This window comes from Amia ocellicauda, chromosome 16 (assembly GCF_036373705.1).
Source record: "Amia ocellicauda isolate fAmiCal2 chromosome 16, fAmiCal2.hap1, whole genome shotgun sequence".
Taxonomy (NCBI): Eukaryota; Metazoa; Chordata; class Actinopteri; order Amiiformes; family Amiidae; genus Amia; species Amia ocellicauda.
The window spans coordinates 25764769-25836857 of NC_089865.1; the positions used below are offsets into that span (position 1 = coordinate 25764769).

A 72089-nucleotide genomic window follows, 5' to 3' on the forward strand; every position below is an offset into this window, starting at 1 on the left:
TACGCCTTCTCGGCAGAAATCACTGGGGCGTAAGTGGCCAGTGGGAAGTGGATACGGGGGTAGGGCACCAAGTTGGTCTGGAACTCTGTCAGGTCCACATTCAGGGCACCATCGAAGCGCAGGGAGGCGGTGATGGAGGAGACAATCTGGCCAATGAGCCGGTTCAGGTTGGTGTAGGTGGGACGCTCAATGTCCAGGTTTCTGCGGCAGATGTCATAGATGGCCTCATTGTCGACCATGAAGGCGCAGTCGGAATGCTCCAGGGTGGTGTGGGTTGTCAGGATGGAGTTGTAGGGCTCAACCACAGCTGTGGACACCTGGGGAGCTGGGTAGACTGCAAACTCCAACTTGGACTTCTTGCCATAGTCAACAGAGAGACGCTCCATCAGCAGAGAGGTGAAACCAGAGCCGGTACCACCACCAAAGCTGTGGAAGATGAGGAAGCCTTGGAGCCCAGTGCACTGGTCAGCCTGGAGAGACAAGAGGGGGGGGGACATGTGAGATTATGTAGAATGCAGTTGTAAAGTACTTTAAATCTTAAATCCTACTTATTTTTTTCTATCCCTGTATAATGATCTGAGAGAGACAACCTGGAATGTCTAGACTAAGTTGACTCACCAGCTTGCGTGTCCTGTCCAGCACCAGGTCGATGATCTCTTTGCCGATGGTGTAGTGCCCGCGGGCATAGTTGTTGGCAGCATCCTCTTTGCCAGTGATGAGCTGCTCGGGGTGGAACAGCTGGCGGTAAGTCCCGGTGCGCACCTCATCTGGGAATGGAGAGGACAGGAAGGGGTTGATTGGTGCTGACCCAAAGAGCAGCTCATCCCACAACATTGATATGGAAGTGGGTTCATTATTCATAAAGTTATCCAGATCCTTAATGCTGGTGAAAGACTTTTGAAAGCAGGATGCCGATAGTGTCTAGGTATCTGTGAGCACAGTGCCTGTTGGTCAGTGAACAAAATGAAGTCATATGGGCAGCCCCTGCTTACCGATGACGGTGGGCTCCAGGTCCACAAAGACAGCACGGGGGACGTGCTTGCCTGCCCCTGTCTCACTGAAGAAGGTGTTGAAGGAGTCGTCCCCTCCTCCGATGGTCTTGTCACTGGGCATCTGACCATCAGGCTGGATCCCGTGCTCCAGACAGTACAACTCCCAGCAGGCATTGCCCATCTGGACTCCGGCTTGGCCGACATGGATGGAGATACACTCTCGCTGTGGGGAGAGGAATGGCATGAGCACATCCATCATGAAACACTAGGGCCTGAATTGTCTTCATTACATAATCAGAGTTTAATTTTCAGTTATTTTCAATGTATCTGACTCTTTTGTTGGTGTGCAATTTTTTTGCTTTTAGCACGTTTTGTTTATTTGATTTGAGCACGTTTATTTTAAAGTTAATTGTTTTAGTTAAAATCACAAAGATTTTAAAAATTTTAAGTGATTTTAAGAATTGATATTTTAAATGATTTTAATCATAAGTATTAAATATTGAATTGTTTGTATTTTAAGAAATGTAAAATACTCAACCCAATAAACAGTATTTTACATAATCAGAGTTGTGAATGTGATCTAAAGTAGATCATTTTTTTCTGTTATATACATTTAAAAAATGTCTGACATTATATAAATGTCTGACTGAAAGGAAAAGATGAGAATGGCTCTATGAAGCCACAACTCCTTTCTACTGGAGACCAGGGGAACAATGTTTTTTTCATCCAGGAAATCCAGCATCACACACAACCAATCACCAGATACATTTCTTAAGATACGAAATATGCAGAACAAAATGTCATAGAAGAGTGTAAATTCTATACACTACTACACTACCAGAATTTTTTTTGCATCAGAGAGGTTAACCAGTACAAACTGGTTCTATCTTGGTTACAACACATGGTAACAACAAAGGCTAATTATGAACATGTCCCTTCACAAAACTGAAATGATCTTACATGATGATATTTAACGTTTTTTAAATTCACAAAAGTATTTATATACATAACAGTATTGTAAAATTGTTTAATTAAAAGTGATAACACAAAGGAAACATGCATATATAGCTTGTTTTCAAGTAAAGGACTTTATTTGTATTTTCTGTCCCAGTCTCCAACTTCAACCTTAAAAGAAATAGGATACTCATCAAGTATTTTTGGAAAGCATCCTGTTTCAAATAACAGCATTTTACAATGATCAATCTAATACTTATCTACAGTAACCTCCCCCCCAAAAAAAAAATTTGGATAATAAATGACATGATTTCTGAAAACGAAAATTAAAGAGTTAATGTCAACACTCACCATTTTGATATTTTCTACAGGCCGACGTCTAGGATTCGGACTGAGAAGAGTATGTATGATCCCCAGAGGTGGAGTGTTTTATTTATAGGGCAAAGCAAGTGGATACCTAGGCAACTGTGTGTGTTGTTGGAAACTAGGGGTTAACTCTGCTTTGAACAACAAAGTTGCCCTAAGAGACTAAGACCAAAGGCAGTTAATGTATAGCTTCAGTCCACACTCACATTCCTACAACTCACACATCAAACTAATGACAGGTAACTACCAACAAAGCCAGATCTCAATTTAACTTACTATGGCTTCAATATGTTTGCCTGCCTGAATAATGCACTGCTTTATTCATGCAGCGACAAACTCAAATAGAGACTTTGCTCAATAACAAATATGATTTATTAACAACTGATGTGAAAGTCTTATACATTCCTTAAAGGCCTCAATGTGAATAATAATAATAATAATAATAATAATAATAATAATAATAATAATAATAATAATAATAATAATAATAATAATAATATTTTGGCCAATCCCCCAGTTGCATTTAATTTTGAAGACTGAAGGTTAGGTTGTCTTTATTTTTACCTCTTATTCCCAAACAATAACAAATAAACAAAAACAAATATTTAAGAGTAACAGTGAAAAATCTGGTATTAATCAGAATGTTCTATTTATCAGATAATATTTGAAATAAATATTTGCAGTCTTTTTTAATTAAATACACAACATAAATATCATGATTAAAATATAATGAATAAATATTATAATGTGTTTCTTGAAATCCTGTCCATGTTTTTCTTTCTTTTTTTTTTTTTTGCTTGGCCATATATTATGTTTACAAATTGTATCAAAATGTTGTTGTTCTTTTGGGACTGTGTTAATGTAGTATGCAATCACTTGATTTTATAAACAGTCTTTTGAGTCCATTAGTCTTTCTTATTGTTCAGAAACTCTGAAACACTCTGCACTCCAACTCAGTCCAGAGATATTGGCTGGGTCACTGTATTAATTTGGTTGATTGTTTGTTTGTTTTTAAATAAAAAAACAAATGCTATCTCTTCTCTCAAACATACAAGTACATTTGCAAAACATTTAGCATGTCAAACTAAATTTGCAGTTACTCATTTTGTCTCTTGCACAAAACCCACACAGGTGGATGTCAGTGAAGGACTGGGTCAACACCCTTGCTCATGCCAAAATAACCTAGAGATCTCTAATTACATGTCTCTGTTGTATCCTCCACCTGCCACATACTAAAACACAATTAACTTTGTCCAGGCAGATTCACAGCCCCATTGCTTAGCCAATACCATTTCTCCCCAGACCTTGTTATCTAAACAGCTTAGAATGCAATTGGTCTCTTATCTCTCCCCCTCACTAAAAATGGCAGTTGATTGTTTCCCGCCTTTCTTCAGGTTCTCGTCATGTGTTTACAGTCTTTGTTGAGTTACTAGAGACTCCCTTGACAACAGGCATGCCTTGACAAAGCAGTGACCTCATCCAGGCCCAATCTCTTTGTCTGTGTAGTCTGCTGAGCTGTAAACTCATGAGTGTCAGGTTTTGGTTTTCCTGGTTTTCACTGCTGACAAAAGTATTTTGGGCAGTAAAAAATAACAAGAAAGAGGAAAAAGAGTAATATAATGATTGCTCTTATTTCAATGTATTATATAAATAGACTTCTGCAGAATCAGGAGGTAGGTTCATAAAATTAGCCCAGCAAAATCACAAAAAGTACTACAAAAGATTTTACACAACAATTAAGAGAAAATGGTCAAACAATTTGCAACCAGACAATCCTACCACATGTTAATAAGATGCATCTCTGGGGAGAGCAACATGCAAACCTTTAAAAACAACACACATTAAAGCAATTCGACTTTTACATTTGAAAGCATGAAAAATCTTTATTTTATACCTTTTCATTGGAAAATTATAAATGATAGAAATCACTTTTTTTGTGCCAAAATACGTCTGTCTATGCCCTGTAAATACAAGGGCAAATAGCACAAGAAATGCAAAATATTCCCTAGTATTAAAAATAAATCCATACTGTGATGGAGTTCTCTTGCAGTATAATTATATACAGTGAGGGAAAAAAGTATTTGATCCCCTGCTGATTTTGTACGTTTGCCCACTGACAAATAAATGATCAGTCTATAATTTTAATGGTAGGTGTATTTTAACAGTGAGAGACAGAATAACAACAAAAAAATCCAGAAAGACGCATTCCAAAAAAGTTATAAATTGATTTGCATGTTAATGAGGGAAATAAGTATTTGATCCCCTATCAATCAGCAAGATTTCTGGCTCCCAGGTGTCTTTTATACAGGTAATGAGCTGAGATTAGGAGCACTCTCTTAAAGGGAGTGCTCCTAATCACAGCTCGTTTACCTGTATAAAAGACACCTGTCCACAGAAGCAATCAATCAATCAGATTCCAAACTCTCCACAATGGCCAAGACCAAAGAGCTGTCCAAGGATGTCAGGGACAAGATTATAGACCTACACAAGGCTGGAATGGGCTACAAGACCATCGCCAAGCAGCTGGGTGAGAAGGTGACAACAGTTGGTGTGATTATTCGCAAATGGAAGAAACACAAAATAACTGTGAGTCTCCCTCGGTCTGGGGCTCCATGCAAGATCTCACCTTGTGGAGTTTCAATGATCATGAGAACGGTGAGAAATCAGCCCAGAACTACACGGGAGGATCTTGTTAATGATCGCAAGGCAGCTGGGGCCATAGTCACCAAGAAAACAATTGGTAACACACTATGCAGTGAAGGACTGAAATCCTGCAGCGCCCGCAAGGTCCCCCTGCTCAAGAAAGCACATGTACAGGCCCGTCTGAAGTTTGCCAATGAACATCTGAATGATTCAGAGGAGAACTGGGTGAAAGTGTTGTGGTCAGATGAGACCAAAATCAAGCTCTTTGGCATCAACTCAACTCGCCGTGTTTGGAGGAGGAGGAATGACCCCAAGAACACCATCCCCACCATCAAACATGGAGGTGGAAACATTATGCTTTAGGGGTGTTTTTCTGCAAAGGGGACAGGACAACTGCACAGCATCAAAGGGACGATGGACGGGGCCATGTACCGTCAAATCTTGGGTGAGAACCTCCTTCCCTCAGCCAGGGCATTGAAAAAGCGTCGTGGATGGGTATTCCAGCATGACAATGACCCAAAACACACAGCCAAGGCAACAAAGGAGTGGCTCAAGAAGAAGCACATTAAGGTCCTGGAGTGGCCTAGCCAGTCTCCAGACCTTAATCCCATAGAAAATCTGTGGAGGGAGCTGAAGGTTCGAGTTGCCAAACGTCAGCCTCGAAACCTTAATGACTTGGAGAGGGTCTGCAAAGAGGAGCAGGACAAAATCCCTCCTGAGATGTGTGCAAACCTGGTGGCCAACTACAAGAAACGTCTGACCTCTGTGATTGCCAACAAGGGTTTTGCCACCAAGTACTAAGTCGAAGGGGTCAAATACTTATTTCACTCAATTTATAACTTTTTTGAAATGTGTTTTTCTGCATTTTTTTGTTGTTATTCTGTCTCTCACTGTTAAAATACACCTACCATTAAAATTATAGACTGATCATTTATCATTTCTTTGTCAGTGGGCAAACGTACAAAATCAGCAGGGGATCAAATACTTTTTTCCCCCACTGTATATATATATATACACTCACCTAAAGGATTATTAGGAACACCTGTTCAATTTCTCATTAATGCAATTATCTAACCAACCAATCACATGGCAGTTGCTTCAATGCATTTAGGGCTGTGGTCCTGGTCAAGACAATCTCCTGAACTCCAAACTGAATGTCTGAATGGGAAAGAAAGGTGATTTAAGCAATTTTGAGCGTGGCATGGTTGTTGGTGCCAGACGGGCCGGTCTGAGTATTTCACAATCTGCTCAGTTACTGGGATTTTCACGCACAACCATTTCTAGGGTTTACAAAGAATGGTGTGAAAAGGGAAAAACATCCAGTATGCGGCAGTCCTGTGGGCGAAAATGCCTTGTTGATGCTCGAGGTCAGAGGAGAATGGGCCGACTGATTCAAGCTGATAGAAGAGCAACTTTGACTGAAATAACCACTCGTTACAACCGAGGTATGCAGCAAAGCATTTGTGAAGCCACAACACGTACAACCTTGAGGCGGATGGGCTACAACAGCAGAAGACCCCACCGGGTACCACTCATCTCCACTACAAATAGGAAAAAGAGGATACAATTTGCACAAGCTCACCAAAATTGGACAGTTGAAGACTGGAAAAATGTTGCCTGGTCTGATGAGTCTCGATTTCTGTTGAGACATTCAGATGGTAGAGTCAGAATGAGAACATGGATCCGTCATGCCTTGTTACCACTGTGCAGGCTGGTGGTGGTGGTGTAATGGTGTGGGGGATGTTTTCTTGGCACACTTTAGGCCCCTTAGTGCCAATTGGGCATCGTTTAAATGCCATGGCCTACCTGAGCATTGTTTCTGACCATGTCCATCCCTTTATGACCACCATGTACCCATCCTCTGATGGCTACTTCCAGCAGGATAATGCACCATGTCACAAAGGTCGAATCATTTCAAATTGGTTTCTTGAACATGACAATGAGTTCACTGTACTAAACTGGCCCCCACAGTCACCAGATCTCAACCCAATAGAGCATCTTTGGGATGTGGTGGAACGGGAGCTTCGTGCCCTGGATGTGCATCCCACAAATCTCCATCAACTGCAAGATGCTATCCTATCAATATGGGCCAACATTTCTAAAGAATGCTTTCAGCACCTTGTTGAATCAATGCCACGTAGAATTAAGGCAGTTCTGAAGGCGAAAGGGGGTCAAACACAGTATTAGTATGGTGTTCCTAATAATCCTTTAGGTGAGTGTATATATATATATATATATATATATATATATATATATATATTCTAAGCATTCTCCTTCAAGGTTACTCATTACTACAATCCAACACACTATCTGAATATAAAGTATAGCATTATATAAGTGCCAGGGCCAGATCCTATGTATCAGTCTAAGCTATTTTTACAGGTTAGAAAGAATAACAGTGTTTATACTGATCTCTGAGGTAGTTCTTTGTGCCACATAGACATTTTATTCCTAGCCAATTCTCTCTGCTTCTTGTATATTGACTTGAATCTCTCAGAATTTGCATTTAATAATTATTTTATGAATAATCAATTCTTGTGACGCTAATTTTATATATATATATATATATATATATATATATATGCAGGGCCCCAATGGGGGGAGGGCCCTCGAAAAGCTTGGAATGAAAATTTGTTTTTGTTTGCAATTTTTTATTTCTAAGTAATATATATATACAGGGGCACCGCTAAGAATTTAGCGCCCCCTTCATAAAAAGGTTTTACTTCAGGAGTACTTCCCTAACCCACAAGAATAGACAGTGCTAGTCAGTTTGTGCCCTTCATGTGAAGTTATTTGGCAATTCCTAAAGTTGAATAAAACATGTTCATTAGAACATTCTGATTTAGTATATATTTATAGGATTTGTTGAGATTCTTTGGACTGACCTTCTTTTGATCTCAAATAATACTGGTAATTACATAACATAGTTTAAATTACAATATTTATGGAAGTAAATGATATCCCAATTGACACTATATCAAATGAAGGGTGTCAGTACTTTCTACTACAATGGTACATTGATATTTAACAACAAAAAATAAAAAGAGAGATCTGGTTTTCAGATCATAATTTCTACTGCCAAAATGACACAAGAACAATAAGATTATCATAGGACTGCCCTACTGCTTTAGGTGCTGGTAGCTTGATCCCAAAAAAAACATTTATTGATTTATTTGAAGGAATATTAGAGAGTGACCTTCCCACAAGTCTGGTTAAAGATCTATCACCTGTTTGCAGTCAAAATGTGTGTTGGAGAGAGAGAGGGGTTAAATCACTGGGTAAAATTCTCAAATCAGAACACCTACTGATGAGATGACCACTGCTCACATCTGCAATCAGCCTCTACTCCCACCTTGTGGTCACACTGAAATATAAACACTACACACACTTCTTACCTGCCCTAGATGATAAACTGTGGGAACTGTGGTTCTTTTTCACATATTTCACAATCATCCATTTACTTCCTTAGACAAAAAATAAGTTAATGTATGACAATATTACAAGAATGGGAAAATGCAAAAACAGACTTTTCCAAACGCTTCTTGCATGTTTCAAAATGATAGGGTTACAAATAAGCATTAACTTCTTCCTTTAAGCATGTCTATCCATTATTAATTTGGATGTGTGAGAGACAATGCTCCCCTGTGTTTAACTGTTATAGTCTTAAGACTGCAAGGGAACAGCTGCTCCGCAGACATGGAAGCCAAAATACTTTTAACAAAGCACTCTGTGTCCGTGAGATAAAACTGTCAATTCAACTGTCTACTGCCCTGGTTGCAGCAAGATTGTGTAACCCATGGGTGAACATTTTCATCCAAGGCTGTGTAGAGAACAGAAGACAAAGCAGGAATCTGTGATAAAGTTTGGGGTAACTTAGTAACCTCGGTGATGTCAACCAAGGGAGTAATCTTCTATATGATAGTGTGTTCTTCAGATCCGGTCCTGAGTGTTCGAGACATTTCTTCCCCATCACAACCAAGCTGCAGGGAAACATGGGTGTACAGGAGGGCAGCCATTTCTAGGCAAAAATTATAATGAAGTTGATATACGAAGGAAAAATATTGAAAAGGGTGAATATTCGTATGGTGCTGAGAGAGCTGGACATGATTTTCGAGTGCTTGAACCTCATACTCAATGCCAAAATGGACTGTTGGGTTTTGGCTGTAAACTGCCTAGGTACATATACTTTATTTACAGCATTATACAACACAACACAAGAACAGCTAATTTGTTATTAGCATTATTAGGGGGCCAAGCAACAAAGTGGCTGGATTGGTCAGATTATTATTATTATTATTATTATTATTATTATTATTATTATTATTATTATTATTATTGGCCATAAAATGAAAACTACTGGACAGAAATTCACTAAACTTGGTATTCTGGTAGATACCTATAGTAGGTTGTGCCACGTGAAATTTGGATGTCATATGGTGTGGTGCCAATCTTGGATTAAGTTACAATTATTAGACAATATTCAAACCTCTTCTCCTTCCAAACCGCTAATGGGACAGATGTGAAATTTGGTGCATGACACTTCATGTTATGACCTATATTCAGATTTGTAAAGGTACATTCATAAAACAGATTTATAAAACTAAATGTACTTTTACAAACTGTATCTGATCGAATCACATCCTACCACACTGAATGTACATGCAGGTGTTGACATATACAAGATATAAGAACATCTCTTAGTCTTGTATTAAGTGCCTTTTCCCACTGCACCACTGGGGAGCTTGATATTAAGGCCTGGATTTATAATAGAGTGCATTTATGAAGCTTTACATGTTACAGTGAGGGAAAGAAGTATTTGATCCCCTGCTGATTTTGTACGTTTGCCCACTGACAATAAATGATCAGTCTATAATTTTAATGGTAGGTGTATTTTAACAGTGAGAGACAGAATAACAACATAAAAATCCAGAAAAATGCATTTCATAAAAGTTATAAATTGAGTGAAATAAGTATTTGACCCCTTCGACTTAGTACTTGGTGGCAAAACCCTTGTTGGCAACCACAGACATAACGTTTCTTGTAGTTGGCCACTGATTTGCATGTTATTATTATTATTATTATTATTATTATTATTATTATTATTATTTTTATTTCTTGGCAGACGCCCTTATCCAGGGCGACTTACAACATAAGTGCAAACAAAGTGCAAAAATACAGAGAAGTACAGGGCATCAATCATTACAAATTCAATTTGGCTAAAACAGCAATTCAAAATACATTTTACAAATTCCAATTTACAATTTACACAAGTACAGTAAGTGACTTTCTACATCCTGGAGGGTGAAAGCTAAGTGCTGTCAAGATGTAGGGTCACAGGTAAGGGCTACGGGAAAGGGAGCAAGGAGGAAAACAATCAAGAACGCGAGAAGCATAATAAAAACTGTGAAGTGCTATCTAGCAGGGATAGAGGACTAATATTACAAGTATTGTCGGAAAAGATGCGTCTTGAGTAAGCGCCGGAATGAGGTCAAGGACTCTGCTGTTTTGACTTCGGTGGGCAGGTCGTTCCACCATTTAGGGGCCAGGGATGAGAAGGAGCGGGCTCTGGAGGAAGGAGAGTGGAGAGGAGACAGAGTTAGCCTTCTGGCACTGGAGGAACGCAGTGGTCTGGAGGTGATGTATGGAGAGACGATTGACTGAAGGTAGCTTGGTGCAGTGTGGTCAAGACAGCGGTAGGTGAGGGTCAAAGTCTTGAACTGAATGCGTGCCGCTATCTGGAGCCAGTGGAGGGAGCGGAGCAGTGGATTAGCGTGTGCGAATCGTGGCAGAGAGAATACCAGACGACCACCAGAGTTCTGGATGAGCTGGAGTGGGCGGGTAGTAGATGCAGGCAGGCCGGCCAGGAGGGAGTTGCAGTAGTCCAGGCGGGAGAGGACCAGTGACTGGACGAGTAGCTGAGTCAAGTAGTCGGTGATCCGGCGTATGTTGCTCAGGAAGAATCTGCAGGTGCGTGTCAGCGTGGTGATGTGCTGGGTGTAGGAGAGCGCAGGATCGAGGGTGACTGCTAGATTTTTAGCAGAAGAAGAAGGAGAGAGTGTGGTGGATTCCAAGGGGATCGAGATGGGGAGGTCAGCAGAAGGTGAGGAAGAGTGGAGGAAAAAGAGGAGATCCAATTTGGAGAGGTTGAGCTTGAGGTGGTGCGAGTGCATCCAGGCAGAAATAGCAGACAAGCAGGAAGAGATGTGTGAGGGGATGAGAGGGTCAGAAGAGGGAAAAGACAGGAAGATCTGAGCATCATCAGCGTAGAAGTGGTAGGAGAAACCATGGGAAGCGATGAGGGGGCCCAGGGAGCGAGTGTAGAGAGAGAACAGGAGCGGGCCCAGGACAGAGCCTTGGGGAACGCCTGTGAGGAGAGGTTGGGGGGTGGATGAGGAGCCTCGCCATGTCACTTGGTAGGACTGGTCACTGAGGTAGGAGGAGAACCAGGTGAGAGCAGTCCCAGAGATCCCAAGGTCAGGGAGGCAGGAGAGGAGGATGGAGTGATCAACGGTGTCAAATGCTGTGGAGAGGTCAAGGAGGATGAGGACTGAGGAGAGGGAGGCCGCCCGAGCACGGCTGAGGGAGTCAGTGACAGCCAGGAGAGCCGTCTCAGTGGAGTGAGCTGTGCGGAAGCCGGATTGCAGAGGATGAAGGAGTGAGTGTTGGGACAGAAAGTCCGAGAGCTGACGGTGGACCGCCCGCTTGGAGAGGAAGGGAAGTAGGGAGACAGGGCGGTAGTTCTGAGGAGAGGTGGCATCAAGGGTTGGTTTCTTGAGCAGTGGGATGACAGCAGCTTGTTTAAATGCAGAGGGGAAACAGCCAGAGAGGAGTGAGGAGTTGAGGAGGGAGGAGATGAAGGGGAGAAGATCAGGAGTGGTTGCTTGGAAGAGACGAGAAGGGAGAAGGTCCAGGTCACACGTTGTGGGTTTGTGATGTTAATGAGTGTTTGTGACGTTAATGAGTGAAATAAGTATTTGATCCCCTATCAATCAGCAAGATTTCTGGCTCCCAGGTGTCTTTTATACAGGTAACGAGCTGAGATTAGTAGCACTCTCTTAAAGGGAGTGCTCCTAATCTCAGCTCGTTACCTGTATAAAAGACACCTGTCCACAGAAGTAAACAATCAATCAGATTCCAAACTCTCCACCATGGCCAACACCAAAGAGCTGTCCAAGGATGTCAGGGACAAGATTGTAGACCTACACAAGGCTGGAATGGGCTACAAGACCATCGCCAAGCAGCTTGGTGAGAAGGTGACAACAGTTGGTGCGATTATTTGCAAATGGAAGAAACTCAAAATAACTGTCAGTCTCCCTCGGTCTGGGGCTCCATGCAAGATCTCACCTCATGGAGTTTCAATGATCATGAGAACGGTGAGGAATCAGCCCAGAACTACACGGGAGGATCTTGTTAATGATCTCAAGGCAGCTGGGACCATAGTCACCAAGAAAACAATTGGTAACGCACTACACCGTGAAGGACTGAAATCCTGCAGCGCCCGCAAGGTCCCCCTGCTCAAGAAAGCACATGTACAGGCCCGTCTGAAGTTTGCCAATGAACATCTGAATTATTCAGAGGAGAATTGGCTGAAAGTGTTGTGGTCAGATGAGACCAAAATCAAGCTCTTTGGCATCAACTCAACTTGCCGAGTGTTTGGAGGAGAAGGAATGCTGCCTATGACCCCAAGAACACCATCCCCACCATCAAACATGGAGGTGGAAACATTATGCTTTGGGGGTGTTTTTCTGCTAAGGGGACAGGACAACTGCACAGCATCAAAGGGACGATGGACGGGGCCATGTACCGTCAAATCTTGGGTGAGAACCTCCTTCCCTCAGCCAGGGCATTGAAAAAGCGTCGTGGATGGGTATTCCAGCATGACAATGACCCAAAACACACAGCCAAGGCAACAAAGGAGTGGCTCAAGAAGAAGCACATTAAGGTCCTGGAGTGGCCTAGCCAGTCTCCAGACCTTAATCCCATAGAAAATCTGTGGAGGGAGCTGAAGGTTCGAGTTGCCAAACGTCAGCCTCGAAACCTTAATGACTTGGAGAGGGTCTGCAAAGAGGAGCAGGACAAAATCCCTCCTGAGATGTGTGCAAACCTGGTGGCCAACTACAAGAAACGTCTGACCTCTGTGATTGCCAACAAGGGTTTTGCCACCAAGTACTAAGTCGAAGGGGTCAAATACTTATTTCACTCAATTTATAACTTTTTTGAAATGTGTTTTTCTGCATTTTTTTGTTGTTATTCTGTCTCTCACTGTTAAAATACACCTACCATTAAAATTATAGACTGATCAATTCTTTGTCAGTGGGCAAACATACAAAATCAGCAGGGGATCAAATATTTTTTTCCCTCACTGTATATATTCATGTAGACCTGAAAAAGAGAGGGAGCGGTACTACAAATGCAAATTTAACTAATAGTCATCTTTAAAAATATCGACATATTTAACAATTTGATATTGTCTATGTATTCTTTGTAAGAATAAAAAAGACTTTAGTTACTGTAGTATATAGCAGGGTAAAAAATTAAGTTGTCATATGCATTAATCCATCACACTCCTATTATAATGAATGCAGTTAGGCTCTAATTATTTCCAGATATACTATACTAATTATATTCAGATATACTATAGTTGGGTGATGTGTTGAATGACTTTGATATGGCACAGATGGTAAGTTTGCTGCACTATGCAACCAGAGACCAGGGCTCGATTCTCACTGTAAATTGAACCTGAAGTTATAGTGCAATGTGCTATATTCATACAGATATGTTTGGCTGCCTGTAGCTATATTGGATATCTTTATGTACTAGCATTATCATACTGTAGTCACTCTGAAGGCTTCCTAAGAGGCCTTGGCCATTTGGTGTTGTGGTAAGGCTACTGCGGTGTGGCGTGGGAGACCCTCACATTATCTTGCCATAGCTATACAGACATGTTTGGCTGCAAGTAGCTATGTTGGTTTTATATGTATGTACTAGCATTATCATATTGTAGCAATTTTGAAGGCTTGTTAGAAGCCTGAACTGTTTAGTGTTGTTGTAAGGTTGCTGCACTTGCCATGACCAGAGCCCTAAAGTATGATAGTGCATATCCCTACACGTATGCTTGCCCCCCTACATTGCTGCTTGCAGCTATATTTGTTACTGTTTTTGTTGATTAAAACAATATTGTCACATCCAGCACCCTAGCCCTGGCCCCCTGACACAATGACAAAATACCAACAGTAATCCTCCGTTTGTAATGTCTGTAATACACTTGTACTCCACTAGATGTCTGCAATTAAACAGTAAAGGACTTCATTTCAATTTTCCACTGCCTTCCATTTTGTCTGCTACCACTCTTTATTTGCATGAATGAGTGTCTGTGTTTGAATATTTTCTTACACAAATGAAATACAGTATATAGTACAGTATAGTACGGTAGAGAACAATACAAACTTTCCTATTAAAACAGACATTGAATTATTTGGAATATCATATTACCAGGACTTTTACAGGTGTATTACACGCACTGTTTCCAGGAAAACCTGTACAGCAAGTGACCTACATTTGAGTCTCTTTTGTCATAACAAGAGTTGTGATTGAGTTTATGAATCTGTAAGATGTGGGGAAAAAACCCTCAAAAACAGGTTGTTGTTTTTTTACAATAATTTCAGTATTTAGTAAACTATTTTCCCTTTGTGTTAAAGTTTACTAAAACTGTATACAAAATAATTTAACTCTGATGTTACTTTTAAACAATATATCAGTTTTGAAAATACACAGTAAATTTATATAATTTTCTTGGGTAATGCTCATTACATAATGTTTGTTTGTTCATATTGAAGTAACCCAGCAACAGTAAGGTTAGGGGCTCTGGATCTAGTTAAAGGCGGTGTAATTGTTTAAACCCATGGCAGGTTCAAAGGGGTGGGGGTTTTGGGGTTGAACACTAAAGCATACTGTTCTCTGTTCTCTGTGGGATCGCAGGCATGCATAATCAATTGCTGTGCTGTGCATGCGTGTGGTTGGCAGGTGTTGGGGGGACGATGACCAGGGTGGGGTCAAGGGAGTTATACCCTGCCTGGGGGCAGATGGGAAGAGTAATCCAGGACCTGGCTGAGTTTGCTACTTTAGAGCTACTTGAGTCAACAGTAGCTGTTTTATTTGTTAGCCTTCTTTATTTTGGTGTTGTACAGTAGTCTGTGTATGATACTGAATGAACTGTTCCAGTTTTGACATTGATGGAGGAAAGATGCCAAACCAGTTGCCTGTTCTTTAAAGAGATTAAAAGCTTAAAACAACACTTTCAAATCAGCTTTTGCAGAAGGAGTGTAAACCTCCAATAAAAATAATTAATTAATTCTGTTATTGCCACAAGTGATGATGATGTTTTTTTTAAATATTTTTATGTATTTCTTAGCAGACACCCTTACACAGGGCACAGCTGTCACAAACGATACACAATACAATAAACATTGTACATTATAAACAAGAAAACACAATACAGAACTATTGTCCCAATAACAGTAGCATTAACTAAAAGTAAGTACAAAATCCAGAGCATTATTCTATTCAGCAGCTTTTACCTATGCTGAAGAAGGAGAAAACAGCCTTATTTGGGTTTAAAAAAATACTCAAACCAAAGAAAACGTGGACAAAAGCGTGTCATATCACAAATTAAACAGCAGTTTGTCAGTAGTATTGAATTGCCTTCTATAGACACATCTCCACTGTCCTCTCTCTGAATCCTGGTGGCAGGTTAGAGCAGTTTGTCCTGTTTCTGCTGTAGAAACTCAGGATAAAAGATATGGGAGAAATAAGCCTGTGTTATACTTTACTGCAGGAGCTGAACACACTGGGGGTGGACGTGGTAGTAAAAAATCAAAATTCTAATGTAAGGTGTATGTATTCCATTACTGTTGTCAAAACACTGCAGGGTTGTTTTAAGCCCAGACAAACATTTGCATCTTATTAATCTTTTACCTAAATATTAGGTAAAAGCATCATAATATAATCATGTGTTTTCATCCACATATGCAGAATGTACCAAAAACAACCATACTACCTAAACATAACTGGACATTTGTTGATGAAACAGGTGTTAGTGAGTTGCAGGGGTTTGTCAGGGGTTATCATTCCTGTTTGTTCATATAAACAAAGGAGTCAGGTTTCATGGGGATGGTTCACAGAGGTCAAATGTCATGTTTTTTCCTTAAGTGCACAAATGATAGATTGAAACATTTAAATGATCAGATTTATGTCTTAGTGAAAGTAGCGGTATTGGAATAATCCTGCTGTCAAGCTCAGTCCTGCTGTTTTATAGCAGAGCTGCTATATAGGCTTCATTCCTCTTCCTGCTGCTGTATCTATCACCTATTAGAAAGTATTTAGCACAGCAACGACCTGCATGTCTGAATGTTTATTGAGGCAGCTGCTGCATCATCCTCTACTGTAAACACACCGACAATGAAATGCTAACAAAAGGGCAGCTCCCACATATCAAATAGTACAACACAGGAATTTGCCTAGAACAGCTAGTAAACCTTGAAGGCCTACCCGGCAACACCAAGAGTCACTTGTATGTCTACAATGGCTTGATTGTGATGTCTCACCCATCTGTAGCATCTTTTACCTCTACAAATGATGGCTTTCCCCTCATACAATACACTGTGTGGGTCCTCAAAACAAAATGGTGGTCGATATCTGTCTATTCAGTCTCTTTCTCCTGTGTGTTCTAGCACATCTCGTGTTTCTCCTCTGCAGTGAGAGAAGGTGTGTATTTCCTTTAGACGCTCTTTGCTGATGAGCCCCAGGTTCGCTACCTGGCTGAAGTGGCAGGTGTCTTTGCCAGTGCTTTTCCATCTCCTCATCAAGAGAGAAGTCGAGAAGGGGGGAGGTGCCTTATTCGTAAATACCTGCCGTTCCTGATCTCTCCCTGTGGGGCATCACAGTACGTTGTTGACATTCCCAGTACAGGTGTAAAAAGGAGGACAATATTCTACTCTGTTCTACTCACAAGCCACACAGCATTGCAGGGTTAGCCGTTCTCTGAGTTTCCCCCCCTCAGTGAATGTGTGCAGTTGATGGGACACAAGTGAAATTTGTCTTTCACATTACTTGATGAAAAACACCTCTATTGACCCCTCCACAGCTAACTTTTAGATTAGGAAAGTGATTGTGCTGTTTACCCTCCTTTCTTTGACTATATGTTCAAGGACACAGTATTCTTTTGTGTTTCCCATCATGCTCTGAACTGTTTAATGTAACTCCACTATATTAAAAAAGGTTACAGCAGTGGCCTTCTTTTTCTTTTTCTCTGTCTCCCCCCTTTGTTAACTCCTTCAAACCCTAAAGCAAGGCCTTTTCCCTCAGTGTGATCCCTATTTAAATACTGACATGTGTGACTTTGCCTGTGATAAAGACTGCATTATTACATGTATACAAGGCTGAAGCTTTTATTAAAATCACATTTCAGCCCCTTGAACTATGACTACGCCATTCCAAAATATTAAGCATGACAGGAACCTCACCACCACCCTACCGAGACTCCCCAAGCAGGTTTGGACCAGATTCTTAGAGCACAGGCAAATACAAACATTTCAATCATTTTACTTTTCTTCCACGGGTTTCACAGTTATTACAGGAGGCAGGGTACAAAGTTTGCCCTCAAAAATAGAAAACATGGGGAAGATGAACTAAAAAAAATATCTCTGTTAGCTAAAATCACCTTTATTCTAACTATGGTCGATAAAACACTATTTAAAATCACAAAAGAAACAACAAAACATCAAAAGAACCCCTATCACTAAACCCCTAAAAATCCCCCAACAATTGATAAAATAAGAAAAAAGTTATTTGCTAACCTCTTCTTTCTCCACGAAACACACCATGAAACTACCACATTGACATGCAGGTGTCTTTTGTGGGTGGGTAACTAAGGGCTCCTATGGGTGGTGCTCTCTATCTGCACTCAGACGATCCTCTGTGATTTGAGATGGCAAGTCACAACCTCGGGAGACAGAGAGCAGGCAGTCTGAATACACACTAGTAAATCAAGTAGAGGAAGGAACCCATACTATAGCAACTGTCATAGGAGGTGACTGAAGCTTAATTCATGTATTCATCTTTTATTATCATTATTCTCTTGTGGTTTATTATTATTATTCATTTTTGCACTTTTTGTATTTTTGTTTATATTCTGTTATTTTTGTTATCTTTATATACACCGATCAGCCATAACATTATGACCACTGACAGGTGAAGTGAATAACACTGATGATCTCGTTATCATGGCACCTGTCAGTGGGTGAGATATATTAGGCAGCAAGTGAACATTTTGTCTTCAAAGTTGATGTGTTAGAAGCAGGAAAAATGGACAAGCGTAAGGATCTGAGCGACTTTACAAGGGCCAAATTGTGATGGCTAGATGACTGGGTCAGAGCATCTCCAAAACTGCAGCTCTTGTAGGGTGTTCCTGTTCTGCAGTGGTCCAAGGAAGGAAAAGCAGTGAACCGGCAACAGAGTCATGGGCGGTCAAGGCTCATTGATGCACGTGGGGAGCGAAGGCTGGCCCGTGTGGTCCGATCCAACAGATGAGCTACTGTAGCTGAGATTGATGAAAAAGTTAATGCTGGTTCTGATAGAAAGGTGTCAGAACACACAGTGCATCGCAGTTTGTTGCGTATGGGGCTGCGTAGCCGCAGACCAGTCAGGGTGCCCATGCTGACCCCTGTCCACTGCTGAAAGTGCCTACAATGGGAACGTGAGCATCAGAACTGGACCACGGAGCAATGGAAGGTGGCCTGATCTGATGAATCACGAGTTCAAGGTGTTGATTTGGCCTCCAAATGCCCCAGGTTTCAATCCAATCAAGCATCTGTGGGATGTGCTGGACAAACAAGTCCAATCTATGTCGGCTCCACCTCGCAACTTACAGGACTTAAAGGATCTGCTGCTAACGTCTTGGTGCCAGATACCACAGCACACCTTCAGAGGTCTAGTGGAGTCCATGCCACGACGGGTCAGGGCTGTTTTGGCAGCAAAAGGGGGACCTATACAATATTAGGCAGGTGGTCATAATGTTATGCGTGTGTGTTGTTTTTGAATTTGTAACATTTTGTTTTATGAGCCCCAATCACTAACTGAGCACAGCTGCAGCTGGAGTCAGGCATCACTTAGCAACAGCATCCATGGCTTCTCAATACACCTGAGCCCTCTCCTCATTGATTTAAGAGCAGGGTGGCAGGGAGAACAAGAAGAAGAGGGAAAGGGAATTATAGCAGGCAGTCAAGCAGCATTGAAGGCTAGTTCTGCACTGACACTGAGCATTGAGGAGCCAACAGACTGGCTCAGTTAAAAATACTAGTGGGAACTGGAACCTAGAGGGAGTCTGTGCTAGTTACAGTTAACAGGTCTTCAGAGAAAGTGCAGAGGGTTCTGATGACGACTGGGAAGTTATTTATACCAGTGAGTTAACTGAATTAAGGCTGCAATCCAGAGTTACTTTAAAATAGCATTAATTTATGTTTTGTCTGTCTTTTCTAATATCTTCTGCGCCACACTGCATCTAAAGCATCTGTTTGTGCCATTCTGAAAGAATTGAAAAAGTACTTACCTGCAGATCTCTGGCAATGACTCCTGTCCAATGGTGGTGTTCCTGGTGCTGATCCCATTCGATACCTTGGGCCAATACCAGTTGACTCAGTTGACCAGTTGGCTGTGTGGCTTGTTTAAAAAAGTAAAAATAAACCATTGCGTTTGACTTACCTGTGGGTGCTTAAGACCTTGGCTGAGGTTTTCCTCCTCATTAAATAAAGGGGTGGCATAGCTGACCTAGGGGTATAGTGTCCTCATCACCCATGACATAAGCAGAACGTTTAAAAGTGGAAGACTGCCGATTGGCAGAGCAAATTTGAGACAGCGTGGCAGCACACACCTCAGCTACAACAGCAGCAAAACCCAGGAGGTTGAGAGCAACCTCTAGCTGTCCCAACATTGTGCAGCTTGTTGAGTTGTAGCAGGGGTGTATAATGAACCCATATATGGACTGCAATGTGTACTTTTTGTATGCGCTTCTATTAGTATATTTGTGACACTTTTATATAGCCCGCCCCTTTTCTATACAGTGCTTTTGGAATAGCGAGTAGATAGAGGAGCTGGGATTAATTCAGATATAGCATTGTCTGTCCATTTGTGCAATGTAATATTTCAGTGTTACAACTGGGTGAAAGAATATTAAGGACAAATGTGTGTGACCTTGGCTTCTTTGCCGAATAAAAACCCAGCTTTATTGCCGCTAAATAAGTTTGGTTTGTTTTTCTTTTCACAACCTCCTCCTCTTATGGAGCCCAAACTCCACAAGTGTCGAGAGCCTTGAAACAATGTTCAGAATCTAAAACTGTGCTATATGCGTAGGCTGATCGCAAAAAGTAAGAATTGTGTGGTCAAGAATGATCTGAAAATGATCCCCAAAACTTCAGTTCAACCGTGAGGCTGTAGAAGATGTGTTAGGCTAATAAAGTACAGTGAAAACATAGATTTTAGGAAAGTTCTGGATCTTGTAAAGGCCAAAACTACAGCCAGGGTGGAATGAAAATTGTAGCATACAGGGAAACGTTCTTATTGATGCAGCACAGGAAAAACTATGATCTAAAGATTTTGAGGCAAACTCTGAACTTCACCTTCGACAACAGTTTGATCAAAATAAAGCCTCAAATAGTTGACAAAGCTCTTTGATCTCGCCAAAGAAAAATCATTCAGCACTCTCTAATATCTATGACCACAAAAAAAAAGCATGCTTTAAACATGTTGCTAACAAAACTTGGCCTCTGTTCAGCAGTTCTCAGCAATCTTTTTCTGCCCTCAGCTGCCTAAAATAGATGCACAGCTCAAGGATCCAGACTCACACACCTTGCTCTAATGTATGTACAGAGTGACATTCAGCACAGTCTAGATGTCCATTCTCTCATTAAAACATTAGTGCAGCGCGTGCAAGTTGGAGCCCCAGCTCGGGATTTGAAGAACAACACAGGCACCACACAGACAATAAACACACAGTAGACAATTAAAAAAAAACTATGCTATGCCAAATTACACTCCCGACAGGGGAGGTTTACACCCTCTACTGATTCCACAGAGGACATACGTCACTGTAATTAGCCCATGTATACAATGAGCCCCATTACATTAGCATGACACAGGTTACCTTTAGACCCCTTTGTCTTACTAGAATAAGTAAACTGCATACTTAAATATACATTTTGTTGATATTCATAATATACCATTTTTCTCAAGAGTAATGAAAATGATAAGCAAAACAAAAGTTAATATATTAAAATATTCATAGGCATAAAGTTACAGACAGGTGCATTACATGTACATGTTTAATCAGAATAGTCAGAAAAAACAAATACACAGGTTCCTTAATACGTTTTTTTTAATTATTATTATTGTTATTATTATTGTTCCAGCACCGCCCCTATAGAAACTGCTCCAGTGCTCTTAGCCATGTTGGGTCACTGGAAAACCAGCCAGCAGCTTCTTGTCTGGACCTGCAAGTCTGAAACTGTGCATGCAGGACACTAGTGCTCAGTCAAGTTTGTTAAAGGCAAGTTGGTGCAATAAAAAACATAGCTGCTATGGGCCAATACTTTTTTTTTTTTATATGTGCCACGTTGTATAGGACACATTTTCTGTGCACTGGAGTAGATTTTTGAACATGTACATGCACGTACAAGTCCACTGCTTGAAACTGCAACATAAGAAAGTTTACAGTCGAGAGGAGGCCATTCGACCCATCATGCTTGTTTGGTGTCCATTAATAACTAAGTGATCCAAGGATACTATCCAGTCTATTTTTAAATGTTACCAAATTTTCAGCTTCAGTTTGTTGCAGATTGTGACTACTCTCTGTGTAAAGAAGTGTCTCCTGTTTTCTGTCTTGAATGCCTTGAAGCCCAGTTTCCATTTGTGTCCCCGGGACTGTGTGTCCCTATTGATCTGGAAAAGCTCCTCTGGTTTGATGTGGTCGATACCTTGATGATTTTGAAGACTTGAATCAAGTCCCCAAATAGTCTCCTCTGTTCCAGGGTGAAAAGGTTCAGTCTCTCCGAGTAGGACATTCCCTTCAGACGTGGAATAAGTCTGGTTGCTCTTCTCTGAACTGCCTCTAGAGCAGCGATATCTTTCTTGATGTGTGGAGTCCAGAACTGTACACAGTATTCCAGATGAGGCCTAACTAGCGCATTGTACAGTCATAACATTACTGCCCTTGTTCTAAATTCTACACTTTTGACAATATACCCTAACATTCTGTTTGCCTTTTTTTGCTTCCCCACATTGTTTGGATGGAGAAAGTGAGGAGTCCACATAGACTCCTAGGCCTCTAGACTCCTTTCTCATGCGATACTTCATCTAGTTCTATTCCTCCCATAGTGTAATTATAGTGGACATTTTTGTTACCTGCATGTAATACCTTGTAATACCACATTGAATTTCATCTGCCAGGTCTTGGCCTACAACTGAATATTATCTAAGTCCCATTGAATAACCTGTGCTGCTGAGATTGTATCTGCAGAGCCACCTATTTTAGTACCATCTGCAAATTTGACAAGTTTGCTAACTATCCCAGAGTCCAGATCATTAATATAGATTAGAAAAAGCAAAGGCCTTAGTACTGATCCCTGTGGAAATCCACTAACAACCTCACTCCAGTTAGAGCAACTCCTCTAATTGACACCCTCTGTTTCCTATACATCAACCAGTTCATAATCCATCTACTTGCATTACCCTGAATGCCTACAGCTTCCAATTTGAGCATCAGTCTTTGGTGTGGAACCTTATCAAAAGCTTTTTGAAAATCTAGTATACAGTGCATCCGGAAAGTATTCACAGAGCTTCACTTTTTCCACATTTTGTTATGTCACAGCCTTATTCCAAAATGGATTAAATTAACTATTTTCCTCAAAATTCTACAAACAATACCCCATAATGACAACGTGAAAGAAGTTTGTTTGAAATCTTAGCAAATTTATAAAAAAAAAAAAAAAGCACATGTACATAAGTATTCACAGCCTTTGCCATGACACACAAAATTGAGCGCAGATCCATCCTGTTTCCACTGATCATCCTTGAGATGTTTGTACAACTTGACTGGAGTCCACCTGTGGTAAATTCAGTTGATTGGACATGATTTGGAAAGGCACACACCTGTCTATATAAGGTCCCACAGTTAACAGTGCATGTCAGAGCACAAACCAAGCCATGAAGTCCAAGGAATTGTCTGTAGACCACCGAGACAGGATTGTATCGAGGCACAGATCTGGGGCAGGGTACAGAAAAATGTCTGCAGCATTGAAGGTCCCAATGAGCACAGTGGCCTCCATCATCTGTAAATGGAAGAAGTTTGGAACCACCAGGACTCTTCCTAGAGCTGGCCGCCTGGCCAAACTGAGCGATCGGGGGAGAAGGGCCTTAGTCAGGGAGGTGACAGAGCTCCAGTGTGTCTCTGTGGAGAGAGGAGAACCTTCCAGAAGAACAACCATCTCTGCAGCACTCCACCAATCAGGCCTGTATGGTAGAGTGGCCAGACGGAAGCCACTCCTCAGTAAAAGGCACAAATAAAAGCCCGCCTGGAGTTTGCCAAAAGGCACCTGAAGGACTCTCAGACCATGAGAAACAAAATTCTCTGGTCTGATGAAACAAAGATTGAACTCTTTGACCTGAATGGCAATCGTCATGTCTGGAGGAAACCAGGCACCGCTCATCACCTGGCCAATACCATCCCTACAGTGAAGCATGGTGGTGGCAGCATCATGCTGTGGGGATGTTTTTCAGTGGCAGGAACTGGGAGACTAGTCAGGATCGAAGGAAAGATGAATGCAGCAATGTACAGAGACATCCTTGATGAAAACCTGCTCCAGATCGCTCTGGAATTCAGACTGGGGTGAAGGTTCATCTTCCAACAGGACAACGACCCTAAGCACGCACCCAAGATAACAAAGGAGTGGCTACAGGACAACTCTGTGAATGTCCTTGAGTGGCCCAGCCAGAGCCCAGACTTGAACCCGATTGAACATCTCTGGAGAGATCTGAAAATGGCTGTGCACCGACGCTCCCCATCCAACCTGATGGAGCTTGAGAGGTCCTGCAAAGAAGAATGGGAGAAACTGCCCAAAAATAGGTGTGCCGAGCTTATCCTGATCTCTCTTAGGGTTTGACTGGACTGATTGTTAACCTGTGGCATGGTATGTGTTTTTTCTTTTGTAAAAACCTCTGTGAAATACTCATTTAGAACATTTGCCACATCTTGTTTGTTTTCCAAGATACTTCAATTTTTGCCCTTTAGCTGTTTCACTTCCTCCTTTATTGACCTCTTGCTGTTGTATTGAAAAAAGCTTGTTGCATTAGTTTTAGCTCCTAGAGCTATGTTTCTTTCTATTTCCCGCTTTGCTTTTGTGATCCCTTTCTTAAGATCTCTTTGCAGTTCAACATATTCTTTGTATTTTGTTTTGTCTCCATCCCTTTTGTATGCGCTATACAACATTTTCTTTCTCTTGATATTTTTTTGCATACCTCTATTTAACCATTTTGGCCAAAGTTTGTTGGTCCTCAATTTGCTAAGTTTTGGTACAAATTTCTTCTGAGCCTCAAGTAGTATATTCTTAAAATATAACCATCCATTTTCAACTGAATCTGTATCCAGTGTGCTCTAGTCTAACTCTAGTCTAAGTGCCGCCTCATACCTTCAAGGTTTGCTTTTCTAAAATTGTAGACCATTGTCTTAGATTTGGTCATTGTTTTCTGGAATAATGCCTCAAAGCTAACCATATTGTGATCACAGTTTGCCATTGGTTCTCTAGTGTCCCTCTGACTGTATCTTGGTAATTTGAAAAGATCAAGTCAATGCATGCACTCTCTCCGGTTGGTTCCCTGGCAAATTGAGTTAGAGAGCAGTCATTTATCATCTCCACTATTTCTATAGTCCCGTCTGGGCTTTCCCAGTCTATGTTTGGGAAACTAAAATCTCCCATGATAACAGCCACATCCTTGCTACATGCAGTCCTGATTACACTGTGCAATGCAACATCTTTCTGAATATCTGACTAATCCTCCAGATCTTTTGTTTAAAAAAAGTTTAACCCACAAAGATTGTTTCGTTACTAGGATTTAATTTGAGTTCTGCCTCAATGTCATTTTTGACATAATGCTACCCAACCACCACTTCAATTTTGCCTGTCCCTCCTAAACGGTGTGTATCCTTTCAACTTGTATTAACCATTTGCAAGAGATTGATGCTGATGGGCCATGTTTGGTGGTCATGTTGGATTATACATTTTAATGTATTAGTGTGATGACAAAGAGGGGAACAATTGCCACCATCATGTGACCACACCACCCTTATTTTATTCAAGTGAGGAGGGGGGTCTCACTATTTCCCCTCTCTCCCCGCACAGGCCTTAGCAAAATCCCAACATGCACATCACAGAATCAATACTTAGAGTTGAGAAATAGTTTATTACCAGTGGCTACCAGGTGGGTCACAATGTCCACCGGGCTGGAAGCCCGATTACCAACAATAAAATCCTAACTAAAACCACCTTTAATACCAGGTGATTGCACTAGCAATCATGACAATCAAAAAGAGAACAAGACAACATTTTAAAAATCAGGCAATAAAACTCTAAAAGTAATCCTAAAACTCCACCCAAGAGAACTGAAAACTAAGCTTGTCTTGGCACCCACAAAGTCAAAGTCCTGGGAATATGGTGCAAATATGCAAAAGGGAGTCTCTTATCCACCAATGTCCATTCGAGGTTGTAGCAAGTGGAGGGCTCTATAAGGCTTGGCAACAAGGGGTCCCCCTTACACTGTCGGTCTCTGGACCAGGCTCTGCAGTGCCACAAATCCTGGGAAGGGAGAGAGAAACAAAAGGAAATTCAGGAGGGATGCGTCATATGAGGTCACACACTACAGAGGTTCTCTCATTCATGTCCCTCTGCTATCCTTTTACCCAGTGTGTCTTTCTCCACAGGTGCACTACTGTCAGCTGGGTCTGAGGCGGACTGCAAGGGAGACACCGTCTCCACCAGCCCTGGAAGATAAATACAAGTTGTAGGAAATCAGTCCAGTTTCTATACTTAGACTGGTTATTTCTCCTTTTCCTCAGAATGCTATATTTCTGATTAAGAGACAGCCAGCAAATGTGTGTAGCGAACATCAACTAAACTTCTCATTCAAGGGTCAAGGGTCAAGGGTCAAGGGTCCCCGATCCCCGATCCCCGATCCCCGATCCCCGATCCCCGATCCCCGATCCCCGATCCCCGATCCCCGATCCCCGATCCCCGGTCCAGGCTTTACTGCCTGCTGCTTTGTACACTGCTCTTTTAAAGCAGGTTTTCCTCGTTATGTGTAAGAAGATAAATGAAACAGGTGTGCTAGCTGAAGGGGGGGGACACCGCCCAATCAGACGGGTGTGTCCTTAATTAGTAATTAGTAATAAAGTAATAAAACTAACAAGTATAAATATAAACCCAAAACAAAGCACTGCATAATAACAGAAAAAACATAATAATAGTAATAATAATAATAAATACACCAATTACTAGGCAACACAATCAACTCTCCTAGCAACTCTTGTAACACTAACATGTTAAAACATCTACTTCTCCCAAACTGAAAGGCTCACTTTGCTCAGACTTTACCCCCTTGGTACTAGATCACTTATCTATCAGATCTGCAAATGGTGAGTGGCTGAGTTAAAATACATGGTCACCACAAGTGACGGCAGCCATGTGATGACTACTATGCTGACATTTTGCAAGCATAACACTGGTATGTTGCTCTATCAAGTTTGGTCAAGGCTGCTGCAATAAAAACATGGCTGCCATGGGCCAATCCTTTTTAGTGTTGCTTTACATACACAGTTGTACATACACTCATGAAACAGCTAATTGTAGGAACTGCAGCTAAGAGCTGAAACCATATGTGCAGTTTTCACAGTTTGTTCAGTTAGGTAGCCATATTGTAATTACGAATATGTTCAGACATTTAAAAGAGATAGCTAACATTTATATTTTCCATCCCTATTTTGATGTTTTTTTGTTTTGTTTGTTTTTTACATTTCCACAGTAATTGCCAGGACCTTTTTGCAACAATTAAGTTTTTTAAATCTCCCTGCCAGTGGTTCCCATTCTGGCAGTGGCCCAGCCTGGGTGTCTCCTTTTAGTACCTTGAACTGCTGACTGTATGTGTGATGCAACAGTTCATGTGCTAATGTTTACTCAGCGCACTTTGGTATTTCACAATGACTTGTTGCTTTTAAGGCATCAGAGGGATATTTGCAGCTCCCTGGTGTCAAACGTCATACTGGCTTTATATATATACGTTCAGGTAGTGGAATGTAAATTCTAAACCAAATTCAATTAATTTAATTATTTTATTGCTTGCATGCAAAATGTCTCACATTAGCATTTTACAACAGTACATAGAATATTTTCCTAGTTTGAATACAAAATACAGTGTAGATTCTTTTAATAAAATTGTACCCAAGATACCAGCTCCATGTCTTGTTTTTTTTGTGGATTTTGAAGGATTTGTCAGATTTGTTTTTCTCCCCCCCATGCTTGTATTGTGCTACTGAAAGCACAGACAGGACAGCACAGGTGGGAAGTGTCAGGTTCACAGGGTAATCAAGGACATGTCAATGAGGATAGCTGTTACAGGTGAGTGTGTTGTGTGTGACAAGCCTCTAATTATGTCCACATTCATAAGACACTGACATATGCAATGTCATATTTATGAATGATACAACATCATTAATTAATTAATTAATCCATTAATTAATTCATTCATTTAGACAAAAAGAGTAGGACATTCTTTCCTGATGCTAATCCTACAGTGGATGAGCCACTCTTATACAGATAGGCAACCACATAGGATCTAGAGATATGTTTGATTTTCCTTTTCGCATATCAAAAATATCTCGAGCAGGTTGCTTAAACTTAAATGTTTCTTTTCTCTAAAGGCTGCTGATAAATTAACACATGCCTTCACTACCCTGGAACTGTACTAGCCTCAGTTCACTTGATACTGATGATACTGGATAGATTTCAAAGCTCTTCTAACAGTCTAACATCAAGGTAATAGATAGTGTCTCGTTAGTGTGTGAACTTGCTCTGGGAGATTACAAGAGCAGCACCTGCAAAAGTACATACACAGTGAACTATGCATGTAAATCAGATTGAGGGTTTGTATGAAGGACTAGAAACACTGAGCAATTATTTTTTTTACTGGGGATACTTTTATTGTTTGGATTTTCTTTTGTGAGTTTGGTGGGTGCAGTGCTGGATTGCTCCCTTATTTTTAATTAATTTGTAGTCTTTAGCAGGAGGAAACCAGTCTTAAAGGGAAGAATTATAGTTCGTTTTATCCTGTAGCAGGAATATTGTATTTTTTAACTAGTTGACAGACCAGGGCCATGGACATGCTGGATAAGTGGGCTACAGCATCTGGAATTGAGTTGAGTGAGCCAAGACAGGGAAGCAGGCAGATCCTGGGGTGACAGCAGTGCAGAGACCCTTTAAAGGGAGAGGAGAGAGAGGGGACAACATGGAGCCGGTCTGTTATTCTTGTCATCGGCTGCTCCTTTTGGGTGAAGAGGAGGATTCCTTCCCCAAGGGTGACTACGTGCTGCAGCTCTAAAATGCCACCAGCTGGATCCTGATGGAAGTGCTCCTCCTTTTCTGAACTTTTTTTTAACTTTCAAACTTCATTACTTTTTATTCCTTTAGTCTGTACTTCCTGGAAGAGAACCCCAGGCTAGTAAGAGATGTTTGAGATGTTTTGTAGTTACTCTTGAGCACTGGGTACTATTATTCATTGTCTCATCTTTAATTGGGCTTTCCTCCCTTGCTATCTGAATGAAAACTATTGTATTTGACCTCCTCTATGAGGGTGGTGAATCCAGAGATGAAAAGAACCGGTGTGGGAGTTTCCTTATACTCTGTTAAAAAATAAGGTGGTGTAGTTTCAGGCCATTATTTGTTGCATTACCTTTATCACGTATCTTATTTGACAATGCAGTCTATATCCAAGGTTACTCTTTTCTTCATGGGGAATTGGCTTTTGTTTTGGTTAAAAAATGAAAATAAATGCTAACATCTGTGTTTATTTTAATACAAAAGAATCAACACTTTTAATTTACCATTGAGCACTTATCCTACTCGTAGAACCAGGAAAACGAGCTATTCACATACAGTATGTTCTAGGCACCCTTCACACTGGGTCTGCATGAGCTAATGAGTAACAATACCCTGTGAATGAAGATGATAGACACCTTCTTTGGGGTGCAGTGCATTCAGCAATATAGTCCTATAAGAGTCCACAGCTTCATGGGAGTAACAGGGGTAAACATGCCACTGCACTCTACCAATTGCACCTATTTTCAAAAGGACATAAAGCATATGCAGAAAGTATTGGTTTATGTTTAGGTGTCCTGCCTTTCTGACTTGGATTTTCAGGGTGACACCATTATTGTGCACACAGCGGGGGTTGGACAGAAACACAAACAAGTCTTACACTCTTTATCACTTAGTGCTTTTTACTTAGGTGCCTAAGACAGATAGCTATAGTGTCTTGACAAAGCTGTTTACAATGTGTGTGGCTCGGATCTGATTTGCTTCGAAAGAGAGACTGTATTCCTAACATTTTCAAATCAGTCAACGAGACTTCCTCTAATACTGGCATGGGGTCTGCAGAGGTCTCTGTCTAGATTAGGCAAACAGATAGCCAAAGATTAAAGCCACTTCTAGCAGAATAACTATTTGAATGCAGACAGGTGGGGTATCAATTATTATTTCTTTCCCTTTTCATTCTCAGTCAACTATACTGTCAAAAATAAAAACACTTCCTGTTTGTGTTTCGCTCAGTTCTGCATTGATCTAATATATTCCTTGTAACTAATTTATGTTTCTATTTTACTAACTGATATTGCAGTCCTTTAGTCTGGGAAAATAATAATAATAATAATAATAATAATAATAATAATAATAATAATAATAATGTAAATTATATGCAATATATGTATGTATTAATATTAGCAAGTTTATTTACACAGGATATTTTGTCACAGACTATAGAATTAATACTTTGAGAAAAAGTACAAAATAGTAATCTCCCTATAGATGCATTTGAATACACAACTTATTTGTGTATCATTATTACAAAACCATATGCAGTACAAATAGAGACACTATATACTAAAAGTAAGATGAATGTGAAAATGAATATTTTATTACCACTTGAGTGCATTTGTCCTTTTTGAAAATCTGCATGCTTTGGTTTTAATATAATAATAATAATAATAATAATAATAATAATAATAATAATAATAATAATAATAATAATATTTAACTTCATGTTATATATTTAAATATTTTTTAATTTAGTTGATAGTATTTTATTGGATAGTTTTAATAGAAAAATGCACATTCGAGGGCGTGCGCAGTTGACACTTTCAGCATGCAACAAACCACGCAGTTGAAATACTTGTGTGTGTTTTGTATGCATCCTGTATATGCAGCAGTGCCGAGATTAGTTTGCACAAGGACCTCTAACATTTTTATAATTGTCCCCAAATCCCGTATTCAATTCAGCACGTTGCAGCTCCATGACAGCCTGATCAGGGGTATTTTCTAAGGTTATGCTTCTGGGCTCCACCAGCGCATTGCAGCAAAGCACCTATAACTGGTTTGAAAAGTTGTTCCGCCTGGCACTGGATATTTTTAAAACTGCGTGTCTGTGGGAGTGTCGGAAACCCCACTGGTCCCCTGACTGGGGCTCCTCCTCTCGTGTTTGCCCAGCATATATAACCCAGCAGCCGGCAGAGCTCCACGAGTCACTCACGGAGACCACTTTGCAGGTTCGCGGTGAGGAAAGAACGAGGACATTCTTTCAGCTTCAGCTTTCTCTATTTTATATTATTTCTTTTATAAGCATATATATATATACACAAAAAATACAGCAACAAGATGGTGAGTTTATTTATTTTTTACCCCTTATCATTGTTTTAACCCCATGTTTAAATGATATAATACTGTGTGTCCATAAGTATTCATGTTACGGCACTAGTTATCCCACTTAAAATGCCGACCGGAAGTGTGAATTGGATTAAAATGAAATCAAACAAGGCTGGTGACGTTGATTTAATTGAACTAGAGAAAATGCTATTCTTGTCGAACTGGTTGGTGAATGTGAATGAAACGTTTGTAAATCGGGGTAAATTAGACCTTTATAAATAAAGCCCGATTTATTTTGCTTGTTACCATTGGGGCTTTAGTTTGATTCAGACCCAGATGGTGTATTTTTTAAACATTTTAGAGCAGCTTGAGTGTTGTAGTGAATTGCAGATTTGGCGTGACGCATTGCCAATAGTAGAACCAGTATCCATTTTGCCCAGAGCTGGATTTACTAGCAGCTCCCTACATGACCACGCAGTTGCGTTTTTTTTAAATGGCTGGCTATGCGGATTTTATTAGAAGTGTTATTCCCTGATCTATTGTCGAGACATGTTTTTAAATCGGTAGTGAGCAAAATATTTTCTACGCTTTTTTTTTTTTCCCCCCCCATTTGATGTGGCCATTTTAAAAATAAAATGAAAAGGCGGGAGAAATTTTAAAAGCGAAAAATACATGCGCACATCCCTCTCTACGTATATATGCTTGGGTGTGTTTCTGTATATATTATAACAACTCAATATAAAATACGATGTTTATAAAGCAATCTACAAAATTGTATTCTGTAGTACAATAATTAAAATGGTACTGGTTTTCTTTTAGTAATGACTAGTTTCAACTAGTTGATTTGTCATTTAAATGGCATAGTCGGTGTTAATGGCTTGTATTGTAAGAAGTTCAACTCTTCACTACGGGGTGTCTGAACAACTTGTTTTGCCACGCTGGCCACGCCTATTTCGTCATGAGGCAGGCACGCACACGTTGAAGCGGTTGGTCGCTTTCGTGTTGCGCAGGGTTGCGCAGGTTTGCGCAGCTCCACCAATGAGGTCGGTGTACTTCTGCAGATCTTCGCAGGGCTGCGGGAGTTTGCGCTACACGAACGCGACCGAAACGGTCTGAAACGCAGCGCACCTCGTTCTGCACTCGGATGCAATAGACCTGCTATACTGATATGATATAGTCCGTTTTATGCAGTTAGAAATAACTGTTTAGTTGTTGGTAAATGTTTTAAGAATAATGTAATGTTAAATAGACTTGTATCCAGCCTACTTATCAAATAGGCCCTACTACAACAATGTATTTACTACTCGAAATGCGACAGACCTCGACCTCTAGCATATTTCACCGTTACAGTAGGTGTTAATTTCTGTAACATGCTTCCGCTGTCTTCTCTTCGGAAATGGGACAGTGTTGTAATATTGTTTCTGCCCTCTAGGGGTTAAATTTAGACCACCTCCGACCAATTACTTTCTGGAACGGCACTAATCACTATCTTTCCATTAGAGGTCACTGTTGCACACCAGGGAAATATTCCTCGGATTTATTTAATTTGAATGTGTTTTTTTTTTTTTTTTTTTCTCTCATGAGGCTATAGAAAATGGGATGTACAGGGTGATGCATATATTCAGTACATCCGAGGGTTAAGTTGGCACCAGGCACCCCTCCACCCTGACTGCAGTTCAGCGGCTTCCCCCCCCCCTCATCAAGCCTGATCAAGCATAGCAATTTACCATTCTGGTCAAGGCTAATTGTTTCTGCAGCTACTTAGAGCAATAAATGGGCAATGGATGAATTCCAAATTTAAACCAAGGATTCATTTGTTTGAATTAATCAAAGATCATTGCTTGTTGAATTTTGGGGTTTTAAGTATTTAAAAGTATAAAAAATTAGTTTGTCCATATTTTAATTTGGCTTGTCCAGGTTATATATATAGAGCCGAAGTATGTATTATGAAGGCCTTGCTTAGGCACCTGATCTGCTGCATTAGTCATCAGTCAGTAGAAACGGCTGAAAAATGCCCCAGTTAGCCACTCTACATTTAGACTGAAGAATGGTTTTCATTCTTTTTAAAAAGACAGACAAAGACAAAAACAAAACTCGCAATGTAAAACTAGGTGTAATTTGTGAGGACACATTGGTTTGTTCTGGAACACGCATGAGAAAATAATTGTATAGCTAATGCTGCTGCTGAGGGTGATGTAATAAGCTAGCTTTGATTTTTGGCTAAAGAAAGTGTTTCACTCCTGTGGGAGATAATTGGTTTCTAGTACAGCAGTCCATACTGACTAAATGATGCACATTTTAAAGAGCCTAGTGAATGTTGAAATTGCTTAAATCCTTTTAGTAAGTTACGTGACCTTGCCAATACATTATGCAAAATGGCACTATCAAACATTTAGTAATGTGTCCTGAACTTTTAAAGGTCAAAATGTATCTTTCCTTGCAGCAGGTTTACAAGCCTTACAATGTGCCTTACAAGCAGCTCTATGATTGGTTTGGTGCCTGTGTTATCAACACTGGTTGCGTCAAGTCCGCTGTCCCACACCTCAGTGGGGTTGCAGTGTGAAAAGTAACCGATGGGCCAGAAAGGGATTAATGTGAATTTTGGGCTTATCGCTGATCCGAGGGGTTGCATTTAAGGAGTCAAGATTAACAATTCTGTAAAAATACAATTATCAATTTGCTTAAAGTAAAACTGTTGATTTGAGTGGAATGTTTGAGCAGTGTAGTCCTGGGAGGAAATGACCACCTCAACCAAACATGAAGTCCATAAAAAGTGCTTCTGGCAGGTCTGCTTATTGTGGAAAGGATGTCTGGGTAATGGTAGGTTTTAGTGCAAAGTGAAGCAAGGAAGTTATCCAGGAACCCACTTTTAATGCAGTGGACAAATAACAAGGGTCTTCCTGCAGCCGCATAGTACAATTCAGTTTAACAGAAGGGTTTTTTCCCTTTTTTAAAAGGAGATCAGGAGCTCCAGAAATGAGGTTTAAGCAGAAAGATGGTGTCCGAGTTTGCTGCAATACTTTCCTGGAACAATCCAAACTAAAACCTTTTAAAACTGACTGTTTCCAATTGGCTATCTCACTTTAACCTTCCTGATTTCAGATTTAAATTTCATTCAAATTCTTCATGCTGCTCCTAAACTGAATCAACTATGCATACTACAAGCCAGTGTAGGCATAGTGTTTATTTTGTGGATTTGAATACATAAAATGAACTACTATATGGCCTGGATGGGATTGATTGAACCATTTAAGAGCTGGTGTGCTCCTCTTTATTGTGCTTTTCAAACTTCGTTACTGCTTGGTCACCCCGGTTCATTTTGTGCAGTCGCCCAAAAATAGACGGATCGTGACCTGGACTCCATGCCCAAACTAGGCAATCAGATCCTGCTGTCTAATCTCTCTGGCTTCTCTGTGATCTGAGTAGCTATAGCGGCTGGCATGGCTGTTTTAAAAATAGAAATCCAGCCCCCAGAAATAAGAATTGTGGAGAACAAAACAAAACCTAAGGCAAGGACTGATTCTAGGCCATCAGACACACCAGGATCTGTGGACACTAAAGTAGGACAGCCCCGAGAGGAATATAGCTATTTCCAGATCTAAACTGATCCATATAGCAGGCATGAACTCTAGGTTTCCCATCAGGCCCTGGAACTCCACATAGAGTAGATTCGCAATTCCCTTAGTTAGTGGCATGTACGCTTGAGGAGCTAAACTAAATTAAGGGATTTGTTCCAAGTTACTTCAAAATGACTAACTATATCAAAACTCCTGCTTAAATGATCATGCATTTATAGAGACTTCGGAACATTTTAATTCTGATTTATAAAGTGACCAGTAAGTCTTGGTGGTTTGGGGCTCTCCCATGGTTGGACACCCCAGCTCCCCAAATTTACAAATCAATGGGTCAATTGCTTTGGTGTTCTCTTAATATGATCTTATTAGTTTAAGGTGGAAATTGCTTCCTCTGTTCCTGCGGAGAAGAGCTCAGTTTGTCCTTTTTAGTGGAAATGCCAGCTGAAAACTATCAACTTCAGATGTTTATAGTTGACCCGATACTGTCTCGAACCAGTTTACTTAAATTTGTACACTTCCAGGTTCTCTATCGTCTGTGGGCACACCTCTGGGTGTTTTCCTGAGGGTTCCGTTCCTGTTCATTGCGTGTTTTGAATACTGTAACAGGGTGTGGAGTGTGCGCTCTACCTTGAAATGAAGGGCGGGCGGGCGGGCGGGCGGGGGAGGCAGCGGAGCATGTGTGCCTGGGTTTTAAAGTCATTTTGTGCCATTCATGCATTTCTGCCTAGCCAAGCTTTTTTAATTGCTCTTAATTCACTCATAATTGAACCTTCCCTCGTTGACCCAACTGTTCTGGGATCATTGGGCTTCCTCCCAAGATCTCCCTGATTGTGTGACCGCTGCCTAACTTGAGCTCTCCGGACTGGGCAATCGCACTTAAACCCAGCTTGACTGCAAGTTATACAAGTACTAAATTTGAATTCCATAGTTGGAGCAGTTTGCATAGGTTTTGTTCTTCTTCCATTTCTCACAAGACTTGAATGCAAGTATGAGAAATTTGCTAACCTTTTCATTCCTCTCTTTTCACCCCCCCCCCTTTTAGCGTGAATGCATTTCTGTACATGTTGGCCAAGCCGGAGTCCAGATGGGCAATGCCTGCTGGGAGCTTTACTGCCTGGAGCACGGGATCCAGCCTGATGGCCAGATGCCCAGCAACAAACCTGTGGGAGGGCATGACGATTCCTTCACCACCTTCTTTAGCGATACAGGGGCTGGTAAATACGTGCCCAGGGCAATCTTTGTTGACCTGGAGCCCACCGTCATTGGTAAGACTGAAAACCAATCTCTAAACAACTTTGGTAGTTTGGGATAAGTGGCTGGTAGCATTATATCGCTTTATGAACAAACTGATGTGGCTTTTTGGTGTAGAAAATGATAGATCACAATAACTACTCCAGACAATTCAGAATTAATTGTGGGGATTATTGTGAAGATGCAATAGAGGGTGGAGTCAAACTTTATTAATCTGTAGAACTCGGAAGTACATTATTTTTTTAAAACGTAAAATGATCAGTTGACCAGATACACAAAGGAAGGAAGCGGAGTGGTAAAGCTGGGGTTCCATACGTTTAATTTTGCCAAATTAAAAGCTACATCTTAATTTTATTTTTCCAGATGAGGTGCGCACAGGGACCTACCGCCAGCTGTTCCACCCTGAGCAGCTCATCACTGGCAAAGAGGACGCTGCCAACAACTACGCCCGTGGGCACTACACCATCGGCAAGGAGATCATTGACTCTGTTCTGGACAGGATCCGCAAACTGGTTAGTGGGGTCAAATAATTCCAGTGCCACGCATTACTCCAGATTACAGCTGTAATTCTTAGATTATTTTTTTTTAAACCTTCTACCATTCCTCACATAAATATTATAAAACCATTGAAAGTACTTAACTATTTCATAATGTTGCATGATGTACACAGGACTCTCGGGAGCTTATTTTGTAGGTTATTGTGATCGTAACCTGATTTGGGCCCTTCTTGTTTCATCCAGGCTGACCAGTGCACAGGCCTCCAAGGGTTCCTGGTATTTCACAGCTTCGGTGGTGGTACTGGCTCTGGTTTCACCTCCCTGCTGATGGAGCGTCTCTCTGTAGATTTTGGTAAGAAGTCCAAGCTGGAGTTTGCGGTCTACCCAGCTCCCCAGGTGTCCACAGCTGTGGTTGAGCCCTACAACTCCATCCTGACCACCCACACCACCCTGGAGCACTCTGACTGCGCCTTCATGGTCGACAATGAGGCCATCTATGACATCTGCCGCAGAAACCTGGACATTGAGCGTCCATCCTATACCAACCTCAATAGGCTGATCAGCCAGATTGTCTCCTCCATCACCGCCTCCCTGCGCTTCGACGGTGCCCTGAATGTGGACCTGACGGAGTTCCAGACCAACTTGGTGCCCTACCCCCGTATCCACTTCCCCCTGGCCACCTACGCTCCAGTGATCTCTGCTGAGAGGGCCTATCATGAGCAGCTGTCTGTGGCTGAGATCACCAACTCCTGCTTTGAGCCAGCCAACCAGATGGTGAAGTGTGACCCCCGTCACGGCAAGTACATGGCCTGCTGTCTGCTGTACCGTGGAGATGTGGTGCCCAAGGATGTTAATGTTGCCATCGCCACCATCAAGACCAAGAGGAGCATCCAGTTTGTGGACTGGTGTCCCACTGGCTTCAAGGTGGGCATCAACTACCAGCCCCCCACCGTGGTGCCTGGGGGCGACCTGGCCAAGGTGCGGAGGGCCGTGTGCATGCTGAGCAACACCACTGCCATTGCCGAGGCCTGGGCCCGCCTGGACCACAAGTTCGACCTGATGTACGCCAAGCGTGCCTTTGTCCATTGGTATGTGGGAGAGGGCATGGAGGAGGGCGAGTTCTCTGAGGCCAGAGAGGACATGGCAGCCCTGGAGAAGGACTATGAAGAGGTGGGCATCGACTCTTTTGAAGGAGAAGAGGAAGGAGAAGAGTACTAAGAGAGAAGCCCAAGTGAAGCCAGAGAGGGAGAGATTTGCTAGATGTGCCAAATGCAGACGATGCTAGAAGATGACATTGCTTGCTTGGAAAAAATTAATCGAATCCAAAGTCCTTAATCTCTCCATAATCAAAGAATAACCTACAAGTAAAAAATACAGCTGTTGGAATACAGTTCCTAGTATCACATAAAACCAATCTACTAACCACACTAATTTGGTTTCCAAGAATGTCTAAACCCAAGTGTCCAGATATTTCTGGTTTTTGAGAAGAATTTACCATCCCTAGATTGTAAAGAATCTGTTTTCAGGCTCTATTGTTATTCTTAAGGAGACAAAGTTGGACTTGTATCAGTTTATTTTCAAACTTCTCTGTGTATAGTTCCCCACACCTGCAAAAATGCACATTCTGAACCCAACCCATCACTTGAGACCATTACAAATTGGTCTGCTTGGGCTGTTTGCACAGTTCAGTCCTCAATCTGCAGGAACAATCCTATTTGTTCATTCAACACAAACTAAAATTATTTGGTGCAAAGGAAAATGGACATTCAGTGAGTCTCTCGTTGGCGAACCACCGCAATTGGCTGCCAAGTGCTTGCCCTGAATTGCTGGAAATCTTTTGGGTGAAACACCCATGTTTTGGGTTTATTTATTTCAGTGGGACTTTAGAAACACTCATGTTGCTGCTTGTTTCTGTTACCAAGTGCAATATTTTATTTGGGAAACGCTGATGCATACAGAACCTGTTGTGAATGTCGGAAGCTCTTACTTTTGTAAATAAACGTGTTAAACCCAGAAGTGTTGTCTTGCCTTTTATTTATTATCTTTCTGCCCTTCTTATGAAATCCATTCTTGATCATAGAATTACTGATTTTATTTCTTTTTAAATCTGAAACTGCTGTTAAATTACTCTAGGTAATGGCATGCTGTGGAGAGGTTTCCCAGACCACTTGTGAAGGTTTAGTGAATTATTATTTTGAGCAGGAAAGTGAAAAGGTGATTGGCCCTTTAGTTTTGTGACTTTTTATCAACCAGAAAGTTAAGGCAACATTTTCTGTACACTTGTCTGTCTGTGAACTAAATTGTGGCCAATTTAGTAATACTGACATAGGGCAGGGGTTCTTGACCTGGGCATACTTATATTGGTAGATGCCCTGACTTCATTGGGGACTGAAGTGAATGAAACCCTGAATAAAGTGAAACCATTTAATAGTTAAAATATGCAACATATTAATGAGTTCCAACAAATATAAACCTCTAATCCATTTTGTATTTTGATGGGGAAACATGGTCTGAATTGTAGTAAGTGTGAGACCATATATATTCATGCATATAGGACATTCATAAAAGCCTGGTATTTTTAAAGCCCTGTAAGCAAAATGCATATCATTTTAGGTTATTGTAAAACCCATTAACCACTGAATGTGGCAAAGAAAAGGAAAAAGCTCTCAAACTACCTAGGTCTGCATTGTGGCTTAAACTTATCACAGGGCCACCTGTAGAGAAGGCCATTTTTAGGTCGGCTTTGGTCTGACTTCTACACTGGAATTTATACTGCCCTAAGTCGGCACAGAAAAGCAGCCATGCAGTGTAAATGCAGTATTTGAGAAAGCTAAATATTAAAGCTGCCATTGATTGTAATTTGAGAAAAAATATATACAGGAATACAAAAAGGAATAGCTTTTAGTATATTACAGTATATTTGTTACTGTAGCAAATCGTACTTTTATGTGGCTTACATTAATAAAATTGCTCTTATTTTGTAAGTCGCCCTGGATAAGGGGCGTCTGCCAAGAAATAAAATCAGTATATACTATTAATATAAAACAAAGTAACTGATTTAATTTTGAAAATGTGTAAAAAATGTAATATTAGTGCAGCAACTGACAACTCAAATTGGAAGACAATTTTCAATAGGAGTTTATTAATTGTTGGTGTGGAAAAGCAATGAAAATGATTGTCCTGGCAAGCGAGGAGAAACATTTTTCAGAAGTGACCATATCTTCACAGTCTCTCCCTCTCTCTTTCACCAGGTAAAAGTGTTTCTATTATTTATTTCCATTTCTCTGATTAATTGACATACTTCCTTGCAGCTAGTCTTCAACCTCAAGTGCCAATCATCTGTTTAATTCTATCCTATCTATCTCAGAATGTATTTGTCAAAAATTCTGTTAGGAGAAATCACATAACCTTGGTCAATAGGTTCTAAATTGTCAGCTAGATCATTATTTAACTTTCATTTTGTAACCACTGTTGGGTGACAACTGATAAGCACAGACAAAATCAACGCACGTGATATTGCACATAGGCACAATCTCCGGCTTTCCAAAATAATCTAGAATTATACATTCCCAATTTACTTTGTCAGTTATTGGCTTCATCGTATAAATCACAGGTTCATGGTCTGTTTCAAAGGTTAATCCCAGTCTAAATGTCTGAAGCTATTGACCTTCCAGGACTAGGACTGACTGCAATTTCTTAAAAAAAACACAAAACAAGTACAACAAACAAGAAAGCAGTTCTAGGAGCCTGAAGATAAAAAAAAAAAACAAGTAAAAAATGTGTGGATTTCATGTGCTTTCTTCATCATGCTTCTGGAAAGAATATTGAGGCTGCTGTCTTGCCACATTAAAGGTCATGTTGGGTGCCTTTCTGTATTATCAATCCACACATAGACGCCCGAGGTCTGAATCAAACCTGGGTCACTGGAGCTGTGAGGCAGCAGTGATACTCTAGTGACCTGCGTTCGATCCTGACCTCGGGTGCCCGTCTGTATGGAGTTTGCATGTTCTTCATATGTTTGCTCATGGTTCTCCAGTTTCCTCCCATCTCCTTAAGACATGCTCATTAGGTTGATAAGAACACTTAAAGTGTACTGTTGTACTTTTAATATTGTAGCACCAGAGGCTGCAACTCAAAGCCATGGAGCACAGGGGACGGTGGGAAGGGCAGCCTCACAGACTTTGTTGGACTGTGTGGGCAAAGGAGTGGTCATAAGCCTTTCTAAATATTTGATTTGTGGATTTTTATGTGGACTCTCCATCCTGTGCATTCCCGTCCATCTGTGTGAACCTTCGTCTGTCCACCCCAGGCCTGTCAGTTAAAGCCTGTCACAGCCTCTCTACCTTTGTGATTCTGTCCTGCCTGCCTCTCAGTGAGTGTCATTGAATAAAGAACAATTCCTGTGTTTAAAATACGTGAATTATGTTTTCCTTGTTCATATTTACTCTATTAGTCTTCTACTGGTACAATATACGTTAGTATATTGATATAACTAACGTTATAGAATACTAGTAGTGTACTTTTGAGATATTTTGTAGTATACTGGAAATGTATGTTAGTAAATTTACATTATACTGGAGTACACCAGTTTAGCGTGTCTTGATAAATCACCTTAGAAGTTGAGTTATTATTATTATTATTAAAAATCTTATACATGCTTGACATAATTATTGTTTTAATCATGATATGATCGGTAGAGCTTATGCTTGTCATTTCTCTCACGATTTGCGAGTGACCGAATCCACAAATATATTAAATTAGGTGTCTGGAGTTTAACGACTCAGAATTGGCAGCCATGTTGTCCAGAATGAGTCTCGCCGTTGTGTTTTCTTCGGTGAGTCTGGTGACAAAACGATTAGGTTAACTACAGTTTGTTTACCTCGACCTGATGATTTTAACCACAACTCGGTGATCTTAATGGTCCTACGGTAGAGCAAACGGTGTATGAAACAATGCGCTTTTGTACTGTCCTCCCCAGTTTCTAGCCACCATTATATTTTGGGACATTTTGTAATGGTCAAACACATACAGTTGCATTGCTTAGGTTGTGTAACATAATGCCAATATATCCAGTTGTGAATACAATATAGCTACCATTGATGAACCCGCAGCCCGCACAGCAGAACCCGGATGCTGCTCACGGTGTCTAGATGTGTAAATTATTTCACGTTCGTGTAATTCAAATTTCCGCAGTTCTGCGGGGCTCCACCAATGGAACGATGGAATTGTGCAGGTCTGCGCAGAACTGCGGAAATCTGCGCCGACGCTCTTCTGTGAGGCCGAGGGGAGGGAACACCGATGACGTCTTCACCGCATGAATGCTATGAACCAACCCGGAAATCAGTTGCAGGTGAAGATACACAAGGAAGACGCAGAGTACAGAATCGCAATATACTGGGATACGGTAATTGTAAACCAATTAATAATGATAAAAAAAACGTATTAATTTATACAATTCTGTCTTGAATAGCAACGTCTCCACAGTTGTCGGGTTTACACGTGCTAAAATGTACATCACTAGTAAAACTAAAAGCTAGTCACATACTGAACGTATGTTTCAAATAACATAGTGCCACGTTAGCAATATATGTAATTATTTTTATCCAGATCTTGAGTATGATGTAATGTATGATGTAAGTGTCATCTAACTTTTACACAGCTAACTTGTACATCTTTGCTAATATGAATGTGACATTGTTGTCATTGTCCTAAGTAACGGGTATACATTATTCAGTGACACAGAAAGATCGCGGGCATGGATGAGGTTACATTCATGACTAACCTAGCAGGCTTTTCTACGGATAGCAAGTTGTTATGTACATCTCTATGTTTATTATTATTTTATATTACACACAATGTATGTTGTCATGTTAAAGCGGTTTGGTAACGCCTATACAAACAAACACAACAAAATCTGCTTCGTCTATCGGTCAGTTGCCCAATTCGAGTTAATCTAATGTGTAACAGGACATGTGCCAATTATATATTGAGGTGATTTCAAGAGCAAACATGACAGACTGTGTCCATAGACCACTGGTCCTCAATTCTGGTCATGGGACCCCCTGCCCTGCTGGTTTTTGTTCCAAACAGGCTCCCAATTACTTAATCGAACCTTCCATTGAACTCATTTACATAATGAAGTAATTGAAAGCTCAGTTGGAACAAAAAAACAGCAGGGCAGGACCTGGAATGAGAACCACTGCCATATATCACCTGGAGAATCTGACACAAAGAGCATTTAGGGCCATTAAATGTTTATGAACTTTTTTGGTTTGTATCCAATCACAATTCTAACTAAAGACAGCACTACAATCCTATACGATACCCCAACTTCAAATGAAAATTAATTATACATAATAAAGAGAAAATATACTGTGGTTCTGTGTTCACTGGACTTAAAAGTAGGCAAGCCCAAAACCCCTTTGACTTTCAGTTGATTTATGCCCGCATTTGGCATTTCAAATAAAGTCCCGTTTGTCCATATGGTTGCTGGCCCCTCTGGGTATTTAGCTTGTGGCAGATTCTTGATATGTTCGTTTATGCAGGTGGTCAAAGTACTGGCTAGGGAAAGTCTGTGTAAGCATATCTGGTTACTGACTGTGCCATTTGAATTTCTGTTGTGTATGTTCTTTGCTAAGCCAGGGCATAGCCGGATCTTAATGTACATAACAATATAAAGGCTTCAGATCTGTCGTTTAGCTTTATTACAAGGAACAAAACTGAAACAATTAAAAACTGCAGAGATTAAAAATGGCCTGTTTTGTTTGCTAGATGCCGATCGATCCCCGCATCTCTCCAACCTCTTCCAGAAGCCATGTTCTTATTCTAGACCTGGTAGTAGTCCCCTGGGTTCTTTGTTGACTCTATCTATCCATTAGAAAAGAAGTGCATCTATAACTTTTCACTGCATGCATGTATTGCTGAACCAAAACTATTCAGATGTTTTTTATTTGTTTTTTCCCCTGCATGGTGTATAGAATGATAGACAGTGTTGAGATGATCCTAAAACTGATCTGCAGGAGTTTGTATTGATGAACTGACACCGAGCAAGACAAAACAATGAAGACTGATTCACCTGTCTTGAGAGAGAGATGGATAAACCCTGGCAATGTGGTCATGTGCATTATTCCTCTCCTCTCCTGCCAGGTGAATGGGTTCCCCCCCTTTTTTTTTTTTTGCTGTTTGTTCAATACAAACTCTTGTAGCAGTCAGTCACCTCAGTCAATTCATAAGCCCCTCCAGGATCTGACATAATTTTAAAATTTTGTTTGCCCAACAGGGGAAGTGCCTTTAAATTTTACTTCCCCACCCAAAAAATGTACCTGCCCAACTGTGGATGTTATGTATGGTTATAAGCAGTGGTGTTGTGGTAGGAAAAAAGATCCCGGTGCGGACGAATGCCATATTTGGCACACATCAGGTTATCAGATTAAAATACTTTGTACGTCATACCGTTTTCTGTGTAAACAAATAATCCACGATGACATAACGTTACATTTTCTCTTTCCCCGTTGGGCATGTTATCTACTGAAGAAGCCTGCCTGGTAGAACTTGGAACCGGCGTTGGGCAGTTGGGTGGTCCCTTATGTCGAACCATGCCCCCTGAACAGTCAAAAAATAAATTGGTGTAGCACTACCTAGACCCATCAGTGGTCTTCCATACAGCTGAGCCTCTCAAAGTAAAGCCACATTTTACATAGGAGATGGCCACTTCCTCCAGTCCAGCAGCTGTGACCCACCCACCAATCTCAGATTTTTTTTTTCCAAACAAGGGAAGGATTGTATTGGGGTAAAAAGGCTAAGGATAAAGTCTTCATCATCAATTGGAATTGGATTTGTGATCAGTGAGTGGGTCCAGCTTCCAAACAGATCAGGTTTGGCCCTGGCTTGGGGAAAGCCAATTTTTTTTTAGGCGGTGGATTTAGTGATTGATACCTGGCTGTTGTTTCCCTTCCCTTGATAAGTCGTTGAAATCTCTCTCTCTCTCTCCCCCTCTCTCTCTCTCTCCTTTAGTGAACAAAAGGGTGCCTCTTTGACAATGGGGCATGGCCTATGTATCTGCTCCAGAGGCACCTTCACCATTGAGAACAAGCGCTACTTTTTCATCCAGAAGCTAGACGAAGGGTAAGAAGAGGCCACTGGCCTGGATGCCCGATTATTTTCATAGTAAAGCAAAGCAATTGGTAGTTGAGCACCAGTATCAAATTAGCAAAAGATTAATGCTCAGTGCATTAGCTTAAGGTATGCAGGTATCATGGAGTTCTAATGAGATTGGGGTAGCAAGTTCTGTAGCTAAGGAGTCCCTATTACCAGTATTATTATTATTATTATTGACTTAACTGGACCAATTGAACACATTTTCCTAGTATTTAAGATGTTGCTGATGGAAGGAAAGCTATAAAACACTACTGGATTACTAATATCTGGGATATAAATAGGCACCCCTTGGGGTAGAGCATGCTGATATTCTGGTGGCACAATCTGATTGGTGGAGGAGCACACAGAGTAGAAGTTGTTTCATGGAGGAGGAAAAAGGTGTGGTTTTAGAGGGGTGCTGAGAAATGCATGCTGATTGGGTAATGAGGAATCTGCAAACCAGGCTGGTTGAAGTGTAATGTCTGCTCTTGGCAGGGGCTTTAGTTATGTGGACCTAGTGGAGGGGGCTCAAGACGGGCACTTCTATGCACTGAAAAGGATCCTGTGCCATGACCGGGAAGGGCGGCGGGAGGCCCAGACGGAGGTGGAGATGCACAGGCTTTTCAACCACCCCAATGTACTCTCCCTCACAGCCCACACCTTCATGGACCGAGGGGGCAAGTGTGAGGCCTGGCTTCTCCTGCCCTACATTAGCGTGAGTAAACGATAAGGCCAGGAGGGACAACAGTGACTTAACAACTTTAAAGAAAGGTTGAGACTGCAATCTCTGCCCATACAGTGTCACAAAAGCAGTCTTAAGTTTTTAATAATAGAAAAATAAAAATACACTTCATCAGCTACTGACTTATATGATACTAATATATAATATTACTCTCTACAGGATCTGTTCAATTTTATTATTAGTTATTTAAATGTGATTCTACTAATCTTTGTTGATACACTTTACACAAACGTGTACTATATATTTGAATGTACTTCACAGTAAATCATACTATTTAACCAAAAAGCTGACAATAACTGTAAAAGGATTTTTTTTCTAAATGTGGGGACAGTAGTGCTTCCACCTGAAAAATGTAATGTTCACCAGTCAAAAGATGTGGAGGGAGTTTTGGTAATGTTAACACGTTAATCAATTGGGTGAGCTTTGTACGATTACACAGATACAGCATCTCAAGATTAAAGCGCAGTTTTGTCTGTGTACCATATGAGCATTTGTCATGGAGAACAGTGGCTGAATGATCTGTTCTTCTAGTGACTAATTTTTCTAACGCTCTGGTGCTTGTCTGGGTAGATGGGTACATCTAAGTGGCTGTGCTTGTCTGTCCTGCAGAAAGGGTCTCTGTGGGCAGAGCTGGAGAAACTGAGGGACAAGAACAGCTTCATGCCAGAGGGCCGGATCCTGCACATCTTCCAGGGGATCTGCGCTGGGCTGAAGGCCATCCATGACAAAGGCTATGCACACAGGTAATGACTCTACAGGGATTTAAAATGGAGCATATATGTAGGGATTTCACGTTTGATACATGTATGAGTTTCTTGAGTGTGCCATGCCAGCTGGGTTCCTTCCTTTGCGTGACCTGGATTCAGTTTCAGTTCTTTCTGACATAGCTGTAGCTCCACACCTTGACTGGATTCTTCTCCTTTAGCAAATGGATAAACAGAGCTCAACAACAGGAATGTTACACCCAGCGGTCTTAAAAGAAGCAGGCCAACTGAGCAAAAGCTTGAATATAACAAAAGGAAAAGGAAAACAAGTTTATCTATGTGAAATTGTAAACATGCTAGAATGAGACATACTACATCAGTGGAGTTTAGTAGCTTATTATAATAGTGACAACAGTTTCATGGCAAACCTTTTATTTCTGTGTGATATGTGACATAAAATTAATCTTGCTGGTGCTCATTTGCTCTAGTTTAGCTGCTTGTAGCAGGAATAGGCAACTACAGGCTTCTGGAGCAAGATATCAATCAACTTGTCACCCAGAGTGACAACTCACGAGTACAGCCTTTTGACACTCATCCATGTTTTGCATTGGGGAAACTCCCAGTGACTCACTTGTGGTGCCGTTCTGCCCACAGGGATCTCAAACCTACTAATGTTCTGCTGGAGGAGGACGACAGGGCCATCCTGATGGACCTGGGCTCTATGAACAAAGCACGCATTGAAGTCAAGGGCTCCCGAGAAGCCATGACTGTGCAGGTGAGGGTTGGAGCAGAATAGGTGCAAGGCTAGAGACACATGTAACTATACCTGCTCAGTCATGAATGTTCCTTTGTTCTTCTGGTTGCACAGACCCATAAAGAAAATTGACCCCAGTGCTTTTCAATGGAAGTTTTAATATTTACCTTTCACAAAAGTCCCTTCTGTTTTTTTTTTTTTTTTTTTTTTTAATATTTAAAGGTAGCTAACACAACTCCTAAAGTCATGGTTTTAGGTCTTTAAATGTCGTCATTTAGAAGTAACATGTATAGCACTTTTCCAGATCATTTGTATCATATAATCAACTTTCAATATTTAAAATTTAAAGCTCACCAAATAATGGAGTATGTCAAAAGCTGGCTTGTGTGTTTCAGGATGTCCTGTCATAACTTCCTAGACTTAGTACTTGGTGGCAAAACCTTGTTGGCAATCACAGAGGTCAGATGTTTCCTGTAGTTGGCCACCAGGTTTTCACACATCTCAGGAGGGATTTTGTCCCACTCCTCTTTGCAGACCCTCTCCAAGTCATTAAGGTTTCGAGGCTGACGTTTGGCAACTCGAACCTTCAGCTCCCTCCACAGATTTTCTATGGGATTAAGGTCTGGAGACTGGCTAGGCCACTCCAGGACCTTAATGTGCTTCTTCTTGAGCCACTCCTTTGTTGCCTTGGCTGTGTGTTTTGGGTCATTGTCATGCTGGAATACCCATCCACGACCCATTTTCAATGCCCTGGCTGAGGGAAGGAGGTTCTCACCCAAGATTTGACGATACATGGCCCCGTCCATCGTCCATTTGATGCGGTGCAGTTGTCCTGTCCCCTTAGCAGAAAAACACCCCCAAAGCATAATGTTTCCACCTGGTGTTCTTGGGGTCATAGGCAGCATTCCTCCTCCTCCAAACACTCGGCGAGTTGAGTTGATGCCAAAGAGCTCGATTTTGGTCTCATCTGACCACAAAACTTTCACCCAGTTCTCCTCTGAATCATTCAGATGTTCATTGGCAAACTTCAGACGGGCCTGTACATCTGCTTTCTTGAGAAGGGGAACTTGCGGGCGCTGCAGGATTTAAGTCCTTCACGGCGTAGTGTGTTACCAATTGTTTTCTTGGTGACTATGGTCCCAGCTGCCTTGAGATCATTAACAAGAACTCCACTCCGTGCTAAGTCTCAAATTAAAAATTAACTATAATTAAAAGAGGATTTCACTGATTTGTGAAACATTAATGATTTTATTTTATTTTTAACTTATTTATGACTTTTCCCACCTGCACTAAATCCATCAAATGCACCATGAAGATTGAAAAAGAAGGCCTGAAAGAGATATTCAGTCAGTGGAGGCTGGTGGCCAAAATGTTTGGCTGTTAACTCCTCAGATCTAGTTGATGGGGCTTGTGGGGGTGGTTTCCAGCGGGCTGACCTGTGTTTATTTCTCAAACAACCCATAGTGGTAGAAAAGACTGAACTAATATTTAAAAACATAGTGAAAAAAATAGAGAAAAGATCTGACACTGATCTGCTATCCAGGAAGTTATGACATGACATAACCTGGAACCCTGAAAGAGCATTCATCCTCCATCATCTGGTGAGTTTTAATTTTAAAAATGTTAAAAGTTCTTTCTACGATAGAATCAAACTGGAAAAGTGTTCTTACTTATACACCATAGCAACATAAAATGCATAAAAGTATAGTCTTGGGAATCGTGCTAGTTCCCCCTTTAACGTGTACTGTTTGATATTGATATGCAGTACTTTTCCTCTTGATGTGTGACATTCCAGCAGCTCTTATTTTTTATTTGGATTTGTTTTACTCAGTCTAGACACTTGTCTTTGAAACTGAAATCGCTGAATACATAAAAAATAATAATAATGCTGCATGTCAGCTAAGACTGATTTAAAAGCCTGAAGAAAAATCTGTAAGGAAGAAAAGTATAAAATAATGACTTGTCTATTTTTTCTTAGAGATAAAAAAGTGTTATCAACTCTGATTCATGAAAACATAAGAATGTAATCAACATGTTGAAATATAGACACTTAAGATGACCACTGTGGTTTGGATCGTGTCTTTTTCTGCAGGACTGGGCGGCGCAGAGGTGCACTATCTCCTATCGGGCCCCTGAGCTCTTCAACGTGGAGAGCCACTGCATCATCGACGATCGCACCGATATCTGGGTAGGCCCTTGTCCTGCACCTCCGGTCTGCTGTGCCCGGTTGCAGTCACTCTGTGCTCACCCGCTTTTCTCTGCCCCCCCTCAGTCTCTGGGCTGTGTGCTGTACTGCATGATGATGTTGGAGGGCCCCTATGACATGATCTTCCAGAAGGGGGACAGCGTGGCCTTGGCGGTGCAGAATCCGGTCACGGTACCCCAGCCCTGCAGGTGGGTACAGTGGAGTGGGGGGCTGAAATGAAACTAGAAACATCTAGTGGTACAGTGTTAAACAAAACATGCTTTTGATCTCCATATGGGAAAGCACTGTAATAGGACAATAGTGTCAACACCTGGTGTGCATTCTGTTGCATACCAGCTTTTCTCCAGCACCTCCCATAATACCAGTCCTCCTCCTCTAGGGGTCACTAGAGGAGAGGACATACTGGCCGTCTGACATAGTAGTAAAGTCTGTCACCATTCTGGTAGTCTAAGGCTGCGTCCCAAACCGCATACTAGGGTATTAAGTAGTATATCAAAACACTACACCACCATTAGTAGTATGTCCAAATAGACAGTATGAATATAGTAGTATGTGAAAAGTACCTGGATGACGTACTGCTTCCATTTAGAAAACGAAGTATGGCAGCACTGGACACTTTTCAATGCCATAAGGCCTGATGTGGTCATTTCATGTCTGAGAAATTTGGTTGACAACTCTTAACTTTTTTAAGTGCAAGTAGTAAAAACTGTACAGATAGGCTAGCTATGTTAAACAATGATGTATATGTGTGTAAATTAATATTCGTCGGAAATGTTTAATTTACTTTTTTGTACAGTTAGTCGTCATTGAACCGCGAAGGGAAAGATCAACACTGTTCTGTTAATCTACAAGTTTAAAGTACATACTTCAGTGTAACTTTCGTATATGTAGTATGTGGGTTTTGGACACAGCCTAGTGTGAATCCATCTGTAGTACCCAAATTCTAATGGAAAATAAAATCTCAATCTATTATATTTGTATTTGTTTGTTTTAAAAATTGTCCTAGGTATAACAACTTTTCAATTTTGCAATTTCTTATTGTTCCTGCAGGTACTCTCAGGGGCTGCAGTCTCTACTCAGCGCTATAATGGTGCCCAATCCTCAGGAGAGACCGGATATCAACTGGGTCCTGAACCAGGCCAGACATGCTCAGCCCTCCGAGACAGCGAGGGACCCGATTTCGATATGAGGACAGAGTCGGGAGAGGTCTCTGAACTTCCTACTACCTCCATAAGAGCCCTCTTCTCTCTGGGTACCGAGCAGTGCAGTTTTCCACTTTATTTTTTAATTTATTTGATTCATAGTGTTTTTCTTGTTCTGCGTCCTGGACAGTGTGGACGATCCACAGTGTCACGATCCAGCAATGGTAAAATAGTGGTTCAAGACAGTGAAGGATCGGTGTGCTTATCGATCTCTGCCAAGTGTCACATCCTGCTTCTCCAGAGAGAGTTTCTCCTGGATTCAGGAATGGCAGACGGTTAAATTCTTAACAAATGAGTGTGTGACTTTCGGCCCCCAAATGCTAGAAATTAATGGACAGGGGTCTCTGTCAAAATGCTGTTTTGTTTGGTTTTAGCCTCTAAGCTCATTGTTTTACTTTCTTTAACTTTTAAACACTTCTTGCATGGACAGCCAACCAGCATGCAAATATAAACATGTAATTCCTTATCTGAGAAGTCTGCAAGTGCTGTGTAGTAAAACACACCAAATGCAACCAGAAATGTTGTCAAAATGATTCTCAACCACTGTACAATTTTTCAATTTATCAGTATCTCTCTCTCGCCAGGTAAATAGTTTCCCCTCATTTTCATCGAACGCAGTACTGATTAAAAAACACAAATTCTTGCAGCTGTTCTTCAGTTTTAAGTTTCAGTCACCTCAGCCTTAATTCACTGTATATAATGGAACCATGAAATTCAGTCAAGTTTATTGTACAACAACATAACTTCCAGTAAGGATCACTTCAAGGCACCAGTTTTGCTTGAAGGAATTTCACAAGATCATGTTTTTTTAATCACTAAGCAGATTTGTGGATAATCTTTGTGAAGGGGACAGAGTTATAATCTCTGGTGGATGTAACCTCTGGACATAAATTCCAATTTATGTCTGGAATCGAGGTTTTGGTGATGCAAAGTTACAGTTAATTGTGATGACCGTTTCTATCTTCACAATCTGGACAGATTCAAAACAATGTCTCTAAATCAGTCTGTTTTAGGGCTTTTATTCCACAATGTATTGTTAGTCTGACTTTTGTTTTAGTATGATATATATTTTATTTGTGTAAAGGGAAAATGATTTCAGTATCTTGTTTTTTTAACTTCTGAAAGTAATCCAAACTTTTTATTTGAAAGAGGCCAGTTTTTAATGCATAGAAGAAACAGAATGCAGTATATAGAGCCTTTCAGGATGTCTACTTTTCAATATCTGGGGGTATTCCTATGTGTGGAATTGCTGTGGTTAAATTCTTAGTACCCAAAATGGTCGTCAGCTTGTGTGTTAAAGTCATCGTAAGCAGTATATTCCAGCGTATAAGGTCCGTCGATAAGTGTGCTCCGCACAGGGCTATTGCATACCCACATGCATCTTGAATGAGGCACTTATGTGTCCCCCCATTCAACCAACACATTCCTAACCTGTATGTTGCAGTTAAGTCTCAAGAAGTAGTGCAGAGTTACATTTCATGTTGTGAACCTCAGTAGAAGGTTCTGTTTTAGCAGTCCAGTTCCCCGTGAAGCACACTTTTTGGAAAGTGGATAGAGCATTTGAGCTTGTGCAACCATGTATTGGAATGCGTACGAACTGAGCTGAGGACAAGTTGGAGGCCTGGTCTGTTTGCAGGACCCTATGATTCTCATTTCTCATTTCTTGCCTTACAATTTCCCTTTCCCTGGCCTTGCTACTTTCTGTTACACATCTGGTTACGCACATGTGGGTGTCTGAACCATCACATACTTTATTTCAAGTATAACGAGGGGTCTGCATTTTCCTGAATGAAGTTGAACAGTTAATTTCAAGTGGGTGTTGAAGGGTTAAGAAACGGGGCATTAAAGCTTTGCCTTATTGGCTGAAGTAAGCAGAATATGGAGTTCATTTAGTTATTTCTGTATTTTTATTTATTTTGTTTGGGGAATAAATATAACCTCAAAGCTCCTAGATAGGGCAGGAACTTCTCGGGCCTCCAATGAAAATCTACCTATGTTTGAAAATCTTCAGTTAGAAGTCAGGACATAGTCCAACACTTGAGTTCACAATGTAAATGTCTGCATAAAACTTGACCTAGTTTCATATCCACTGAATGACTTCCTGAATTTGCATTCTTGTACAGGCAGTGTCTAATTTTATTTTCATTTTTACCTTAAGATGTTATTAAATTTTCATTGATCAAGGATGTTGTCTGCTGCAGTTTGTGTTTTTACCTCCTACCTCTTAGCACAAAAAAAAAATCAATTGAAGTGACCCACCTGCTTCTTTCACACTGTAAATCCATAGATTTTAGATTTGCACATACTAAACGTATACTATGTTCTCCACTATAGATGCCAAAGTTCTTCTGAATTCTGTAATGAAAATAATTAAACAAATGTTCCAAAGGTTTTAAATGAAATAATTTCACTAGCTGAAAATCTGTGGCTATTATGCACAGTAGTTGAGGGGCATTGGTATTGAAAAAATAATATAATGACTTATTCCCTTACTAGTATTAAGATTATGTTGTTTATTTGTTTAATCATGTTCTTGAGATGAATGAATATGAGATGCTGTAAAAGTGTCAAATCGATCTTTCCTTATATATCAGTCTGTCTATGTATAGATCCCACAATTACTCACTTCTATACTGGGCACAGGATAGGGGGCAGAGAATGGTTTGAAGGGGTTGGGGTTAAATTAGCATACTGCGGGGGGCTGTAACAAACTGATATCAGACAATGAAATGGGCAAGTCTTCAGTGAACGTCTGCAGGTTTGCAACAATTCCTAATAATCATCACAACTGAGCTCTAGGAAGCGATAAAGCAGATACTGTTTTATCTTAATACTAATAAAGAAATAGCTGGGTTTCACCACGATTAGCACTTGATATTTTGATACCGATCAGCCATAACATTATGACCACTGACAGGTGAAGTGAATAACACTGATAATGTCATTATCATGGCACCTGTGGGTGGGATATATTAGGCAGCAAGTGAACATTTTGTCCTCAAAGTTGATGTGTTAGAAGCAGGAAAAATGGGAAAAGGATCTGAGTGACTTTGACAAGGGCCAAATTGTGATGGCTAGACGACTGGGTCAGAGCATCTCCAAAACTGCAGCTCTTGTGGGGTGTTCCCGGTCTGCAGTGGTCAGTACCTATCAAAAGTGGTCCAAGGAAGGAAAAGCGGTGAACCGGTAACAGGGTGATGGGCAGCCAAGGCTCATTGATGCACGTGGGGAGCAAAAGCTGGCCTGTGTGGTCCGATCCAACAGACGAGCTACTGTAGCTCAAATTTCTGAAAAAGTTAATGCTGGTTCTGATAGAAAGGTGTCAGAACATACAGTGCATCACAGTTTGTTGTGTATGGGGCTGCATAGCCATAGACCAGTCAGGGTGCCCATGCTGACCCCTGTCCACTGCCGAAAGCACCTACAATGGGCACGTGAGCATCAGAACTGGACCATGGAGCAATGGAAGAAGTGGACAAACAAGTCTGATCCATGGAGGCCCCACCTCGCAACTTACAGGACTTAAAAGATCTGCTGCTAATGTCTTGGTGCCGGATACCACAGCACACCTTCAGAGGTCTAGTGGAGTCCATGCCTCGACGGGACAGGGCTGTTTTGGGACCTACACAATATTAGGCAGGTGGTCATAATGTTACAGTGAGGGAAAAAAGTATTTGATCCCCTGCTGATTTTGTTCGTTTGCCCACTGACAAAGAAATGATCAGTCTATAATTTTAATGGTAGGTGTATTTTAACAGTGAGAGACAGAATAACAAAAACAAAATCCAGAAAAACACATTTCTAGAAAGTTATAAATTGATTTGCATGTTAAAGAGGGAAATAAGTATTTGACCCCTTCGACTTAGTACTTGGTGGCAAAACCCTTGTTGGCAATCACAGAGGTCAGACGTTTCTTGTAGTTGGCCACCAGGTTTGCACACATCTCAACAAACAACAAAAAAATCCAGAAAAACACATTTCAAAAAAGTTATAAATTGATTTGCATGTTAATGAGGGAAATAAGTATTTGATCCCCTATCAATCAGCAAGATTTCTGGCTCCCAGGTGTCTTTTATACAGGTAACGAGCTGAGATTAGTAGCACTCTCTTAAAGGGAGTGTTCCTAATCTCAGCTCGTTACCTGTATAAAAGACACCTGTCCACAGAAGCAATCAATCAATCAGATTCAAACTCTCCACCATGGCCAAGACCAAAGAGCTGTCCAAGGATGTCAGGGACAAGACTGTAGACCTACACAAGGCTGGAATGGGCTACAAGACCATCGCCAAGCAGCTTGGTGAGAAGGTGACAACAGTTGGTGCGATTATTCGCAAATGGAAGAAACACAAAATAACTGTCAGTCTCCCTCGGTCTGGGGCTCCATGCAAGATCTCACCTCGTGGAGTTTCAATGATCATGAGAACGGTGAGGAATCAGCCCAGAACTACACGGGAGGATCTTGTTAATGATCTCAAGGCAGCTGGGACCATAGTCACCAAGAAAACAATTGGTAACACACTACGCCATGAAGGACTGAAATCCTGCAGCGCCCGCAAGGTCCCCCTGCTCTAGAAAGCACATGTACAGCCCCGTCTGAAGTTTGCCAATGAACATCTGAATGATTCAGAGGAGAACTGGGTGAAAGTGTTGTGGTCAGATGAGACCAAAATCGAGCTCTTTGGCATCAACTCAACTCGCCGTGTTTGGAGGAGGAGGAATGACCCCAAGAACACCATCCCCACTGTCAAATATGGAGGTGGAAACATTATGCTTTGGGGGTGTTTTTCTGCTAAGGGGACAAGACAACTGCACCGCATGGACGGGGCCATGTACCGTCAAATCTTGGGTGAGAACCTCCTTCCCTCAGCCAGGGCATTGAAAATGTGTCGTGGATGGTATTCCAGCATGACAATGACCCAAAACACACAGCCAAGGCAACAAAGGAGTGGCTCAAGAAGAAGCACATTAAGGTCCTGGAGTGGCCTAGCCAGTCTCCAGACCTTAATCCCATAGAATATCTGTGGAGGGAGCTGAAGGTTTGAGTTGCCAAACGTCGGCCTTGAAACCTTAATGACTTGGAAAGGATCTGCAAAGAGGAGTGGGACAAAATCCCTCCTGAGATGTGTGCAAACCTGGTGGCCAACTACAAGAAACGTCTGACCTCTGTGATTGCCAACAAGGGTTTTGCCACCAAGTACTAAGTCGAAGGGGTCAAATACTTATTTCCCTCTTTAACATGCAAATCAATTTATAACTTTCTAGAAATGTGTTTTTCTGGATTTTGTTTTTGTTATTCTGTCTCTCACTGTTAAAATACACCTACCATTAAAATTATAGACTGATCATTTCTTTGTCAGTGGGCAAACGTACAAAATCAGCAGGGGATCAAATACATTTTTCCCTCACTGTATGGCTGATTGGTGTATATCTTATTAGGCTCCTTTTTTTCATTTTCCACATAATACTGTTTTGAAGACACTGCTGGGGTCTCTTGTTGTGTGCGTTTCTGGGTCTGTGAAGGAGGAGGAAGCCTTCAGAAAGTTATGTAAAAGCCCTCTGCAAGCTTAACCCTAATTTTGTTTCCACTAGGGGGAGATACTCCCCCTAAAGTGTTGGTGGGATCAGTAGCACCAGGACAATAATTATTTGTTCTGGGGATTTTTATCCCAGTAACACAAAATATGTTTAAATGCAACACTAATACAAGGTAGGATGAAGTGAGTCAAGGTATGATCTTAAATGACTTAAAGCATTTTAAGCTTGTAAGTAACACTTGATAATTAGTGCCTGATTTTTCCAAAGTTTGAAAATGAAGAATTAAGTATTTTCCAGTAACTATAATAAACACACATTCTACTCTACTCTACCTCATCAGTAAAGCCTTTACCAACTTTGGGATTTAATACATCATGACTGTTGGTTGTAGTCGTACTGAACGAAAGAAAGGAGCTTTCCAGAGGCAGAAAAAATGAATGAATCAATGTAGAAGTAGGCTGCTGGATTTAAAAGTGGAATACATACATCTCAATTTGTAATACATTTTGTGTGTGTATGTTTAAGTTTTTTCCTGCTGGGACAGATCTATCATTGAAAAGAATTTGTATTGAAAACTTTGTACTCACTCAAGGCTATTTGCTTGTTGATTAGGGCTATCTGTCAATGGAGAGGGGGTTAATAAAACTATAAAGCTCAGGACTTTACTGCCTGCACATCGCAGTGGGTTTGATTTAGTAATATTATAGACTAAACATTGCTAATTTATGGCACAAAGCCATGTCTCTACTGTAGCTATTCTTATCTGGGTGATGGTTCATAACACACAGAATCCACAAACGATTTAAAAAAAAAGAAAGGAAAGTTGGGGGTATATGCTTTGCAATGCATGTGCAGAAAGCAAGAGGGCTGTATATGAATTGGGCTAGTGTGTTTGGGGTGATTCATATTCTAGTGATGAGCATATTTTCATTAAACAAGCTATTAAAACGGTGACAGGAGGTTGGAGGCAATTGAAAGCTATGGTCTCTTTTCACCTGAAACTGAAGCAAGCTTTTTTGGAAATAACAAAAGTGGGAGGGTTTGCTGTGCTTCTCCTGTGGACAAGTTCTGGTAGTGTTTGGATGTGTCTGTAGCGTGTGATGTTGAGTTCCCCAGACAAGTCACACCTCATACAGACCACTGTTACATGATTGTTTTCCCCTCCTGAGCTTCATAAAGGATATTTTATTGATGCCCGATCATTCGTGAATTGTTAATACAGTCTGTTATCTGGAGTGTTAGTCTCTAGTCAGTAAAAAAAAAAAGTGTGTGTGTGTGTGTGTGTGTGTGTGTGTGTGTGTGTGTGTAATCGTGGCCCTCTTGTAAACAGATATTAGGAGTAAACTCCAAGAACTTGACTATATAAACAATGATACAGTCCAGATGACTGTGTTGTTCATTGGCTGCGTTTGAACTGTGTAGTGTATAGCTAAGTGTCCTTCTATCAAGGAATGTAACTGGGAACCTTTGCTTTGACTGCGAGCTTACTACTTATACAGTATCTTTTGTGTTTTCTTTTCAAAATGTTCACCTTTTGTTGCCTTATAGTCTGGAATTAAAATGCATTATGTTAGGGTTGTTGTTTTTGCATTTATCAACTCATCCTACCCCACAATTTCTAGAAGAATGAAATATTCTAGAAATTTGTAGAAACCTAATTCAAAACTGAACATGCTTGGTTGGATAAGTGTCCATTCCCCCAGTAATATAAATGCAGGTTTAAAAAAATATCAAAGGCCTTGAATATCCCTTGGAGCACAGTCAAGATGATTATTAAGAAGTGGACGGTCTATGGCACTACCAAGACCCTGTCTAAATCAGACTGAACTAAGACCAAGCAAGAAGGAGACTGATCAAAGAGGCTACCAAGAGGCCGATGGCAATTTTCCAAGAGCTACAGGCTTTTATGGCCAAGTCTGGTCCCACAAATCTGGCCTGTATGGTACTAAAGATAGTACACATTGAATCCCATTTGAAGTATGCAAAGAAACACTCTGTAGTCATATGGAAAAACATTGTGTGGTCTGATGAAACTAAAATGGACACTAAATGCAAATCATTATATTTATATATGCAAACCGAAAACAATTCTTACTGTGAAGCATGGTGGCAGCCTCATGTTATGGGGATGTTTTTCATTGGCAGGGACTAGGGCACTAGAAGGGAAAATGAATAGAGCAAACTATAGAAAGGTCCTTGAAGAACCTGCTGCCCTCTGCATGAAAAATTTAACTGGGACTGAAATTTACCTTTCAGCATAGCAACAACCCGAAGCACACAGCCAAAACTACATTGGAGTGGCTAAGGATTAAATGTCCTTGGGTCGCCCAGTCAAATCCCTAAGCAGCCGTGACTGGGCTGCCCTAAATCCAGTTGGAAATGTATGGCATGACCTGAAGATTGCTGTCTATCAATGCTCCCCAAGGAACTTGACAGTTTTGTAAAGAAGAATGGTAAAATATTGCCAAATCTAGGTTTGTAAAGTTGAGACCGATCCCAACTGACTCACAGCTGTAATTGCTTCCAAAGGTCCTTCCACCAAGTGTTATCTCAAAGAGGTGGAAACGTATTAAATTATGATATTTTAGTTTTGTGTTTTTAATATATATATTTCAATTCAAACTTTTTCCCCATAGCAGTGTGGAATATGGTGTATGGTTTCTGAGGCACTGATGCAACAAAATGTGAAAAAAGATCAAGGGGTTGTAGACTTTCTATAGGCACTTTATATAACAATGTCATGCTTATAAATGTCTCCTTACAAATACATGTTAGATAGTTCACATCAACATAAGGCAAACCTAGATAGATCTGTGAATTATTATTTTAGTTGTGTTATGTCTCCCTGGATAATGGCATCTGCCAAGAAATAAAAATAATAATAATAATATGTAATGCATTGTAAGTTAGAGTTTCTCACTTTGGATAAAGGCATATGCTAAATAATAACCATCAACATAATCTTGTTCTTGTTATCATTCTTTGCAGAGGATTATTATAGTCACAGTATGACCATGACTAGAAAACATGCCATAGGAAATAATCCTAGAATTTGGTGTTTTGAAATCTCAAGCATGTTGGGCAAATAAGCTGAAATCGCACCGCTCTGAGTCCCCTACCAGGGACTTATTATAGGTGGGATACAATCATCAGGAATTGTTTCCCGTTTGTGGATTAATGTCTTCCAGGGCAGCCCAGGTCAGAATGATGTCGTACCTCACTCCTAGCCCTAATCAATATACCCCTCACCCAACCCCACCTGAAGTATGACTCTTAATAAACCTCCTCTTCTTTGCAGCAGCAGGATACATTACGGTTTAATTAACATTTTCCTAATCATGGTCCAAAACGCTTCTTCAAGGTCCACATTCATTGCAATAGATCTGGGTTTATAGTGCATGAAAGGCCCTGGCCATGTGTTCCACAGAGCTGCCTGCAGAGAATGAGTTCTGTGAAAGAGGTTGTCAGGATGAAGGCATTTCACTTTCAAGTGAGCAATGTCATATAGTTTTTGAGCCCAATTGTTTTATTTGGTAGTTTATTTATAAGCTGTCACAGCTGTATATAATCTATCCTGGGTCTCAGAGAGCCTCAATACAACCAGTTACATGTTTAAAGCCGAGCCAATTCTGTTCACCTAAGCAGGTGCTTTGGCACTCAAGTACCAGAGGTCCCTTAATTGAACAACTGATATACAGCTATTACTAAGATTTTTTTTATTTTTTTTTCTTCAATGCATTGAATGAAAACGAGGCAGTGGTTATTCTATTAGATCCAGGGTTATCAATCCTGGTCCTGGAGAACCCCCTACCCTGCAGGTTTTTGTTCCAACCAAGCTCTCAATTAACCTTAATTGAACTAATAATTTAATGAATCAGAGCCTTTTAATTATTTTAAACAGTAGGGGGTTTCAGTTAAGTATAGAATTGTATAAATAACTTATTGAAGATGCAACTTTTATTACACAATTTAAAAGTCAAATCTAAGAAGATTGTTAATTCAATTAAGGTGCAATTAAGTAATTGAGAGATCTGTTGGAAAAAACTACAGCAGGGTAGGAGGGCCTGCAGGATCCTGCAGTATTAGATTGTCTCCAGCCATTAACTTTGTATCTACAGAGCAATACATTTATTTTTTCGTGGAACTCCAAATGCAAATATAATTTGGAAAGCATTGCTATGATTTCTCGTGCTCCTTTACTACTTTTTAAAATCGCACGTTTAAATAGAACACCGGTCGTTTAAAATAAAGTTTTGTTTTTCGATTATTAATTTAGATCTGGTCTATCCAATACATCTGGTTGCTTTACTGATGTTGCATCTGCTGAAATCTCTTGCCACACTGGGTTGAAACGCCAGCATTAGAAAATGCGAGGTTAAAGCGCACTAAACAGAAAACGATGCTAAATACGAGAAACATCTGACATCGACGCATCCAGCTCTGGAAATAATTAAGAGACCACTCCAAGTTCAGAAATCAATTTTTAGTGGTCCCTTATATTTTTCCCAGCGCTGTATTTCAAAAACAACACAAAATAGCCAACTATTTGAAATAAATATTTCACAGATAGTTAACAGAGTCTGCTTCTAAACGTATTTTCTGCCGTTATAAACAATAAAAGCCTCCATATAATCACTGGAGATATTTCTTTAATTACTGGATCAACTCCAAACCAATTCTCTTACAGCTCAGGACAGAGTTGCTCTGTGTAATTTAATTAACTTTATAAATGGTGCATGCAAACACGGCCCCTGGGGGTAATTAGACCAACACAAGACTTTTTATTTTTTCCATTTACCTTTTTTCCAATTGTTGGAGATTGCCGGTGTCAGTCAATTGCATTGATTACATTGATTTCTAACAGCTTTTTGGTAATTTAATCTTTGCAGGTGAAAACTTCATCTCTGCAGTCTACATATTGGCTCAAAAGCGATATATTTATTTGCCAGATGCTTAAACATAAGTGGAAGTTGGAGCTCTCCGAGTTTACACGTGTGCGAAAAGAAACATCAGTATGATTATTTTCTAAAGGGCCACTGGGTAAATTTGATCATTGCGTCATTTCACTGATAAATGTCAATGAATACATTGTTTTGGTGCAAAGTGACAGTGCGCATTGTGTAGTGTTACTTGAGCGGAACACAATATTGTTCACAAGAATAGTAGGCTACTGGTTTCTTTAGGGGCCCATACTTCCATATGTCCTGCAAATTTCAACGAATTTATCTAGACATCTTTCTCAATCAACCCTCCAGCAAGTTATTTATCTGTGCCGAGTAACAGTGTCCCGCAATGGTTTCTAATTGGCGGATCAGGACTTCATTAAGGGAGATTAAGTGCAATAGATCGATTTTCCGCCGCTGCGAACGCAATAGGGTGTCCGGGGGAAAGTCAATTAGCTAATTAAATGTGGGCGATGGCGGAGGGGGCAGGGCGACCCCGCATGATTTACGACTGCTAGTGGGTGGCGGGGTGTTTGTGTATCGTGTCAGGGAGTGAGTGAAATGTCTTCATCAATTTGTACCCATTATAATGTCAATAGGGGCGCACAGCTAGATTAGCCAGGCGAGCGGCTTCTGTCTCCCCATCTGCCCTGGTCTGGCATTCGTACTCCCCCCCCACAGATACAAACATGCACACAACTTCCAAGAAAGTCCCCCCCCCAAAAAAATAAAAAAATAAAAATAAAAATAAAATAAAAATACTGATTAAACCAAAGGAGTCTTGGATTAGCCTATACACTAGCCTTCACAAACAATGTCGATTTTACAATCATTATCTGTAATCGTGGAGGATTTTGATACTTTTAAAGGTACAAAAAGACAACTTCATTGGCCTAATAAACAATAGATATAGGCTATCATGAACAGGATTCTATATAAAATATTAAATGAATAAAAATAATCGAATATCTGAAATGACACGCTTATGAAAGTCTTTTAACCCGCGAATATGCCAAGGTTTTAATACTAGAGAAATTAAATCGTATTGTTTCAGAAGGTGATGTGAACACGTTGTCTGCAGAAGGAAATGCTGCTTTTGAAAATTGCAATACAATGCAAGAGACGGACTACACCTGTAATTGTTTAGAAGAGCCCTTAAATGTGACAATGTTTTCCCAGGAATAGCTTTCTCCCCAGTTGTAACCCTTGAATAAAGATGTCTTCAAAATTTCAGAAGACAAATAATAATAATAATAATAATAATAATAATAATAATAATAATAAACTCACAGTCATTTTTACAAATCAATAGTATATTTACATTTATGTTTCAATGTGTTTGTTTTTGTAGGCTGAGTAGATATATATTTAAACAAGATAATGAGATAAATCAATGGGATGACCATCCAAAGTTTATACACCCCCTGCCTCAATCACTTGACCTTAGTCAGCTGCAGGCTGAATCAGTTTTCAACCAATTCTGAAAATATATCACTTATTGATAAACAAGTATAGTCTAATAAGCAAGGGTTATTAAACTAAATTAATCAGCGAATAACATTAACAATGAAGGATGCGAATACTTTCCTCTAAAAATGTGTGTGTTTATTTGCAGAAAAAATAAGCACATTAAACACATGCTATTATTCAAAGTATACTTAAAAATGTTTAAAATAAATGTAAATGATATTATGATTCATAAATCAATAGAAAAAACATATACTTACATTAACAGGAACAAGAAGACATAGTGCATATTAGACTGTAAGACTACACACACAGCTTTTTGAAAACCTAGCAACCAATTCTGATCAAACAATAAAATATCCCTGTTCTGTCAATGGCAGGCTTTCCAGAAAAGAATGAATCTATGGATTTCATTGTGAATTGAAAGTTTTATTTTATTTTATTTTTTCATTAGTCAGTGATAAAATATGAATTACATATGGAGCCAACTCCAGCTTTAACATTTGACCATTGCTAATGTTGCTGAGAAATAAATGCCTTCATGAGTAGTGTGCATTCCATCATGCATTTCAGCATGAAATCCAGTTCTCTGTTTCTTTCTCTCAGGTACGTGTACAAAGGTGTTTGTATCTCCTGCACCTCCAGAGCTATGTTGAATAATACAACGTGTCCCTTTAACAGGAGCCCAGCCCCCCTCCAGCTTTCTGCTAGACAATTTTATATATTCTGCTCCCCAGAACCGGTAATGCACCTGACTTTCGCTGCCTGGCCCATATTTACACTTTAATTAAAGTGATTGGCTTTGTGTTACCTCATGGGGGAGCAAGGGTGACAGCTGTGCTGCACAGCAATGGAGAATATCAATCAGCAATCAAACAGGGTGGCTGCCACAGTCCTCAGCATTGATGAATATTGAGACAAATGTCTTCTACCTGGGTGGTAGAGAAAGGGCCTTCAGAATCCATTTCCTTCTGGAGATCAGGGATTGGTGAGCTGACACTGTGTTAGTCCTACAGGCCTTTGAGCTCTACCCATGACAACTTTACTAGTTGTCAGTTACATACAGCAAGACTGCCTGGTAAGTACTACTGTGACTAAACACACACTCAAATCTCTCTCTCTCTCTCTCTCTCTCCATATTTACACTCACCTAAAGGATTATTAGGAACACCTGTTCAATTTCTCATTAATGCAATTATCTAACCAACCAATCACATGGCAGTTGCTTCAATGCATTTAGGGGTGTCGTCCTGGTCAAGACAATCTCCTGAACTCCAAATTGAATGTCTGAATGGGAAAGAAAGGTGATTTAAGCAATTTTGAGCGTGGCATGGTTGTTGGTGCCAGACGGGCCGGTCTGAGTATTTCACAATCTGCTCAGTTACTGGGATTTTCATTCACAACCATTTCTAGGGTTTACAAAGAATGGTGTGAAAAGGGAAAAACATCCAGTATGCGGCAGTCCTGTGTGCGAAAATGCCTTGTTGATGCTAGAGGTCAGAGGAGAATGGGCCGACTGATTCAAGCTGATAGAAGAGCAACTTTGACTGAAATAACCACTCGTTACAACCGAGGTATGCAGCAAAGCATTTGTGAAGCCACAACACGTACAACCTTGAGGCGGATGGGCTACAACAGCCACTCATCTCCACTACAAATAGGAAAAAGAGGCTACAATTTGCACAAGCTCACCAAAATTGTACAGTTGAAGACTGGAAAAATGTTGCCTGGTCTGATGAGTCTTGATTTCTGTTGAGACATTCAGATGGTAGACTCAGAATTTGGCGTAAACAGAATGAGAACATGGATCCATCATGCCTTGTTACCACTGTGCAGGCTGGTGGTGGTGGTGTAATGGTGTGGGGGATGTTTTCTTGGCACACTTTAGGCCCCTTAGTGCCAATTGGGCATCGTTTAAATGCCACGGCCTACCTGAGCATTGTTTCTGACCATGTCCATCCCTTTATGACCACCATGTACCCATCCTCTGATGGCTACTTCCAGCAGGATAATGCACCATGTCACAAAGGTCGAATCATTTCAAATTGGTTTCTTGAACATGACAATGAGTTCACTGTACTAAACTGGCCGCCACAGTCACCAGATCTCAACCCAATAGAGCATCTTTGGGATGTGGTGGAACGGGAGCTTCGTGCCCTGGATGTGCATCCCACAAATCTCCATCAACTGCAAGATGCTATCCTATCAATATGGGCCAACATTTCTAAAGAATGCTTTCAGCACCTTGTTGAATCAATGCCACGTAGAATTAAGGCAGTTCTGAAGGCGAAAGGGGGTCAAACACAGTATTAGTATGGTGTTCCTAATAATCCTTTAGGTGAGTGTATATATATATATATATATATATATATATATATATATATATATATATGTAGTGGACAAAAAAAAAGGAAACGCCAATTTTTAAGTCACTTAATAGGGCATCAGGCCACCACGTGCGACCAGCATGTGGTTTGCGCTGTGGCATCGAGTTTACCAGCATCTGGAGATCCTCTGGAGGGATGTGGCACCATTCTTCCATGAGTAAGTCAGTCAGCTCATGCCTAGTTGATGGAGGTGGAAAACCTCAGGAGCTCTTCCAGAATATTCCATAAATGCCTATAATTGGATTATGATCTGGTGATTGAGAAGGCCATGACATATGGATAACATCAGTGTCATGCTCATCAAACCATTGGGTGACCACACATGCTTTGTGGAAGCAGGAAAGAAATGCCACAACATGGGGTAAAGATGATCAATCAGTCCCATTAAGTAGCATTAACTTTGCCTTTTAATTAATGAGTGAACCCAAACCAAGCCAGCAAAATGTGTGCCACAACATTATGGAACCACCAGAATCCTTCACTGTTGGAACCAAGTACACAAGGCTGTATAGCTCTTTAGGTTGGATGTGCACTCATCTGTTTGTTGAGCACATGGTGAAGGATGATTCATCTGACCATATCACACGTCTCCACTGCTCGGTAGTCCACTGTGCATTCTGCTTGCACCACTGGACTTGGAAACGTGCATTGCCAGGTGTGATGAGTGGTTTATGCACTGCAGCACTGCAAACCTTTATTGATTAAACTGGCTACACAGGGTAAAATTTGCAGTCAAATAATCTGAAATGGCTCACCTGTTTTGCCTTGCTCTTTAGATTGCTGCACAGATATCATGATCCTGGAGTATGCACCCACTGTTGCCGACAACACATTAGACACCGCATAAAACCTCATGAAACATCAGCAATGACTGTCCAGTGTCTGCTTTAAAGAAGAAAGTTGCAGAGAGTGAAGAAACTAAGAGACAGTCAGGAGAATATTGGCTTCCTGCACCAGGGAGCAGATCCCGAAGTGTGCACTGCTTTAGGCATAGGCCTACTGGTAAAAAAAAAACATAGATTTTTGGACCTGGACATAATTTTGGATTCTAGTTTGGATTGGTTGCTGTTTGTTTGTTTTGTGTTGATCATCTCAGGCCACCAAGAAGCTAAACAGACTTCAGAGGAGCTAGAGTTTTCTTTGATTTAGGTTTAGGTTTTCCTTGCACTTACTCTCCTGCACTGTACATAATAAAAGCCCTGTCCTCACCTTATGTGTCTATTTCCTTAAGACTGCATCTCTTTCAAAAGCCCAGGACCGTGGACACCACACACGGTGACACACACACATTTAATATTTATTACTATTGTATTTGCTGATTTATTTTACTCCACCCGATTGTGGATGTTCTACAGTATTTGATAAAAAAAAAATTACAGGTCAGGTTACAGTGTGTTAAAGATAACTTTTCATGACAGAAGTGAACAAAAAATTAATGAATCATAGAAAAAGAGATCAGATCAAATCTCATTCACATCCATTGTCATTTAGTTTTCAGTGGACCTTAAACCCATTCAAATTAATTCCTGCTGTTCAGAGCCTATTAGTGACATGTTGATTTACTCTACCAATTATCACAGACAGATTTGGAGGAATGTGCTAATCATGGTAATTATTGTGTTGGATGGAGTGAGAGTAGGATCGCCCCACATAGGAGCTGAGTCACTGTCTTCTCATGATGGTCGCCTCATCTAGTGTTGGAATAGCATTTTGATTTTTAAATAAATGATAAGATCGGTTCACTGTAATGTGTGGATGAATTTGTTATATTAATGTTATCCTTATAATGTATAGTATATATATAATAAAATATTAATAATTTCCTTGGGTTGTTCAAAGTAATATGTGGATGATACATTGCTATGTACTATAGGTCTGAAGTTGCACTTATCTTGACCTATACTTCAGTCCTGTGGCAGATATAAGCTGCTCTTTAAGCCACTTATTGAACAGGCATCCTATTGTGGGAGCTTAATCATCTCAATTAGTCATTTTATTATTATACATTACGTGCATTGACACGTACACTCACCTAAAGGATTATTAGGAACACCTGTTCAATTTCTCATTAATGCAATTATCTAACCAACCAATCACATGGCAGTTGCTTCAATGCATTTAGGGGTGTGGTCCTGGTCAAGACAATCTCCTGAACTCCAAACTGAATGTCGGAATGGGAAAGAAAGGTGATTTAAGCAATTTTGAGCGTGGCATGGTTGTTGGTGCCAGACGGGCCGGTCTGAGTATTTCACAATCTGCTCAGTTACTGGGATTTTCACGCACAACCATTTCTAGGGTTTACAAAGAATGGTGTGAAAAGGGAAAAACATCCAGTATGCGGCAGTCCTGTGGGCGAAAATGCCTTGTTGATGCTAGAGGTCAGAGGAGAATGGGCCGACTGATTCAAGCTGATAGAAGAGCAACTTTGACTGAAATAACCACTCGTTACAACCGAGGTATGCAGCAAAGCATTTGTGAAGCCACAACACGTACAACCTTGAGGCGGATGGGCTACAACAGCAGAAGACCCCACCGGGTACCACTCATCTCCACTACAAATAGGAAAAAGAGGCTACAATTTGCACAAGCTCACCAAAATTGGACAGTTGAAGACTGGAAAAATGTTGCCTGGTCTGATGAGTCTCGATTTCTGTTGAGACATTCAGATGGTAGAGTCAGAATTTGGCGTAAACAGAATGAGAACATGGATCAATCATGCCTTGTTACCACTGTGCAGGCTGGTGGTGGTGTTGTAATGGTGTGGGGGATGTTTTCTTGGCACACTTTAGGCCCCTTAGTGCCAATTGGGCATCGTTTAAATGCCACGGCCTACCTGAGCATTGTTTCTGACCATGTCCATCCCTTTATGACCACCATGTACCCATCCTCTGATGGCTACTTCCAGCAGGATAATGCACCATGTCACAAAGGTCGAATCATTTCAAATTGGTTTCTTGAACATGACAATGAGTTCACTGTACTAAACTGGCCGCCACAGTCACCAGATCTCAACCCAATAGAGCATCTTTGGGATGTGGTGGAATGGGAGCTTCGTGCCCTGGATGTGCATCCCACAAATCTCTATCAACTGCAAGATGCTATCCTATCAATATGGGCCAACATTTCTAAAGAATGCTTTCAGCACCTTGTTGAATCAATGCCACGTAGAATTAAGGCAGTTCTGAAGGCGAAAGGGGGTCAAACACAGTATTAGTATGGTGTTCCTAATAATCCTTTAGGTGAGTGTATATGTTTTATCCAACATTATAGCGCATGCATCAATACATGAAAATATTCAACAGGAACACATATATAATTTGTCAAGAGAAAAGTTGTGCCTTATTAAAATCTTTAAGTGATGAAAAAATATTGAAATCAGAAAAGAAATTCAGTAGTATATTTAAACTGTAGAGTATATGAATACAACATAATGTGAAAAAATAAGGAACACAGATGCATCACTTATTTTGAAGAAAGAAGTTATTGCTTGTAAAACCATTTAAGTCACCTTGGATACATGCCATATGATGAAATGTCTTTAGTGTAGCCTAACCCTAAAAGCAGGTTATGCAATAAAGAGATAGTTTATTAATACAGTACAATAGTACAAAATATACTTTAAAACTACAGGAATTGAGCAAAAGGTTAGGTCAGAGCTAGTAGTCTCTAATTTTGAAAAAAACTTAAAAAAAAAGTGAAAAATATAAACAAATATCAGCCCAAACATAATTCCAATAACACAAAATTAAAGGAACACCAAGAGAATAGCCAATTAATCAAGTGGAACAACTTTGAGTCCCAACCTGGACAAAGCTTCAGTTAGCGATACTTTAGTGTATGAAGTGTTTCTTAATGGACTCAATTGTGTTGGTCAGAAAGAATTGTGACTGTTACTAACCAAAGTGACCCACAGTTTAAATCAGTATTTCTTAAAGGAATGTAATGCACCTAATTCTTTCATATCAGAAATTGATCATCACCTTCCTGATCAGTCCTGGTCCCGGAACCACTGCTGTCTGGTCTATAGGGCATAATCTCTGCTTTTGCTCCCTATCATATAATAAGGGATGCAAGGGTAACAACTGTTTCAAGAGACCACCCTTGCAGTTGAAATCTATCAAAGCTGTTATAAAGTAGTGTAAATGTGGCAGAGAGAGATTTATGCCCAGGGTAAGTCATTCTTTTTGGTTGGAGGGTCTGAACTCTGTCCTCTTGGTCTCACGGCTCTCCGCTAACCACCGGGACACGGTGATTGATCCCCTCCACTCAACGCCGGACAGGCCACGTATCGCCAGTTTTTCATTATGGTGTTATGCTGATATGATTGAGGATCACAGGGAATTAAACTAATAAGTGAAAGGCCTTTTTATTTCACCTCTATTGATTGGTATAGGGGCTACGAGTCAACTGACCCCACCTCCGCTTATTATTGCGATTGAATGGCTTCACAGGCCCTGTACTGGACAATAAAAACAGAAACAGAAGGGTGGGGGGGGTTTCTGGCCTTGAACACAGTACTTAATAAAGAAGAATGCAGTTTCACACATGAGTGATGTCATTTAACAGCATCTGTCATACTAAGGCTGCCAATAAATGCAAAGCCATTACATTAATGAAGCTTAGGTGTGACCCTTTCTGTTTAAATGGAATAAAAAACAACAACAATGTTTTCTGTGATCGATGGCCACCCTGTAATTTCCATGAGCTTGGGAAGGAGCAACCAAAAAATTCATCTTTAAAAAATGTAGAGACTGAAGGTTGTCTGTGTGCTTATTCCAAATGATCTCAGAAGATGAAATGGACCAAAAACACCTGCTTAGTTGATCAGATTGAAACCTTTCTGTGGCTTTATAAATTAATGGTTTAAGGGTTATCTATACAACCTGTTGGATTGGGGGTCTCCTGGACCAGGGTTGGACACCTCTGCTTTGAAGTATGTGTAAACTGCTTGCATAATCCTAGATTAGCAGTCTATCATAGTCGGGTGATAGTAACCTTGATCCACGGCCTAAATTTATCAGCATATCAGTATGTACCCAGAATCTTTCCAAATTACACAGATGCACATTCAAGCAGATAGTATTAGATTCATCAACACAGAATGTGGAGTGACAATAAATTGAGACACTGTGTATGCTGTGTGTGGTCTAGAATCAGTCCCGTTCTATCAGGTTGTGTTTAGCCTGGTGCTGCAGCTACTTCTCTCTGTCTCTGTCCTCTAAGCATGTATCAGAAATGCTGACAATGCGAGTGTATGGTAAACCCACATCGCTGTGTCCTCCCTCCTGCCCAGCCTGGATCTCTGCCATTCAAGTGTGGAACATCTGTTTCAAAGATTTCGCTTAAGGTCAGGAAGAGGGGCAGCCCCAGTCAACTGGCAAGCTGGCACTTTTATTACAATAATAATATGTCACTTAGCAGATGCTTTTATCCAGAATGATTTTAAAAGACTCAGTGGGGCACCTTAAGTCACTAACAACAGCGTTTTGGCTCCCCACTCGGAATAACGCACATTCAGTCAGTGGTACAGCCAGTACTTGAACTGGGAGATTCTTGGACTAAACTAACCACCTAAATCTAGCAATATCCAACACTTCAGGTAAAGGCTCTGACTGGGTACACCTCTCAGCAGCCTAAACGTTGAAGCGGGTGAGGGGGTCCTTGCAAACGCAGCCACTCAGAGCAAGACTGCTTATAGCCAGAACATGCATTACTTAGTTTCTTACTGCACACACAGCAAATGCATTTTCCACAATTACAACGCCCTCTTGCAGCCCTTTACCTTAGAGATCTGCCTCAAGATTCAAAGGTTATGGAATCCTTCACCGGCACTATATTCAGAGGCAGCAAAACAGTCCAAAAGTAGGACTTTTAGCCTCTCTGCCCAGGTTTGATTCTAGGTGGACTCTGTACTTGGCATTGGGGAAAGGAGATAGCCAGAACATGTGTCCTCCAATTACCTGGCAATTAAAAGGATTAGAAACGGCAGTTTTTATCACCCTGGGAGTTTATTAGGCGAGATCAAAGAGCTTTAACAGCAGTGGGGAAAATATGTGCAGAACAAATACACACTGGGCGCTGTAACCATTTCCTGAAAACTCCAGCCAGCCTTAACCATGCAACCCAGAGTGATGATCATAGTCAACCAAACACAATGTCAGGATTGCGTCTTCTCCCAGCACATTACTTTTGCCAAGCCTCTGCACAGCTGCTGGTTTCATGGATAGGGAATGTAGCCAAGTAACTTGTCAATCACAGACATTGCATGCGTAAACGTTTATTTTTAAAACCATAATACATTAGATTTGTTTAATATTTATGAAAAGCACATCGTTAAATAATTATAAGAAGAGGAATAAAACACCTTAGATGCAGGGTAGACAGGAAAAATATTGCCTGTTTGTATGTAATGTGCTCCAAATATTTCTATTTAACTTAAATCATCCAAAAAAATTTAGGAGCATGTTGCATACGAATGTGGGTACTCTATAGTTGCTTTGACAAGTATGATGTATAACAAAAGCTAATTGAGAAACCTAGAATAAACTGTGCAACTTGGATGGATTTTATATAGGACACATTACTGTGTGCTTTGTGGCATTTATAATAGGGTGTGGTGCTAAACCTGTTTAAGTAAACTGCATATCCCAGAACACCTTTGTGTGGAAAAAGCAAACAAACCAGCAAAAAAAAAAACTATTTACCACTAACCTAAAGGGTTTATAATAATAAAGGATTAGATAATACATGTAACATTACATAGTTCTGCTCTAAGTAACTAACTAATTCCAGTTAAGATTATGACAAAGATCCTGATGAAAGTGTTCCAAATCAGTTAGTCAGGATGCTTTATGACAGGGTCAATTATATGGTTTCATATTCCCTTTGTTGCAAATGCAAACAAACCTTTATACAGCTCTGGAAAAAGACACCACTCCAAGTTCAGAAATCAATGTTAAGTGGTCTCTTAATTTTTTCCAGAGCTGTACATGTCCCATTCTTCTTGGAGTGGTCTCTTAATTTTTTCCAGAGCTGTATAAAGGTTTGTTTTCTTCTGTTTAAATTCACACCACCACCTTGTAATGAAGGAAACTTGCCAAGAGTTAAAAAGTAGTCTTAATGAAATGATCTTCAATGATCAGATCCTGCTTTTATCTCACCATTATCACAAGTGAAATGTGAATAATAAATTACAAATAAATCTTACATTTATTGGACTTTTCACACGTAAGCTCTGCTGACTAAAGTTTTTGTAATTAAAAGTAATCTTTATGATGGAATAATTAATCTCCCTTGAGTCATTTAGCTGTAGCAAGGGCTGTTTGTTGGGAAGAAAGCTTGGCAATGGAGTGGTCACAGATGTTCCTTTCTCCACTTGTACATCCAGTCAATGAATTTCATCATGACTTTGCATCCATCAACAAACTCAAAAGAAATCAGGCAAATAATAACGGGGTCTCACAGTGGTTTGGAAGAGGAATGAGTTCACTGTTGAAGTGCCCAAGAATCCCAGCTTGCTGTTTAGGTTTACGTTACACTTTTATTTAATCTGCCTTACGGACATAAATTAAACTTCAGTGGCCAAATTATTTCCCCAATAGTTTTCCACTTCAATTTTCCTTGAGATGTAAGGTGTTGCACAAAATGACCAACAATTAGAGCTTCCCCAAATTAAACTTCTGGCTTTCATCCCACCTAAGTAGACAGAATTAGCGAAGTGCTAGGTTTC

The 72089-nt window shown here is 40.5% G+C and overlaps 3 protein-coding genes across 3 annotated transcripts in view; 2 read left to right on the forward strand and 1 right to left on the reverse strand.

Annotated features, from left to right (window-relative positions):
* Positions 1-2393, reverse strand: part of LOC136711792 (tubulin alpha-1A chain-like) — a 3387-nt gene extending 994 nt beyond the window's left edge. The window contains exons 1-4 of the mRNA XM_066688260.1: positions 2298-2393; positions 993-1215; positions 619-767; positions 1-470 (exon numbers count right to left, since the gene is read on the reverse strand). The exon at positions 1-470 is cut by the window's left edge and continues 994 nt beyond it. Of these exons, the coding sequence (XP_066544357.1) occupies positions 1-470; positions 619-767; positions 993-1215; positions 2298-2300 (845 nt within the window). The 5' untranslated portion in view covers positions 2301-2393. The remainder of the gene's footprint in view (positions 471-618; positions 768-992; positions 1216-2297) is intronic.
* Positions 2394-30826: 28433 nt separating this feature from the next.
* LOC136711954 (tubulin alpha-1B chain) lies at positions 30827-38300 on the forward strand. The gene is made up of 4 exons (XM_066688549.1): positions 30827-30976; positions 35579-35801; positions 36151-36299; positions 36528-38300. The coding sequence occupies exons 1-4, from the start codon at positions 30974-30976 to the stop codon at positions 37500-37502; spliced, it is 1350 nt and encodes a 449-aa protein (XP_066544646.1). The 5' UTR covers positions 30827-30973; the 3' UTR covers positions 37503-38300.
* Positions 38301-41577: 3277 nt separating this feature from the next.
* stk16 (serine/threonine kinase 16) lies at positions 41578-52212 on the forward strand. The gene is made up of 8 exons (XM_066687870.1): positions 41578-41688; positions 44298-44408; positions 44916-45135; positions 45772-45905; positions 46521-46641; positions 48713-48808; positions 48893-49014; positions 49877-52212. Exons 2-8 carry the CDS (start codon positions 44323-44325, stop codon positions 50013-50015), a joined length of 918 nt encoding a protein of 305 aa, XP_066543967.1. The 5' UTR covers positions 41578-41688; positions 44298-44322; the 3' UTR covers positions 50016-52212.
* Positions 52213-72089: the final 19877 nt, after the last annotated feature.

Coding starts and splice junctions, on each gene's coding strand:
- LOC136711954 (XM_066688549.1), top strand. Junction 35,802..36,150: donor CCTGGAGCCCACCGTCATTG/GTAAGACTGAAA, acceptor TTATTTTTCCAG/ATGAGGTGCGCACAGGGACC. Junction 36,300..36,527: donor TGGACAGGATCCGCAAACTG/GTTAGTGGGGTC, acceptor TGTTTCATCCAG/GCTGACCAGTGCACAGGCCT.
- stk16 (XM_066687870.1), top strand. CDS start 44,323: ATGGGGCATGGCCTATGTATCTGCTCCAGAGGCACCTTCACCATTGAG. Junction 48,809..48,892: donor ACGATCGCACCGATATCTGG/GTAGGCCCTTGT, acceptor GCCCCCCCTCAG/TCTCTGGGCTGTGTGCTGTA. Junction 49,015..49,876: donor ACGGTACCCCAGCCCTGCAG/GTGGGTACAGTG, acceptor TTGTTCCTGCAG/GTACTCTCAGGGGCTGCAGT.